Genomic DNA, 72,089 nt, shown 5'->3' on the forward strand with positions numbered 1-72,089 from the left:
CAAACCCTCCCCACCCCTCTCCAGATTGTAATCCAGAGGAAGATATCTATTCTGAGGCGTATTCAGACGCCGCTGACCACTCCTATTTACCCCCCAAGGTGTTTGCTCTACCTTGGCATGATGATGTTAGTCATATCATGCATATGTTGCCTTGTAGTGCCTACTTTTGACATCATATATGTCCTCTGCTTAGTTTAAACATGTTCTGTAATGCCACCTGTTTAGTTTCTATTTCATATATGGGAATTATGCAGTCTCATTTCTTTTTGCCAGCCATAATATATGTGAAATGTGCAATGCCATCCTGCTTAACCAGGCATCATATATTTGAATGATATCTTGCCCATCCTTTTCTTCATTACATTTCCATTTGTCGACAATGTTTGTACATTAAACTACTCTTCCTGTGAATCAGCCATTTGGGTGGGAGATGGAAAAATCTAGAGTGAAAACAAGGCCTTCAGAGCAGACAGTGCTACCTGTCGAAGCAGATCTCTTCTTGCATCCCGATAGCTCCTCAGAGATGGATTCAGAGACAGATAACCAGTCCTATTCCCCCACTGAGGTGTATGCTCTAACTTGGCACGGTTATACTGATCATATTATGCATACGGTGTCTTGCATTGCATAGTTTAGACATCATATACATAATATTCAACACCATGTTCTTAGTTCATACATCATATCGAATGCCCTCTGTTTAACATATAAATCACATATGTGAATTAAATGATGAGATCCTGATTACTTAGATAACATGTAGGTGAATTATGTCATGAGATCCTGTTTAGTTATTCATCATATCTTTGAATTATGTTATGCTATGCTATCCAGTTTAGATAGACATCATATATATGAAATTATGTCATGATATCCATTTAGTTAAACAATATACATGTCAACCATTTCATGCCCTCTTTTTTCCACACTATCTATTGCATCTGTCTCTCATACAGTGTTTGTACATTCAACTATGTTTCCTGTTTATCAGCCATTTCAATTGGAGCGGGTGATGCCAGTATCTAGCGGAATAAGAACACGGTCTTCAAATAAAACAGTGCTACCTCTTGGCGGAGATAGCACCCCGGTTGTACATGCACAAGAACCAGCCCTACCACCAAAGTCTCGCAGATTGTACCCCTACTGCGATGGAAAGAGAACCAGCTTCACCCAATCTAACCCCAACCCCAGCCGATAGTAACCTAGTTCCTGTTGACACACCACCATCTCCACCACAGAGCTCCCAAACAACAACAGTTAGTAAGGCAGCTCTAGTGCCCAAAGGGCCAGTACTATCACGGCGAACCCCAACGCCACCAGTTAGTACGCCTATTCCTGTGGAGGAAGCACAACCAGCCAGTCGTAGTTTAGCTTCTATCACATTTGAGGTTGTTAAATCGTATGTGCGTATCTTCCCATCTTGGAAATATTATAGTGAAGATGAAGGACAATTCCAGTTGCATGTGTTTGTCCAGGAGTTATGTGTAAGTAATGTTATTCATGGCAATTACTTTGCTTCATCCCATACATCCTACCTCCATGATGGTTATAATATAGAAAAATTTCCCATTTTTCTCTATAGAGAAGGACCGATTTGGAAACTCAGGATGAGGTAACCTGTGCTAATACCTCTGCTATCTTCAAGAATGCTTGGTGGCAGTATCGGAATTACCTAAAGAAAACATACTTCACCAGCAAAGAAACTCATCAAATTCCCTTACGTTCTCCTGAGACACATTTACTGGACGATGACTGGGAACGCCTTGTTCTGTACTGGTCCCGAACCAAGAATGTGGTAAGGTCTATGAGCTCATTTTCTATTTTTAAGTATTTTATTCTTGCATCTTACTGTACTCTATTCATGTAGAACAAGTGCCTAAACCTGAAGAACAAATGTTATAATTTAAGATTCCATTGCTATCATAGTTCAAAAAAGCGCTAGGCGTTAATTGTGCGTTTTGCCACCGCCTTCCGCTTTACTGACCAAAGTGCATGCTTATGCGTAGTTATGCGCAGATTATGCGTAGTTATGCACAATGCATTTTGCCAACGCCTAGAGCCTAGGCGCGCTTAAGCGCTCGCTTAGGCGCGCCTTTTTTTAACTATGATTGCGTTGCTCTTGTATCACTGTATCTACTGATACGAACTTATTTTTAAATTGAAGGATCCAATCGAAACTCCAATGGCACAACAGGTATGTTCACGCATGTTTCTTTAACAGGTTTGCTCTTATCAATAGCTCTGTTGATTTCAATTTCAATTGTGTATACAGTTGACTTTCATATCATGCACATTACTAGCATCACAACAGAGCCAATAGTGTTGTTATACATGTAGACCCGTGGTACCCATCTGAAATCTAATTGTGCCATGTAGTTTCCCATGCTTTGTATTCTTTCACTACTGCTTTGTCTTGAACTGATATGATTTGAACCGTGTCTCTATTTTGATTTGGCAAGACAATGCAGTGACCATAGGACATAGATATATGTTTTTTTGATGCTTTTATTATGTACTAGTACCTGTCAATAGAAGACTTGGTAGTTTAATCCTGTCCACCTTACTAATGAACTGGTTCACCGAAATGAGTTTCATATACTAGTACATGCTAAACTTGTTATGTATCTGCTTGTTTCTTCTTTTAGAATGCTGACAGAATATTGGGGAAGAGTGCCTTATTAAGCGATGGTGAAGGAAGTAATGCATATAAGGTTCAGGATAGTGACACATCCTTGTTGGTCTCCAACAAAGCTAATAAAGCAGCTAAGGAAAACTATCTTGAAGACAGCGAGACAACCCCAAAGTCCTATCTTGGTTTAGTGTTCGACTTACTGGCCACTACCGCATGCACAAGCTATTCAAACTCACTGTCTGAATCAGATCGGTTTCTTGAGTCTCAACTACATGCTGAAAGACATCGATCAGTTGTGCTGCGACAAGAAGCGGAAGGACTGCGGAAGTCCCTGGAGCATTCAGATGCATACTTTCTGGTGCAACAGCAAGCGTTGGAGGATTTTAGCGCCAAACAGGACAAAGCTAATCAGCTTGCTAAGCTTATTGCCAGCATGGTGGATACCCAGGATAACGTTTCTTGAGCTCTTCTGAAGTTGTTTCAGTTATGCTCTTGTTTTGCTGCCACGTTTATTTGCACTGGTAGCCAATTTTGACGGCCAAGTGTATGTAATATGCTGCTTTGTTCCCTATATTTGCAGTGGTCGTGAACTTTGATTCCTAGTGGATGTAATATGTGTAATAGCGGTAATAGGCTAGCCTTAATTGCTTGCTTATTTATTTCCTTATTGTCTTGTTGAGTTCTTTGCTTGTAGTCACTGCAGTTCTTTTTCTATGTTTTTCTAGTGGCCACAATAGCCTATTTTTGATAACTAGGCCAAAATAATCATGGCAACACACGGACTGTTGTAACCATGGGCCTCCTGCAGGCCGTATGATCCATGGGCCTTCATACGGCCGTAGGACCATTGGCCTTCTATACGGGTTGTAGGATCCATCGGCCTTCTATACGGGCCTTAGGGATCAATGGGCCTTCTATGGGTCGTAGGGTCCATGGGCCTTCTACGGGACGTACCATCCATGGGCCTCATACGGGCCGTAGGATCCATGGGCCTTCTACGGGGCGTATCATCATTTCACCAATCATGGGTCATACTATTCGTGGACCATAACGGGCCGTTAATAGGCCATATTTGATAACTCTATGAAAACATCCCAACGTGTTTTTACATGAAAACGGCCCAACGTATTAACGGTCCGCAAACGGGCCGACTCTAACGACGGGCTGAATTTGGCCCACAAGCAGAAAATGACAGTAATGGGCCGTATGTAACCGAATGCTGCAAATGAGCCCAAGAATCAATGGGCCCTGAGAAGGCCGAAAGATAACTTGGGCTGGAAACGGCCCAATGGAATAACGGGCCGTTAATGGGTATAAGGTGATACACTGTTCATTACGGGCCAGTTTCACAACGGGCCGTTAATGGGCCAAGAGTTACAAAGGTCCTCATATATATGGGCCGAAAGAAGTGATGAGCCACACATGGGCCGGGAGTTAAAACGGGCTGAATCACATTGGACGGCCCAGATGATGCTACTGGGCCTAATTTGGATAGGGCGTAACGGGCCTTCGGTTAGCGGGCTGTAAATGGGCTATATGCGAACATGCCGTTAACAGGCTTTCCGTGGGCCGGCCCGCCACCTTTTGACCAAGTCAAACAGGCCGGCCTTTTCATAGGAATGGGCCTCTGTTGGGCCATGCCACGTGTGGACATATCATAGGCGCCTTCTGTCCAGTGAGTGGATGACATCTGTCCCAACGGTGAGCCGACACGTGTTTCCTCCAGCCAATGATGATTTAACACATGGAAAATCCCCATTGGTCGGCGCTGTTGACGGGTTATCGGATCCAAAACCCGACCCGATAGCTTAACAGCGTTCCATTACAGTGGATGCCATGTGTCGGGCACCCTTGACGAAAGCATTTCTATGACGCGTGATTTATCGTCATTGAAGTGGACACTTCTGTGATGATAATTTTGGTAATGTCATGGAACACTTCTACGATAGCACAGGTATGACTATCTTGATTCTGTCATAAATTTGTCATGGATGTACATGCATGACAAAAAATGCAACCTACTGCACCAAACACATATCATCACGGAAGTGTATTTTTTTTATTGTTCTTTGCTTGAACCGCACACTTTGCTCTCGCTCTTCCTCCTACCCTTATAGATATTGAAACAAAGGTGGGTACCCATTGCAGCATAATTGATGTGGTCTCTGAGGGAGTCCTGGATTGGGGGGTCCTCGGACAGCCGGACTATATGCTTATGCCGGACTATTGGACTATGAAGATACAAGATTGAAGACTTCGTCCCGTGTCCGGGTGGGACTCTCCTTTGTGTGGAAGGCAAGCTTGGCAATTTAGACATGTAGATTTCCTTCTTTGTAACCGACTCTGTGTAACCCTAGCCCCCCTCCGGTGTCTATATAAACCGGAGGGTTTAGTCCGTAGGACAAGAACAATCATAATCATAGGCTAGCTTCTAGGGTTAGCCTCTATAATCTTGTGGTAGATCAATTCTTGTAATACTCATATCATCAAGATCAATCAAGCAGGAAGTAGGGTATTACCTCCAAAGAGAGGGCCCGAACCTAGCTAAACATTGTGTCCCCCGCCTCCTGTTACCATTAGCCTTAGACGCACAGTTTGGGACCCCCTTCCCGAGATCCGCTGGTTTTGACACCGACATTGGTGCTTTCATTGAGAGTTCCACTGTGATGTCGAAAAAAAGGTTTGATGGCTTGCCTTGTTATCAAGGACAACATCACCTCTGGGGGAGCCCTGGCATTAGGCTAAACCCTCCGATTGGGCGGCTTTGTTATGACCACCCGTCCGGCCGCCGTGCCGACGATGACTTCTCGGGTCATCAAAAACAGCCTCCTCGTTAGATCGGAATACGCTGAGCAGATAGATCCAATGGAACTTTCATCTTTGAACGAGCTCTTGGATTGCATCTCCGCCTTGGGAGTCACTACGGACTATGATCGGATTGGGCTTAAACCCGATCCAAGAGAGATTAACTCTCTGCCGGTCACCCATCATATATCAGTGTTGGAGGAGCAATGCAGTGATTATTCCTCTATTTTGAGGACGAACTATGTCCGGATTCCCAAGCTCTTCGAGTAGGATACCCGTTCGCGGGAGGACATGACCCCAAACTCTGAACTTAGAATTGGACGGTGGGCTAGAAAAGTTGGGAAACAACTCGGAAGCCGAACCGCCAAGTTCGGAAGTTTCTCTGCCCCTGGGTCTCAGATCGGGTCAGGGTTCAGACTTAAATCCACCCACCCACCCAGATACAAGCGATCTTTCCCACATTATACAACAATCCCAAGAGACACTACATCACTTTTGGGCCAGATTCCTCCTTATAATGAGCAAGTTCAAGGATTGTTGCGAGGAAGACGCAATCTCATTCTTTTGTAAAGGTTGCACGGACAAGGGAATCCTCAACGCCATAAGTCGCCGTGACATATCACACTTCGCTGACTTGACGGCCATAGTACAGAAGTACTGCGCAATGGAAAGCGCCTGGAAAACCTAGGCAAAATTCTGGGATCCTCCATATCTCACTAAACCCCTCGTCTGAAATAAAAGGGTGCACTCTCGCAAGTCACCTAATACAATTACAAAGAAACCAAAGCCCACTACAGGGCGTGGAACCGTATTGGAGGGATGGCTCAATGGGCCATGCAAAATTCACACCACACCGGATACCATACCAACACACAACCTTAGAGCATGTTGGATACTTCGGCAGGTGGCCAAGAGCGGCGAGGACCTCCTCATTAACAATACCACACAGCATCATCCCGCAGAAAACAACAATACAGTGTTGACAGTCTTCGAGACTTTTGCCTCAAATAACAGGCGCAAGAGAGCACTCCGCGTCCTCGCCGAAGTCTCCCATGTTGCAGCAGTAAATCCATGGAACGACACGGCCATAACCTTCAATGCTAGTGACGAACCTCAATTCCAAAATCCGAGCACCAGCCGCTCTGGTCCTTAGTCCAATTGTGGATGGCTTCCGGCTTACTAAAGTTCTCATGGACGGTGGCAGCGGATTAAACCTCATCTACGAGGAAACTCTAAACAAAATGCATATAGACAAGACCCACATTGAGCAAAGCAGCGCGACCTTCAGAGGAATTATCCCTAGTCGGGAGGCACGATGTGCCGGAAAAATCACACTCGATGTGGTATTCGGCACGCCGGAGAACTACAGGTCCGAAGAAATAACATTCCAAGTGGCCCTGTTCAGTAGCGGATACCATGCCCTTTTAGGGCAGGACGCATTCGCGAGCTTCCAAGCTATACCCCATTACGGGTACATGAAGCTCAGGATGCCCGGGCCCAACGGAATCATCACTCTAGCCAGTGATTCGGACGTAGCACGCCGCATCGAAAATAAAACCGCCGCCCTGGCCCTTGAGGCATTATCCGAAGCCCTCGCGACCGAAGAACAACTGCGCTATGCTCCAAAGTGGACAGGGGCGATGTGATACTCGAGAAACGATCCAAGTCCACCTCTTTCAAACCAGCGGACAAAATAGTCAAATTCCAAGTCCACCCAACGGATTCTACAAAAACAGCATCCACCGGGGCACAGCTGAACCCCACAATCGATGCTGCACTGCGGGCATTCTTACTCGAAAATTAGGACATCTTTGCCTGGCACCCTTCAGACATGACAGGGATCCCATGCAGGCTGGCCGAGCATAGCCTAAACATATTGAAGGGATACAAGCCGATCAAGCAGACTCTACGGCGCATTTCAGAGCCTAAACGACAAGCTATGGGAGAGGAGCTAGCCAAGTTACTCGAAGCCGGATTCATTAGAGAAATAAAACACCCGGACTGTCTAGCAAACCTGGTGATGGTACCAAAGAAGGACAAATCCTGGCGCATGTGTGTTGATTTCAAGCACCTCAATAAGGCATGCCCAAAGGACCCCTTCCCTCTCCCTTGCATCGATCAAATCATCAACGCTACCGCAGGGCACGACTCATAGTGCTTCCTCGACGCATACTCTGGATACCATCAAATCAAGATGGCGGAGTCCGATCAAGCCACAACGGCATTCATCACCACATACGACCCTTTCTGTTTCAACACCATGCCTTTCGGGCTCAGAAACGCCGGTGCAACCTACCAACGCATGATTCAGACATGCCTGGAAAAAAATTTGCAAAATAGTTGAGGCATACGTAGACGATGTGGTCTTCTTGACCAGACATGTCGAATCTTTAATAGACGACCTGAGGCTCATGTTCGACAACCTCCAAACATATGACATCAAGCTCATTCCAGAAAAATGTGTTTTCGGCATTTGCGCCGGAAAGCTCCTGGGCTTCATCGTTTCCAATAGAGGAATTGAAGCAAACCCGGCTAAAATCTGAGCTTTGTCACAGTTGGATACCCCAACAGACCTCAAGAAAATCTAGAAATTAACGGGATGTGTGGCTGCCTTAAGCTGCTTTATCTCCCGACTGGGATAAAAGGCACTACCTCTTTATCGCCTTCTTCGACGCACCGAGCACTTTGAGTGGACGGATGCGGCTACGGCCGGACTGGAAGAAATAAAGGCCCTCTTGGCTAGCAATCCAATCCTGGCCGCACCAAACATTGGAGAACCCATGCTGTTATATATAGCTGCAACACACCAGGTTGTAAGCGTAGTGCTCATCGTCGAACGAGAGGAGGACGGACATAAGTTCCCGCTTCAAAAGCCAGTATACTACGTATCCACTGTCCTCACACCATGCAAGTCACGGTACCCACATTATCAAAAGATAGCATATGCGGTCTTCATGGCATCCCGGAAACTACGACAGTACTTTCAAGAGTGTTCAATCACGGTGGCCTCCGAAGTACCACTCAACGATATAATAAACAACCGTGATGCCTCGGGTCGGATTGCTAAGTGGGCCATCGAGATCCTCTCATTCAACATTATATATAAACACAGCGAGCCATTAAATCGCAAGTACTAGCTGACTTCATCGCCGAATGGACAGAAGCCGAACTCCCTAAAGAGTACGGTGCATACTCCAATTGGATCTTGCACTTTGACGGCTCTAAGATTCTGGCTGGTCTGGGAGCGGGCGTTGTCCTGACATCCCCCACCGGAGATACAGTCCAATACGTACTCCAAATACAATAGACAGACTCCAACAATGCAGCCAAATACGAGGCTCTGTTGCACAGTCTTTGAATGACAGTCTCCATGGGCATGCAACGCCTAGAAGTGCGTGGGGATTCGAACCTCGAAATATCTCAAATAAATGGAGACTTCGACGCCAAGGACCAGAAAATGGCAGCTTACCGTAATGCCGTCCTCAAGATGTCAGCTCGGTTCGAGGGGCTTGAATTTCATCATGTGGTCCGAGAAAACAATCAAGCGACGAATATCCTTGCCCGCATCGGTGCTAAGCGCGACCCCGTCCCACCTAACATCTTCTTGGAAAGGCTGTTCAAGCCATCCGTGGTGTGGCAAGGGGAGACTGGCAATACTAGTCCCGATCCGACCACAACCCCAGATCCCAAACACACTTACATAATCGGAGGCTCCGCCACCGAAATAACACCTTCGGCCCACATAATCATGGATGTCATCGCCCCGAGGACCGAACCCTTCTTAGCCTACGTAAATAGCAAAGAACTCCCCGAGGACCAAAATGAGGCACGTTGCATTTGTCAGATTTTGGGTTCCGGCAGACCCTCTAGATTCGAACACTAGGGTGCGCGCGGAGATTTCGCCCTCTACCTACCTGCACCTCGCCGCCTCGGTAGGATCTAAGCTATGAAAGTAACAATACAAGAGACACAGGGTTTATACTGGTTCAGGCCACCATTGTGGTGTAATACCCTACTCCAGTATGTGGTGTGTGGATTGCCTCAGGGGCTGACGATGAACCATACAAACGAAGAATGGCCTCGCGAGGGTCTGTTCTTGGCTGGTGCGACGAACTGCTAGAGGGAGTTCAGTCGCTCTTTTCTACTGGTTTCAAGATGATGATCCTCCCTCCTATCTTGTGGGTGGCTAGTCCTATTTATAGGCAAAGGCCTTGGGCCTCTTCCCACATATTGAGCAGGACGGGTGCCAACAATTGGCAATTTTGAAGGGGAACATCTGGTACACTTATCTTGACTAAAGTTGGTCCTCGCCTGTCAAAGGCTCTGGTGGTGACGCCGGCTTGGGCTCCACAATGACTTCCTGCCATTGCGACTGTCTTGGTCTTGTTGCACTGAAATGGATGCCTTTGCTTGATGCTCTCGCCTGCGCTTGCTCCCTTTGCACCAAAGAGGAAAGGAGGACACTGCGCGGGCTGGCGCTCACCTGGCGCCCTTGGTCGCCATGGCTTGCGTCACGGGCACCTCGTGAGGTACCCCGCCTTGATCTCTCCGCCTCCTCGTGAGCCAGCCTGGCGAGGCCGTGCCTGATGAAGCTCCCTGTCGTCCACCCCGCGAGGCTTGGCCCCTCACGAGGGTCTTGAGCTTGTGCTGATAAAGATGGGCCGTGCTGGGCCGCCCCTTGAGCCACGCCGCAGGCCGCAGGCAGGCAAGTCTGGGGACCCCCGTTCCCAGAACGCCGATAGTAGCCCTTGGGCCAAGGCGCGCCCGGACTTGGCTGAGCAAAGAAGCGAAGGGGCAAGTGCGAAGCGCCGCAGGCCCTAACAGCCTGCGGCCTCGGGCGCCGCGTGGCGGTCGATTGGACGTGGGCGGCTCCGCTTCCCCACGACGCCTCGGCAACTACACGAACTGACAAGTCCCTGCATGCAAAGCGGGTCATGATTACCTGCGATCATGGAGGCCGGCGGTTGGCCTCCACCGGCTATAAGTATGGAACAGCGCGTGCCCTTCCAGTCCATCTCTTCTTGCTTCTCCTTCTTCTCTGTCCTTGCTCCACCTTGCCGCAATGGCTCTGATCCGCCGGTTCTCCGCGGAAGAGAAGGGAAAGGCTCCCCGAGAGGGTCCCCACCCGCTTCCGCCGAAGAAACAGCTAGCCCTATGCTGTCGAGGTGAGGGCGCCAGGCAGGAGGTGTCGAGGCCTTGGTGCGAGCGGCTGCCGCCAGGGTTCCCGCTGTCCTTGTACGCCACCTTGAGGGCCCTGCAGGAGTTGATGTCGAGCGCCATGGACGACGCCGCCGTCGACACCGGCGGGTCACGACAGTGCGTGTTGTCCCTCCTGGAGTTCACGCCAAGGGCTTCTCCCGAGAGTTTGAGCTCCACGCCGCCATGCCTCCTCAGTCTTGGATTCGCCTTCCTCCCTAATTTGTTATCGAGATTCCGCCAAGGGGGCCCTTCAGGCTCTAGCTGCAGCACGCCGACTGCCAGACTCCTGCGACCAAAGTGGATGTTGAGGTCATCGCTCCAGGCAAGGTCTTCATGACCCGGGGTTGGGGCGAGATTTCTCGGGTCTGCCGATCGGAGGGGGCCCTCATGATCCACCTGGATGACGATGGAGCCTCCTTGATGCTCTTCAAGGTATTTGACGAAGATGGGCGTCGACCGGAGTGCTGTCCCAGAGGCGGCGGCCGAAGCTCTGGAGCGGCAAGGACCAGGCATGCCGTCGCCTGTTCTTCCAGCAGCTCCTCTGATGGCGGCGGATGCCTCGACGGATCCAGCGATTCCTCTAAGCTCCTTCTGACTCCGGCGACGAGTGACGACAGCTACGAGCCTCCGATCTCGCGCCGTGCCCGGGGCAGGGCCAGCTCGCCCGGCAGCCGACGCAACCGACCTGGATGAGGCTGGCGCCGAGCCTCACACGGCTCACTGTTGATGATGGCGTTTGCCGCCACGGTTCCTGTAGTTAGGACTCCTTAGGATACGCGTCTTTTGTCCCTGCGAGGAGCCAAGAACACACCCCGCGGGGGCTTGTAAGGTGTCTATAGTTCCTTTTGTTAATATGATCCTTATCGTGAAAGAGTGTGAGATGCTCGTGGGCTTGGTGCTCTGCGCCGACAGGTCCCGGTCCCAAGGCAAGCTTCAGCCGTCGCTGGTATGCCAGGTCGCGATGCCATGGTCAAGGCCAGGAGGTGAGCGGCCCGGGGTCCAATAAGAGCCCCTGAGTCGTGATGCTCACGAGGTCCCCTTTAGTGCTCAAGCAGCCATCGTTCGGTAAGAAAGGAGCGTGACGTTGCAACACGTGATTGCATTGGATGTGGGGACATTGCTGCGATAGCTAGTGTTTCCGGAGGGTGACTTATCTCGAGAGTCAGGAACCGCTTCCTGGTGCGGCTCTAGGTCCACGCATCGGCCAGCGAGGGGTTGCCTGGCGAGGTCCCCACGTGCCTCTTCCCTCTCGCCTTTGCTCCCCTTTGTGCCCTACGTCCTCGGGTCCCGGCCCTCGAGCAGGTCTCAGCCGTCGCTGGTATGCCAGATCGCGATGCCGTGGACAAGGCCAGAGGGTGAGGGCTGGAGAGCTAGTAGGAGCCCATGAGTCGCGATGCTCAGGTACCCCCCCTTTAACGTGCAAGTGGTTCGCGTGGACGAGAGTGAAGAAGATGCCGTGAGGGCCTCGCCTGGTGCTGCTCCTTGAAGGGATCCTGCAGGCCCACCACAAAAAGAACAAGAGTCCGCTATGACAAGCGACGGTCAGACGTTGGTTGCTTTGGAGAGGTGACGAGGCACTGAAGGACTGACCTGGTGGCGCTGTGCGGGGCTGCCACGGCCAGAGCTCAGCCATTCAGGTTTTTTGGCATTGCAGGGACGGACCCATGCGCAAGCGTTGTGCCGTTGGGGAGCAGCTCCATCGGTTGGTGTCACTTGAGCGGGCAACTAGGTCAAGCACGTTAATCACGAAGAAGCGAGTTCATTTAGCTAGATGCAGGGAACGCAGACATCGTTGGGTCTGGCCCGAGCGACCTGGGGATGATGTAGCCCGAGGGGCGCCCGCAACAAAGTAAGCTAGGAACATAAAGTAAAAAGAGGATACATGCCGCAGGGACGGACCCACGCGGCCTGGAAATAATGCAGCCCTGGGGGCGCTCCTAGATGGAAACGAAACTTGAAGGATGTCACCTGATAGTGTTGAAGACGAAGGGGTGTTGAAGTAGCAGACTTCATGGGCTGTGGAAGTTGACCTTCACGAGCCCCCAGGCCCAGGAGCCTCGGGAGGCTCCAGAGGCGCTGGTGGCTCCTCACGGACCATCTCCATCTCCGCCAGGGCTGCAGAACGCCTGGCCTCCTAAGCCTCCAGGATGCTCCTCATGAGGCGCTGGCGCACAGCAGCCGCGTTCGGCAGCCTGTAGGGCATGCGAACATAGCTGTGGGGTGGGCCTTCGCAGCGCCCCGTGCGTGAGGGCCAGAAGCGCTCCTAAGAGGCGGCTCGGTTGAGCCCTGGGATGTCGATGGAGACGCGTAGCCCACCATCCTCGCCTGGATGGGGAGCTGCGGCGGGTAAGCGGCGGTTGCCACTCATGACTCTTGACTCCTGCAACTCCTGTGTGATTTGACTGACGAACTCCTGAGGGTTTGGCCCTCCTTGCCTTGCTTCTTCCTGAGGGAAACGTGCTTTAAAACACGCCTCCAAGTGGTGCCCAAGCGCCTCCCTCGTGACCTTAGCAAGGTCGGTGGCCCTCCAGGAGGGATCCCCCGAGCCTTGCTTGAGGAGGGCGCCGGGCGCGCCTTCCTATGCGACAGAAGGAGGTGCCCCCTGAGCAGGCGCAGACCCCGAGGGGCCTTCCTCCTGAGGGGCCGGGACTGGCGATGTCTTCTTCTTCTTGGGAGCGGTCTGAGGGAGCCTACCGCTCTCGCGATTTGGGTCTTGAAGTGATGCGGCCTGAAAAGCTCGCTCCAGGGAGCACACTGCGTCTCTTTCTTCACAAGGCACCGTGATGACTCCACCGCTTCCTGGCATCTTGAGGACTTTGTAGTCGTGATGAGTCACGTCCATGAACTTGGCGAGAGCTGGGTACCCGAGGATGGTGTTGTATGGCAGGCAAATGTGGGCGACGTCAAAGTCGATGAGCTCGGTGCGGTAGTTGTTGCGCGCCCCGAAGGTGACAGGGAGGTAGACCTGCCCAATCGGAACTGTGGAGCCATCGGTGACTCCGGAGAAAGGCCTGGTTGGCTGAAGCTGATCGTAAGGCCCTTGCAGATTGTTGAATGTCTCTAGGGACAAGACGTTGAGCCCTGCCCCGCCATCGATGAGGGTCCTGGTGACTTGCACGTTGCTGATGACTAGGGAGCAAAGCATCGGGAGGACTCTGGTTGTAGCTGCGCACTTGGGCTGATCCGCTGAGCTAAACGTGATGGCGCACGCCGACCACCTAAGGGGGCGCGTGGCTTCGAGCTTGGGGAGGACTGCATTCACTTCACGGGCGAACTGCTTGAAGATGCGTTGAGAGGCTGGGGCTTGAGCTCCACCCAGGATGCAGGCGATCGCGCGCGGCTCCTGTAAGCCCCTACCCCCCTCGTCCTGATGATGGTCCTCGTTTCTTCTTGGCTACAGCGGCAGTGGAGGGAGGCCTGCATATCCTTGCGGACGATCCTCGCGAGGCTGATCCCTCCAGTCTCCCTCGCGAGGCTGATCCTGCCACCGATCCTCGCGAGGTCGGTCGCGTCACCCTTGGCGAGGGTCGCGGTCTTCCCAGCATCCTGCGTTCCTTCCTCCTCCTCGGCCGTAGCCTCGATCGTTGTGGTCGGTGCGTCGGCCGATCCTCCCTTCTCGCGCGGCTTAGAGCTCTTGACATTCTTTGGTGTTGTGGGTGTGGAGGTCGTGGTACACACAGTACCGGCTGCCCCTAGAAGACTCGGGCTGATCTCTGCCCCGCTTGGTGTATGGTTTTGCCGCGAGCACGGCAGCCCCCTTGTGCTTCACGTCCTTGGCCTTGGACTTCTTCTCTTCTGGGTCTGCCGCTGGCAGCTCGAGGAGGGAAAGGCGCCCTTCCTCAGCCCTGGCGCACTTGGTCGCCAAGTTGAACAGCTCCAAGGAAGTGCACAGATCTTCATGCATCGCCAGCTCCTTCATCTTGACGTCACGCACACCGTCGGAGAAGGCTGAGATGATGGCCTCCTCAGTCACCTTGGGAATCTTGAGGCGTGCGTTGTTGAAGCGCTGGATGTACTTCTGCAGGGTCGCCCCTGGTTGCTGCTTGATGCGGTGCATGTCGCTCACGGCAGGTGGACGGTCGCGAGTACCTTGGAAGTTGGCGATGAAGCGGGTGCGCATCTCGTCCCAGGAGGAGATCATGCCAGGAGCCAGGTTCAGGAGCCAGTTGCGGGCCCCGTCCTTGAGTGCCATGGGAAACCAGCTCGCCATGACCTTCTCATCCCCGTTGGCGGCTTCGATGCCCAGCTCGTAGAGCTGGAGGAACTCCGCAGGGTTGGCCGTGCCGTCGTAGCGAGGAGGCAGGTCTGGCTTGAACTTGCCGGGCCACGTGATGCTGCACAGCTCGGTGGTGAAGGCGAGGCAGCCCGCTGTGGCCACGGGAGGCCTTTGGTGACGAAGAGCTTGGTCTTGCGGGTCCCCACGCACTGCAGCTGGGAGCAGCAGGTTGCACTCGGGCAGCTTCTTGGGGACGAGGGACCTCTTGGCAACTCTGCTCTTGCCGTGCTGGCGTCGGACGGAGTGGGTTCCGCCCGGGGGACACGCGCCTTGGGGCCAGGGCGCCTTCTTGAGGGGGAGGCGGCTGAGGCGCCCCCGGAGCTTCATTGCCCGCGCAGGGCAGGGCGCGGTGCAGCGAGAAGGACGGCGCGGGGGAGCCCCCTGCGGCACGGACGAGCTCTGCGACGCGGTCGAGCCACTCTTCGTTGACGTCGTTGACTGGGCGGTAGCGCAAGAGCTCGTTTGCCGCGATGAGCACAACTCGAGCCTCCATGGCCGTGCGGGGTGCGCGGGACGAACAACCAGCAGGGGGGAGTGAGGGAGTAGCAGTGCGGCCGTCTCACTTCATGGACGGATGTTGGGACAATGCTTGCTGCTCGTTCCCTGCCGGGCCGGTGGCGGTGTTGACGGCTGGCGACGGGGAACGGCGGGGGTGGCCACCGACGGGGGCCGTCTGGGCGACGCAGGAAGCGAGAGCGGCTCGGTGCTCGGCGCGGGCCCGACGAGCGTCTAACATGGATGCGATGGTCGGTGAAGAACAAGGCGGCGGAAGACGAATTCCGGCCCACCCCTACCTGGCGCGCCAAATGTCGGATTTCGGGTTCCGGCAGACCCCCTAGATTCGAACACTGGGGTGCGCGTGGAGATTTCGCCCTCTACCTACATGCACCTCGCCGCCTCACTAGGATCTAAGCTATGAAAGGAACAACACAAGAGACACAGGGTTTATACTGGTTCAGGCCACCATTGTGGTGTAATACCCTACTCAAGTGTGTGGTGTGTGGATTGCCTCAGGGGCTGACGATGAACCATACAAAGGAAGAACAACCTCGCGAGGGTCTGTTCTTGGCTGGTGCGACGAACTGCTAGGGGGAGTTCAGTCGCTCTTTTCTACTGGTTTCAAGATGATGATCCTCCCTCCTATCTTGTGGGTGGCTAGTCCTATTTACAGGCAAAGGCCCTGGGCCTCTTCCCAAATATTGAGCGGGAAGGGCGCCAACAATTGGCCATTTTCAAGGGGAACATCTGGTACACTTATCCTGACTAAAGTTGGTCCTCGCCTATCAAAGGCTCTGGTGGTGACGCCGGCTTGGGCTCCACAATGACTCCTTCCTGCCGTTGCGACGGTCTTGGTCTTGTTGCACCAAAATGGATGCCTTTGCTTGATGCTCTCGCCTGCGCTTGCTCCCTTTGCACCAAAGAGGAAAGGAGGACACTGCGCGGGCTGGCGCCCGCATGGCGCCCTTGGTCGTCATGGCTTGCGTCATGGGCACCTCGTGAGGTACCCCGCCTTGATCTCTCTGCCTCCTCGCGAGCCAGCCTGACGAGGCCGTGCGTGAGGAAGCTCCCTGTCGTCCACCCCGCGAGGCTTGGCCCCTCGCGAGGGTCTTGAGCTTGTGCTGATGAAGATGGGCCTTGCTGGGCCGCCCCTTGAGCCACGCCGCAGGCCGCAAGTAGGCAAGTCTGGGGACCCCCATTCCCAGAACGCCGACAGCATTGTGCGGCGCTCTAAAGCCTACAAGGTCCATGAGTGAGATCTTTATAAGAAAAGCGCTACCGGAGTACTACCAACATGTATCTCCGAAGAGGAAGGTCGGCAGCTCTTGGACGAAATTCTTGCTGGATTCTGCGGCCACCACGCCGCAGCTCGGGCCCTTGTAAGCAAGGCCTTCCGTACAGGTTTCTACTAGCCGATAGCCCAAGCAGATGCATAGGACCTCGTCCAACATTGCGTCGGTTGCCAGCTCTTCGCCAACCAAAGCCATATGCCACCTACTGCTCTCCAAACAATCCCCATAACTTAGCCCTTTCCGGTTTGGGGGCTCGATATGGTTGGACCCCTTAAAGGAGGAAGCCATAAGAAAAAATACTTGTTGGTCATGGTGGATAAATTCACCAAATGGATAGAGGCCAACCCAGTCTAAACGGACGAATCCGGACCAGTGATAGACTTCACATCAGGATTTGTATACCATTATGGTGTCCCCCACAGCATCATCACCGATAATGGCTCCAACTTCACAGCCGACGAGGTGAAAACTTGGTGCGGCAACATGGGCATTAAGCTCGATTACGCATCCATCTATCACCCACAAACAAACAGTCAAGTCGAACGAGCAAATGATCTTATTATGAGCGGCATCAAACCCAGACTAGTGCGATCCTTGAAGGAATCAGACATGCACTAGGTCGAGGAGCTCGACTCCGTACTATGTTGGCTGCGGACCACGCCAAATCGCACTACCGGATACACACCATTCTTCATGGTGTACGACGCATAGTCGGTATTGCCCTGTGACATCATTCATGACTCACCTCGAGTGCGCATGTACGAAGAGAGAGAAGCCGAGCTTGATTGGCAGGACAGTCTAGATGCCCTGGAGGAGGAGCATGACGTTGCAAAAGCCCATTCCGCATTCTATCAGCAACAGGCTTGCAGGTATCAAAGCAGAGAAGTACGGGCCAAAACTTATAACGTTAGCAAACTCGTTCTACGCCTACCGAAGAATAAAAAGGACAAGCTCAAACCCAAGTGGAAGGGTCCCTTCATCATTGATAAAGTTCTCACCGGAGGAGCGTACCGCCTGCGTGATGCATTAGATAATCGACTCGGGCCGAACCCATGGAACGCGGCCAGACTCCGAAGATTCTATGCCTAGCGCCGAACTCTGTGTTTGTCCCCTTCCCTTTGCTTTTTTTACTATTATTATTTATATATATCCTCTCTATTTCCTTTTGTGGCTCTGAAGCTTTAAGTGTGACTCGACTACACACTCTTGACGTCCTAAATCCTTAAGTATGCGCGCTCACTGTACCTGGGGGCTTCTTATACAGAAGCTTAGTATAATTATCTTCCGGTCTTCATGCCCACTGCATATGTGTCACTTCTCCATATGTACCTTTTCTTCAACATTATATGCATCGATATGACTTAAGTTTTGGCGAAGCTGGGTTGCCTGGATCCTGTGTTTATGCCCTACATTCCCGTTAGTTCAGCTAGGGCATAAGGGGAGCACCTCTGCGATTGTTACTGCCGGGTCCGCCGGACGTGTACCTCGGACTGGGTGAAGCCGAAAGCTAGTCTTCTTAAGGGAATATTCGGCCGGTGAACTAAAGATGTTTCTTACCTCTTATAATACAAACCCCCAGATGTTTCATATATTGTGTCTCTGTTCGCAGTTCAAACATGCACATTAATGCATGCATACCCAGGGAAAGGAACCCTTAACGGAACTATTCTCCCTGAAAGATGTTTCTTACTATCCATGTAATATAACATAGCTAGTTGGGTACTTGTCTGTTCAAGCACTTATGACCCCTACGCCTGGTTTCCACGCGTACCCAGGTTTACATAACTGAGCGGGTATTAGGAAACACTCCAGACTGTTGGGTCCGGAGGCCGAAGCGAAAAGGTCCGCCATGACAAATGATTTACAATCCGTCTAGGGACAAAATATGTCAATCAAAGTACACGATCACTTAGAGCCACACACTTCTACTTCTATGCCATCCAACAGGCTGTCTAGACTACAATCCTGTTGGGAATACTTTGCGGCTAATCCTACCTGGTGATATACCAGACTAACGGGAATCTCTTTCGCATCTGACCCTACAGGTCTGACCAGGGCCATGTGATTCGGATCAACCTTGGTGTACTGTGTTTTTACCATGGCCCAAGCTTCTCTCACACCTTGTCAGCAGGCCGATATCTTCCATAATTGGAAGCGCTGCCACGCTCTGTTGAGCATCTGTACAAGCTCCCCCATGCTTCCGGACAGGGAGTCGGATGGCCACAAGGCCTTGGCAATACCCTGCATCACCTGCCGAAGTTGTTCGTGCAGTTGCGAAAGCTCTTGCAGAAGATCGCCTGAACATCCTGGCATCTCCTCTTCAGGACAACCAATCAGTATACCTACAGACATAACTCTGTTAGCTTGTTTCTTCGCCGAACTATATAAACGTCTCACATACTAAAAATGCCGCGTTGAAGCCTCCTATTTTCCTTCACGAAGTCCGCAAGCTGGGACTGAACATCTTTTAATTCAACGCCCAGCCGGGTATAGGCATCCTGGAGATTGTTTTGCTCTCGCCGGACCCGTGTAAGTACGCACTCGCCAGCCTCTAGTTGTTGTTGAGCTCGTTCTTCATCCTCTTGGAGGATCTCTGGATTCACTCCGGGATTGCCTGCGGAATCTATTGTCAGATCTGCACACATGCCGAATAACAACTGGTACACGTAATTATGTTTTTATTGATCGAGACAAATATTACCAGATGAGGCCTTCTTGGATTCCTCCATTCTGGCAACTGCGGCACTTAGTTGGGCTTTACACTCCTCCAACTCTTGAGACAAATGGGTATTCTTCTTTGTAAGAACCTATTCACACAATAATCCTTAAATCAGTTGTACCAACTGTTTCAAGTCTCAGGGGCTACTGATATACATAATTATCAGCTTTGCGTACTCGTATATCTTTTAAATACTGGTCTGCGGCTGTAGCAAGCCCATCTTGAGCAGCTCAGATGTACGCGTCTCCCGAGTTGAAGGCATTGGACGCCTCTTCGGAGATATTCGGATTGCGGAGTGTGGCCCGCCGACGTCGATGATTCATAGCGCTCTCCACTTCGGAATTTGTAGTGGATATTCTAACCACATCCTCTATAGGAGGACCGTCTGTCATTGTCCCCATGTTAGCCTCCACCTTTGAGGCCAGTTCTGGAGTCCGGCTGGTAGAGGCGTGGTCGGCAGGATCTCCGGACACAGTCTGACGGATACTTTTTCTGCCAGGACATAGCGGACATTGTTATATTTTAAAGATGACAATCGCGGATCATATTCTAAATCATACCATTTCGATGGCGGCTCGGTCCTAATCGCTTTTCTTTTAAGCCTAACCGGCTTTGGCGCCCCTTGTTGGTGAGTCGCCGCGGGTTCAGCACGGCGCCCCGATGGCCTTCCCTGTAAAGCGTAATGCATGTGCGGTGGGTAAGGCATAAAAAGGGGATCCTTTTTCGGAAGTTAGGACTCTTGTTTTACTTACATATGATGCAGGGAGTAGGCCGGGATAGTCGGCAATGATGGCCACCAAGGCGCCATCGCAGCTTGCCTGGTAAAACATCCTGTCGACGAGCTCCACAAATATGTTCGGATCTTCTTCAAGACCGGGGTCGAGGGCCCGCTTGTGGTCCTCTGGCTGTGGAGGCAGGCTGTGGACCTCCCTCACAGCTTTTTGCAGTTCCTGTTATGGACTAGCAAGGTAAATATTTGTGATGAAAGACTGCGGGAATGAGTAGATTTGAGCAAAAGATAGCAACTCACCCAGCTAGGAGGGTTGTACATGGAAAATCCATCCCGTGGCTTAATACGTATGGACTACTCTTCTTCTCCTTTATACAAATCGGACAATATTTTTGCCAGAGCGGTGGCGGAGTTCGGACCTTTCCGACCGCAGCGGGTGGCATCGTCTTTTCCATTGAAGTGCCACATGGGATGCCCCCGATACTACAGTGGTTGCACCTCCCGCATTATGCATATTGACATAACCTCGATTATTGTCAATCCAGATTTGGCCAGCATTTTTATCCTGCCCATCAGTTGAAGGACATCTCTGCTATCTTCCTCCTGGGGGCTCCGGGGACACCAGCTACGGCGTTTCTTCAATGGGGCATTTGCGAACTCAGGAAGACCCATCCGGATAGGGTCAGGAAGGGAGACGTCCTCTAGATAAAACAACTCGGAAGGCCATTCTTCGGATGTCTTCTTCGGAGTGCCGGACACGTATCCGATCCCGGCGATGCGCCATATTTCGGGTCCGCCCACTTGGTATATTGATCCCTCCTGATTGCAAGGGATGAGGCAGAACAACCTCTTCCATAGCTCGAAATGAGCTTCGCAACCCAGAAATAACTCACAAAGGGCGACATAGCCTACGATGTGCAGGATGGAGGCAGGGGTGAAGTTGTGCAGCTGGAGGCCATAATACTCTAGGAGCTCATAGAGGAACGGATGGATTGGAAATCTGAGGCCCCTCAGTAAGTAAGGGACATGGCACACCCGCTCCCCCGGGATGGGTTGGGAAAACTATCCGCTTGCTCCCCGCCGTCAAAAGTGGCCAGTCCGGCTCGAACGGGTACAAGATATGCAGGTGGGAGAAACCCCTGGGTCTGCACCTCCACCAACCGACCGTGGGATATGGTACACTTCTCCCAATCACCTGGCTTGGCGCTATGAGCGTGAGAGGAGGAGCTGTGGTGGCCGGCCATGATGGGATGGTTTTTTCGGGCGCGCTCCGATGGATCCTCTCTTGGGGAAGATGGTGTGTTTTGGATCTGAGGATCCCCGTCTCTTTAATAGACGATTTATTTACATGGTTAGGGTGGCAAGTGTAAAAATGCCCTGACTTCTCGCATTCGCTCGACACGTGGAGAGTGACATTATTAAGGTACAGAAGCCGATGAATGCGACAATAAATGGGAAGCCGGACACTGCTTGTTACAACAGGTACATGCTACGTCTTGAGCTTGCATTGGTTTTCCTTGAAGAGGAAAGGGTGACGCAACAATAGTAGCGTAAGTATTTCCCTCAGTTTTTGAGAACCAAAGTATCAATCCAGTAGGAGGGTCGTCAAAAGTCCCATGCACCTACACAAACAAACAAGAACTTGCAACCAACGCAATAAAGGGGTTGTCAATCCCTTCACGGCCACTTGCGAAAGTGAGATCTGATAGAGATAATAAGATAAGATAAATATACTTTTGGTGTTTTAATGATATAGATTGGAAAAGTAAAGATGCAAATAAAAGTAGATTGAAAGCTTATATGATAAAAGATAGACCAGGGGGCCATAGGTTTCACTAGTGGCTTCTCTCAAGATAGCATAAGTATTACGGAGGGTGAACAAATTACTGTCGAGCAATTGATAGAAAAGCGAATAATTGTGATATTATCTAGGCATGATCATGTATATAGGCATCACGTCGGTGACAAGTAGACCGACTCCTGCCTGCATCTACTACTATTACTCCACACATCAACCGCTATCCTGCATGCATCTAGAGTATTAAGTTCATAAAGAACAGAGTAACGCATTAAGAAAGATGACATGATGTAGAGGGATAAACTCATTCAATATGATATAAACCCCACCTTTTTATCCTTGATGGCAACAATACAATACGTGCCTTGCTGCCCCTGCTGTCATTGGGAAAGGACACCGCAAGATTGAACCCAAAGCTAAGCACTTCTCCCATTGCAAGAAAGATCAATCTAGTAGGCCAAACCAAACTGATAATTCGAAGAGACTTGCAAAGTTAACTTAATCATACATAAAAGAATTCAGAGGAGATTCAAATATTTTGCATAGATAAACTTGATCATAAACCCACAATTCATCGGATCTCGACAAACACATAGCAAAAAGAGTTACATCGAATAGATCTCCAAGAAGATTAAGGAGAACATGGTATTGAGATCCAAAGAGAGAGAGAAGAAGCCATCTAGCTAATAACTATGGACCCTTAGGTCTGTGGTAAACTACTCACAACTCATCGGAGAGGCTATGGTGTTGATGTAGAAGCCCTCCATGGTTGATTCCCCCTCCGGCAGAGCACCGATAAAGGCTCCAAGATGGGATCTCGCGGATATAGAAGTTTATGATGGTGTAAATAGTTTTTCGTGGTCGCCTCTGATGTTCTCGGGGTACGTGGGTATATATAGGAGGAAGAAGTAGGTCAGTGGATGCCCGGGGGGCCCACGAGATAGGGGGGCGCGCCCTCCACCCTCGTGGCCTCCTCGATTGCTTCTTGACTTGCACTCCAAGTCCTCTGGATCACGTTTGTTCCAAAAAGATCGCTCCTGAAGGTTTCATTCTATTTGGACTCCGTGTGATATTCCTTTTCTTTGAAACACTTAAATAGGCAAAAAAACAACAATACGGGCTAGGCCTCCGGTTAGTAGGTTAGTCCCAAAAATGATATAAATGTGTAAAGTAAAGCCCATAAACATCCAAAACGGGTAATATGATAGCATGGAACAATCAAAAATTATAGATACGTTGTAAACGTATCAAGCATCCCCAAGGTTAATTCCTTCTCGTCCTCAAGTAGGTAAATGATAAAAACAGAATTTTTGATGCGGAATGCTACTAGCATAATTCTCAATGTAATTTTCATTATTGTGGCATGATTGTTCATATCCAAACGATTCAAGATAAAAGCTTATAAAACATAAAAATAATAATACTCGAAGCATACTAACAAATAATCATGTCCTATCAAAATAGCATAACCAAAGAAAGCTTATCCCTACAAAATCATATAGTTAGGCCATGCTTCATTTTCATTACACAAAATACTGCCGTCATGCAAAACCCCGATGACGAGCCGAGCAATTGGTTCATACTTTTTAACGCGCTTCAGCTTTTTCAACTCTTACGCAATACATCAGCGCAAGCCGTGGACATAGCACTATGGTGGTATATGGTGGTGGTTGTGAGGACAAAAAGGGAGAAGATAGTCTCACATCAACTAGGCGTATCAACGGGCTATGGAGATGCCCATCAATAGATATCAATGTGAGTGAGTAGGGACTGCCATGCAACGGATGCACTAGAGCTATAAATGTATGAAAGCTCAACAAAAGAAACTAAGTGGGTGTGCATCCAACTCGCTTGCTCACGAAGACCTATGGCATTTTGAGGAAGCCCATCATTGGAATATACAAGCCAAGTTCTATAATGAAAAATTCCAACTAGTATATGAAAGAGACAACACAAGAGACTCTCTATCATGAAGATCGTGGTGCTATTTTGAAGCACAAGTGTGGAAAAGAGATAGTAGCATTGTCCCTTGTCTCTTTTTCTCTCATTTTATTTATTTGGCCTCCCTTTTTTTATTAGGCCTTTATTTTTTTTGGTGGGCTCTTTGGCCTCTTTTTTTAAAAGTCCGAAGTCTCATCCCGACTTTTGGGGGAATCATAGTCTTCGTCATCCTTTCCTCACTTGGGACAATGCTCTAATAATGAAGATCATCACACTTTTGTTAATTTACAACTCAAGAATTACAACTCAACACCGGCATATGCAATGAATCAAGAGTGACATGTATGAAAATTCTGAGGGTGGCCTTGCCACAAATACGATGTCAACTACATGATCATGCAAAGAGAAATATGACAATGATGGAGCATGTCATAATAACGGAACAATGGAAAGTTGCATGGCAATATATCTCGGAATGGCTATGGAAATGCCATAATAGGTAGGTATGGTGGCTGTGTTGAAGAAGGTAAATAATGGGTGCATGATGCCGGCGAAAGTTGTGCGGCACAATAAAGGCTAGCAAAGTGGAAGGGTGAGTGTGCGTATATCCATGGACTCACATTAGTCATAAAGAACTCATATACTTATTGCAAAAGTCTACTTACCCTCAAAGCAAAGTAGTACTACGCATGTCCCTAGAGGGATAGATTGGTAGGAAAATACCATCTCTCGTCCCCGACTGCCACTCATAAGGAAGATAATCAAAAGAGCACATCATGCAACAAATTTGTCACACAACTTTTACCATACGTGCATGCTACGAGACTTTCCAACTTGAACACAAGTATTTCTCAATTTCATAATTACCCACTAGCATGACTCTAACATTACCACCTTTATACCTCAAAACAATTATCAAGCATCAAATTGATCCTAGTGTTTAATGCACTTTCTATGATAGTTTTTACTATACCCAACTTGGATGCTCATCATTCTAGGACCAAATTTATAACCATAGAAAATACCATGTTGTTCTAAAAGACTCTCAAAATAATATAAGTGAAGCATTAGAGATCAACAATTTCTTCAAAATTAAGCCACCACCGTGCTCTAGAAGATATAAGTAAAGTACTAGAGCAAAAACTATCTAGGTCAAAAGATATAAGTGAAGCACATAGAGTATTCTAATAAATTCTAATCAAGTGGGCTTCTCCTAAAAGGTGTGTACAACAAGGATGATTGTGGAAAACTAAAAAGCAAAGACTAATATCATACAAGACGTTCCAAGAAAAACACATATCATGTGGCGAATAAAAAATAGCTCCAAGTAAAGTTACCGATAAACAAAGACGAAAGAGGGGATGCCTTCCGGGGCATCCTGTCGGTGTCAAAACCGGTGGATCTCGGGTAGGGGGTCCCGAACTGTGCGTCTAAGGTGAATGGTAACAGGAGGCGGGGGACACAATGTATACCCAGGTTCGGGCCCTCTCGATGGAGGTAATACCATACTTCCTGCTTGATTGATCTTGATGATATGAGTATTACAAGAGTTGATCTACCACGAGATCGTACAGGCTAAACCCTAGAAGCTAGCATATGATTATGATTGTTTTTCTCCTATGGACTAAACCCTCTGGTTTATATAGACACCGGAGGGGGCTAGGGTTACACAGATTCGGTTACAGAGAAGGAGATCTACATATCCGAATTGCCAAGCTTGCCTTCCACGCAAAGGAGAGTCCCACCCGAACATGGGACGAAGTCTTCAATATTGTATCTTCATAGTCCAACAGTCCGGCCAAAGTATATAGTCCGGCTATCCAAGGACCCACTAATCCAGGACTCCCTCAGTAGCCCCTGAACCAGGCTTCAATGACGATGAGTCCGGTGTGCAGATTGTCTTTGGAATTGCAAGGCGGGTTCCTTCTCCGAATACTCCATAGAAGATTTAGAACACAAGGATCGTGTCCGGCTCTGCAAAAAAAATTCCACATACCACCATAGATATTCCACCAATCTAATTTGTTGTCAATTTTTCATAGTGTGACATCACGTTGCGGCCCGATCATTACGCGAACCGTTTTTCCCAACCTGCTATCGCACATATTGCGAGGCGGTTTTATTGACACGTCTTGTCCATGCAGAGATCATGTCCCCTTATCACGGGATTCTCATCAATACGGGTGTGGGTGACCCAACCGCGCCATCAATTGCGGCGCTTGGGGAATAAGCAAGTTACCGGGAAAGTGGAGAGGCGCAGGATCCTTGCTGCCTTTATAAGGAGATAAGACATATCCTTTTTCACCCACGGCTTCCTCTCTCTCTGCTTGTCCATTCTCTCTCTTACTCGAGCTCTAGCGCCCAAGAGTTCATCATCTCCGCCCACAAAGGCCCTACCATCCGGGAGAAGGATATCAAAAAGCTTTGGGAGGCCGGGTATCTGGCCAAGAAAATCAGCCATCATCTCCCGACGGCGAAACAAATTGTCCCAACCCCGGAACCCCACGAGAGGGTTGTATTTCTCCCTCACTTTGTCCATGGGCTAGGGTTTCCTGTCCACCCATTTGTTCGCGGCATCATATATTACTACGGGATCGATTTTCATGATCTATCCCCCAATTCCTTCCTCAACATCTCGACATTCATCATTGTGTGTGAGGCGTTTCTCCGCATCTCACCACACTTTAGCTTATGGCTGAAGATTTTTAATGTGAAGCCCAAGGCGGTGGGCAGCGAACACGCCGAGTGCGGAGGTGCCATGGTGAGCAAGATGCCCAATGTCACATGGTCGTCAGGTACTTTCAATGATTCCATCAAAGAGTGGCGGCAGCAATGGTTCTATGTCACCGAGCCGTGCGACCCAAAATGAGTCGCAGCTCCCAAATTCCGATCCGGAGCTCCCCTGCGGCTTATGTACTGGCCCAAGAAAGGCCTGAACTGGTCTTTGTCTGACGATCTGTCAACGCTCTAGATGCGCGTCAAGGATATGGAAGACAAGAATATCAAACTAGTCAATGTAGTCCAGGTAATGTTAGTCCGCCGGATTCTTCCTTGTCACCACAGGGCTTGCAATTTATGGGAATTCGACCCGGCCAAGCATCAGACCCCGCGGGAGCTCTTCGGCTCCTCGCACAAGGACATCTGGAAGGTGCTTTTTAAGTCTGCCAAATCATGGCCGGACTCCGTCGAGGACCGCGGGTACCAACTGTCCCTCCCTGCAAGTTCGGTAAGTCATCGTATGTTGGCAATTCATATGTTTTATTTGCATAACCTGAGGGAAATGCTTAATGGATTTTCCACAAGTCTCCTAGGGTTGGGCGAAGAAGGCAGGGCGGATCTACTGTCTGGCCCCTCTGCCGGAAGAATCGCTCGTCCCACTTCTGACGAAGATGCTGGTCCCGGCACCTTACAAGGCACCGAAGAAGATAGCCGAGAAGGAGGCCAAAAAGACCAGGGGCGTCCTTCGTCGCTGTGGCACTTCGAACACAATATCCAAAGATTCTGATGCTCGATCTTCCTCCGGAGAAGACGAGGAAGAGGAGGAAGATGAGTCCCCAGCGAGGGGAGGAAAGAAAAGGACGGCCTCCACATCTTTGGAGGCCGAGTCGCCTAAGAACGGAAAAACTCCCCTCCTAGAGGAGTCCACCACTGCTACCGACAGCAGCCCGGAGTGGGATCCCAGGGCCCAGCCCCTGGTGAACTCGTGAGTATATAAAATCCGAACACGTTTGCGCATCCAGACTCACTATGGCATCATGTTTTAAGCCATGCTTTTGGGCAGTCCGGCGAGGTCCCGCACCAAACAATCCTCATCGGAGGATTCACTGGGCTCGGATGCTATGGACAACAAGACACCCCCGAAGGCTCCCTCCCAAAACACGTGAATGACACCGAGGTATTGTCCCAAAGGGACCCCGGCCAAGGAGGGGGGGAAAGATCATCAAGGCGGTGCTAGAAGGCCAAACTTCGGGGGCCGGACATACGGGAGAAAAGGCTCCCATGGATGTCGATGGCGGGGGCTATCTCGAATTCGGCCCCCAGCCGGACACGATTCCGGAGTCCAATACGGCTATAGAATCAGGCAGGCAGCGTCCCTCGGCTGGTGGGGGTGCACCTGTTCCATCGGCAACTTCTGTCCAGCCAGAGGTGCAGGGTGCTTTATCGACGACACTGAAGAGCGCTGAGGGAGTCCTGGATTATGGGGTATCCGGACAGCCGAACTATATACTTTGTCCGGGTTGTTGGACTATGAAGATACAAGATTCAAGACTTCATCCCGTGTCCAGATAGGACTCTCCTTTCCATGGAAGGCGAGCTTGGCAATTCGGATGTTAGATCTCCTTCTCTGTAACAGACTCTGTGTAACCCTAGCCTCCTCCGGTGTCTATATAAACCGGAGGGTTTAGTCCGTAGGACCCAGACAATCATAATCATAGGCTAGCTCCTAGGGTTTAGCCTCTACGATCTCGTAGTAGATCAAATCTTGTAATACTCATATCATCAAGATCAATCAAGCAGGAAATAGGGTATTACCTCCATCGAGAGGGCCAGAACCTGGGTAAAACATTGTGTCCCATGCCTCCTGTTACCATTAGCCTTAGACGCAGAGTACGGGGCCCCCTACCTGAGATCCGCCGGTTTTGACACCGACATTGGTGCTTTCATTGAGAGTTCCGCTGTGTCGTCACCGCAAGGCTTGATGGCTCCTTCAATCATCAAGAACAACATGGCCCAAGGTGAGACTTTTCTACCGGGACAGATCTTCGTGTTCGGCGGCTTCGTACTGCAGGCCAACTCGCTTGGCCACCTAGAGCAGATCGACAGCTACACCCCTAGCCATTAGGTCATGTTTGGAAACTTGAATTACACGGCCGACATCCGCGGAGACTTGATATTCGATGAATTCGGGCCTTCGTCGGGAGCGCCGAATGGTCACGACGGGCACGACTTGGATCAACCGTCGGACAGTATTCGGGATATCGCACCTGCAGCAGCCCCGGACCTAAATCCGCGGCAGAGCGCGTCGTCCAAGGACGGGTGGATGGACCTCGCCACCGAGGCCGCATACGCATTGGCATTGGAGCCGAATACAGACTCCACCTCTAAGGAAATCTGTGTCGCCGGACCCCCGGACTTGTTTCCGGCTAGAGGTCCAGGACCGCGCGCATCCATGCCCATCGAAGCTGATTGGGCACTAATCATGGAGTTCATCGCCATGGATATCTTTCAGCACCCACCCTTTGGTGACGTGCTAAACTCTTTAAGGTCTCTCTCTTTGTGAGAGGACTCTTGGCCGAACTATGTCCGTCTTGAGGGGGATTCGGACGACGAAGAAAATCTCCGCCCACCCACCACCCACTTAATAGCCACTGTTAATGACGTAACAGACATGCTTGACTTTGACTCCCACAACACCGACTGTATGGACGATGGTGCTGGGGACGATTTGGATCCACCGCCCACGGGACGCTGGACTGCCACCTCATCATATGATATATACATGGTGGACACGCCTAACGAGGACAACGGCGACAAAAAGGACACAACGGAGGATAAAACCCCCGGACAAAAGCCAAAACGATGGTGCAGGCACCACTCTAAGTCCAGCCACAATAAAAATAGCGATAACAGCACTAGAAAAATCGATACCCCAGTCAACTCCAAAGGCAACAATGACCATATGGACCCAGCAATGGAGAAGGATGAGCCAGGTCACGCCGAACACAGCCCGGAGCAGACGCCCGATCACAGCGATCCCGAGGGCCGCACTCATCAACCTGCCTCTGCAGAAGAGTATAGTTCGGGCAACGATGCATTCATCATCCCGGAAAAATGTTTGGAACGAGATAACCTCCACCGAAGGCTTATGCCACTGCGAGAAGCCTAAAGAAGCAGAAGCAAAGGCTTAAAGCCACGCAGGATACGCTCAACCGCAGATGGAACAAAGTGCTAGACACTGAAGAAAAATATGGCGACGATCGCCACACAAAGAGCTACCCAAAGCGCAAGCTACTGCCCGAATTCGACGATGAAGCCATTCCTCCGAAGAACAATATGGCCAATTGACCAGACCAACCACTTCATGACCGCAATAGAGCAGCTACTGACGCCGCACACGATTTACATGAGCTCCTGTACAAAAAGGTCAGCGCGACCAGGTCAATCTATGGATCTAGAGGACATGCTCCGGCGTAGGATTACGGTTACCAAAACTATCAGACTGATCAAAACCAGTTCAGAATCAACACCGGACACAACAACAGTCGACAGCATGCCACAACATGTCCATATACAGAGGGGCTGTGCACCCTCTGTGCTTCACCGAAGAGGTATTGGATCACGAATTTCCACAGGGATTCAAACCCGTGAACATAGAGGCATACGACAGAATGACAGACCCTGGGGTCTGGATTGAGGATTTTATCCTTCATATCCACATGGCTCGTGGGGACGACCTCCACGCCATCAAATACCTTCCCCTCAAGTTGAAGGGGTCAGCTCGGCACTGGTTGAAAAATTCAATCGGAAGTTGGGAAGAACATGAGGACGCTTTCAGGGCCAATTTTCAAGGGACCTATGTCCGACCTCCGGACACAGACGATTTAACTCACATAATACAACAGCCCAGAGAGTCCGCCGTAAGCTTTGGAACAGATTTCTCACTAAGAAGAATCAAATTGTTGATTGTCCGGATGCCGAAGCCCTAGCGGCCTTCAAGCAGAGTATCTGAGACGAGTGGCTCGCTAGACACCTCGGCCAGGAAAAGCCGAGGACAATGGCGGCCTTAACAAGCCTTATGTCCCACTTCTGCACGGGTGAGGACAACTGGTTAGCCCGTAGAGGCACCAGTGACCCGGGCACATCTGAAATTAGGGATGGCAACGGGAAGCCAAGGCGCAATAAAAACAAGCATCGAAACAAGGAAGAAATTCCGGACAGCACGGCGGTAAACACCGGATTCAGGGGCTCTCGACTCGGTCAATGAAAGAAGCCATTTAAAGGCAGCAAAGAGGGACCGTCCGGCCTGAACAAAGTCCTGGACAGATTGTGCCAAATTCATGGCACCCCCGAAAAACCTGCGAACCACACTCACAGAGAATGCTGGGTCTTTAAGCAGGCCGGCAAGTTAAATGCTGAACACAAGGGAAGGGAAACACCAAGTGAAGACGAGGATGAGCCTCTCCAGCCGAACACTGGGGAAAAGAAAAAATTCCCACCAGAAGTAAGAACAGTAAACATGATCTACGCGACTCACATACCAAAGAGAAGGCGCAAACGCGCGCTCAGAGACGTATATGCTATAGAGCCCGTCGCCCCCAAACTCAACCCCTGGTCGGCCTGCGCGATCACTTTTGATCACAGGGACCACTCGACTAGTATCCGGCACGGAGGATTGGCTGCCTTGGTGCTTGACCCAATAATCCATGGATACCATCTCACTCGTGTCCTCATGGATGGCAGCAGTAGTCTCAATCTAATATATCAGGACACTATCCGCAAGATGGTGATAGACCCATCCAGAATCAACCAAAGTAACACCACCTTTAAACGAGTGGTACCAGGTGTTGAGGCCTGCTGCAGGGGCTCCCTCGTATTAGAGGTGACATTGGTTCTCCCGACAACTTTAGAAGCGAAGAATTACTCTTCGACATCGCTCCCTTACGAAGTGGTTATCATGCATTGCTCGGAAGAATGGCCTTTGCTCACTTCAACGCAGTACCGCACTACGCCTACCTCTAACTCAAGATGCCCGGTCCACGTGGCGTCATCACTCTTAGCAGAAACAAAGAGCATTCCTTACATGCGGAAGAGTATGTGGCGGCTCTAGCGGCCCAACACTAAGCGGCCTCTCCTATCAGAATGCATGATCGGTCGTTAAGACCACGGACACGGTTAGATGAGTCCGGCGCACCATCGTCGGTAACAGCCCAGATAAACCTGAGCTGGGTGCTATACATGTACCCCCATAGAGGGCATCAGGGGCTGCAAACATGCAATAAAACCCACCATTTGGCTTGACCTTATCAACATGCCAATGTCTCACACTTCTACTATCCATTGATAATAACCAACTTTTCGCACGCTTATGTCATACTCTTTTACATGAGTTTTCCTTTCTACAGACACCATTCATGCTACACCCTCCCAGGAGATGGCACAACGGAGACAAAGGCGCAGACGTGCAGCAGGGCCCCGCTCAAAGGTTTCTCTTTAGATTAAGCCCCTCTATAGACCTTCTTTATTGTCTCTTGTTGCTTGACATCCCATGGGTATTCAATACACCCACAGGGGATACTGGCGTTATTGGCATTTTGCCACAACAGATAATGCATGTACCTAGAAATACAGGGTTCATAATCAAGGGCGCTGCTCAGCCCAGTATATGTTATAAAGTCCGAATACCTTCGGGAGTGTTCAGCGTCGCGAGTTTGGCCTTATATCCATCAACTCCGAGTCATGTCTTTGGTCAAATGTTGGGTTTGCCCGGCTCCTGGGTTTGCTGCCTTACGTTTTGTTCTATTGGCTAAGGAGGCCAAAGGAGAACTACTGCGATTGTGCCCTGGTTATTTCGGATGAGCACCTCAATAGAGAAAGCCGAAAACTGACTATCATGATATAGCGAGAGACTGGTCAACCACTCGAGGACTCATCGGAATCTTCGGGATTCCTCCGCATCAACGAAGGGCCGTTTCTCGGTCATGTACATACGCACCCGTATCCGGATGCACGCGAAGGTACCAGGGGCTACATAGTAGCCCCACGGTCAAACTCCTATGGCTAAGTGAAAGTGTTAAAGCTATACATTCCGGTTGCCTAGTTCAACGTGCGATCACCTCCTTAATGGACCAAGACGTTGGATCAAGTGTGGTCACGCACATTTTTGCGAACACCCCCACATTATATGCATGGGGGCTGAAGCCAACGACTGCTAACTTTCAAGTTATATATATACATCAAACGGCCGCACAGGAGGCGCAATAACACTTTCGAGCGAAAGTATAAACATAGCCTCTATAATTAAAGTAAAATTGTTTTTACAATTGAACGACTTGTCACTCAAACATGACACTCTTCGTGCACTGAGCCTCTATTAAACGGGCACCTTCTGTGACCTGCTCAAAATAGTGCTCGGCTGGGTCCTGGCTTCCTGCCAGATTCTAGGTTGCAATGATGGTGGCCTCCATATCCGCCCAATATGTTTTAACACGGGCAAGAGCCATCCGTGCACCCTCTATGCACGCCGACCTATTCATGGCATCGATTCGTGATACGGCGCCATAGAATTGTTGCACTAAACCAAAATAACTATCCGACCTCGGTCCCTTTGGCCATAGATGGTCTATTACAGACCTCATTGCAAGACCGGACAACCTATGGAGCTCGGCCACAGCAGCCATCCTCTCACTCAATGGCAACGGGCGCGTTGGAGCACTGAATTGCAACCAGAACAGCCTTTCTACTTCATTATCTTTTTGATCCTTGAAGAAATTGGTCGCATCAGCCGTACTTTTTGCCAGATTCGAATACGCATCTGCAGCGCTCCAAAGCTGATCCAGAGCAGCGTACTTTGGATCTAAGAACTTCATCCGCAACGAATAGGGGCTTCCAACTGCGATTTCTTCGGCCTGTCGAAGCTCCTCCCGCACAGCTCTAATTTTAGAACGCGTCTCCTTGGCCACATCAAGGGCCTTCTTCGGGTCAGCCGACTTCGCCTGATTATCCTTTTCAAGGAGCTCATACCGGCCGGCGGCGTCTCTCGGCTACACAGCTATCTTGGCTATTTTATCTTCGCTTCGGCGATGAGCAGCCCGTTCGGCTCTAAAATCTTTGGCCGCCTTTAGGGCAGCCACATTGCTAGCCCGGGCTTGTTCCTTGGCTAGGGCAAGTTCCGCCCTCAGGGCCTCCATGGCAGCAGCTCCACCTGCAGCCAAAGCATATCACATTAAATTTATGCTCCTCTTAATATTTCCTAAGAGCACATACTCTATGACTCGTCAAGCCGCTCGTTCACAAGCGTGATGTCGGCGTCCACAACTTCAATCTGTCGCCTCAGTTCGGCGAATTCAGCGGTCCGGTCTACCGCCGGATCCTTAGCCACCTGCGCATGAATGCAGTGCGATCATTACTTGAGAGTGTGATCCTGCGTTTGCCGCCTAGGGCTGGCAACTAGAGTCTCAGGGGATACTATCTATATGGAGCACACCTAGTGCGTGTGATACAACTGAAAAATTACGTATTTCATTACGTACCTCAAAGCCTTTGAGCAGGCTCGTAAAAGCTTCATTCAACCCGCTTCTGGCGGATGAAATCTTCTCAAACACCGTACCCATTAATGTACGGTGATCCTCCAAGAGAGGAGCTTGCTCCAGAAGGCCCGTTAGTGTGTCGAGCCGGTCGCCAGACTGTACCGGACCCTTCTTATTGCCCCCCGTGGGAGCCGAACGCTCCGGGCTCAGGGCGGCCGAAGTGCTAATTTCTGGCCTCGGCGAATCTGGACTCCTCCATGATGACACCTCAGGGTCGCCCGCCCCATGGCCCAGAGAGGAAGGCGGGGTTTCACTCTCCATCATCTCCGGAAGAAGATCCCCGAAGACGAACTCTGGCGAGAAGAGCTACTAGACGGACTAAAAAGGATGGATCCTGGTTATTGTTCTCGGAGGAGGAAGCAGTAGCTTTGTATTTACAATTAACTTACAGCTCGGTGGAGGGCTGGCCCGTTTGCGGGCATGGCGCGGTAAGGACGCCCTCCGGGGCAGGCCCCCTTGCCGAAGTTTTCTTCCCTTGTCTAGGCACCTCCGTTTCCAAGTCTTCGGAGGCGGCCCTCTTCTTCCTGGAGAGGGAGGAGAACTTAGATTCCCCTCCCCAACTATTCTCCTTCGTGGAGACAGTAATTCCTCCGGTTTGGATGTGCAATGTGTGAAGCTCTGCTTCTCTATTCTTCCCTTTATCTTTCCCCGAGGGCACTTGACTTAGCATACGTCTAAGCATCCTGGCTATTGCAGGACTAGGCGAGCCTTCAGGAAGTGGGGCCGGACACCTGATTCTCTCCGCCTTGTTGAGCCAATCTGTAATGCCCCGGATACAACTTTCCATATTCGTAACTCCGACTCTTGCCATTTCCGACTATGTCATTTATTATTTCCTCCGTGGTTGGGTTTTCGTCTGTTGTTTTTCATTTTGTTCTTGTTATGCATCTTGCCTCATGTCATCATCTGCATTTCATCTGCATGTTTTTTAAAACTTGCATCCGTTCGGGTTCCACCGGTTCTCTCCGTTGTCCGTTCGGAGTCCAGACCACACTCGCACGCGCCCGTGGCAACTCCGAAATATTATTTTATTAGTGGCATAAAAATGTTCTTAGAATGGGTTGCAACTTGTCGTGCGGTCTTATTATAGTGTAGACAGGCCGCTGCCAAGTTTCGTCGCATTCGGAGTCCGTTTGATAGCCCAACCGTCATCTGTAGCGGCACCGTTGCCGGCTTAATCGTCGGATGTTTCGGTCTCCGAAACTACCGCCAGGCCTCTCTTTCTCTCCTCTTCTCATAGCCCACTAATCCCTCCTAGGCCCAGTCTAACTCCCCCCTCCGACCGGAACCGTTCGATTGCAATCGGAGGGCCCCGAGATCCCCCTCCTAACCCCTCAAACCCTAGCCCCACCTATAAATGGAAGCTTCCCTTCCATTTTTGGCAGCAGCCAAACCTCCCAGCCGCAGCCACCCCTCCTCCTCGGAATCAGCGCTGCCGCCACCTCCATTTCCGCACCCCCCAGCCTCCTCTCGCCACTTGGCGCCACCGCATGGGCCAGCGCCGCCGTCCCCGCTGCCTGGAGCCACTCAAGCCCCGCCACGTCGCCTCCCCTGTATCCCCACTTCCTCGTGGCCCTGCCAGGCCCATCTGGGTCCCGCCGAAGCCCGCCCGAGCCCGTTCGCCGCTCGAGCGCCCCGCGAGCCCCTGGCTCCCTCCTCCCGCTCGATCCCGAGCCGGATCGAGAACTCCACCTCACGCCTCCCGCCGGCGACCCGGCAGCCCCGTCGGAGCCAGCAGGTCAGCGCCGTCCCGCCCCGCTCTCCTCCTTCCCTCTCCTTCCTGTCCTTCTTCCTCCTCGCCCTCTCATCTTCTCTCTCTCCCTCGCAGGGCACCGCCGCCGCCCGGGATGCCAAGCGCCGCCGCCGGAGCCGAGCCTCGCCGCCGTGTAGATCGTCGCCCCGGCCTCCTCTTCAACTGATCCGGTCGAGGACCACCGGATCCGGCCACCTGCGGCCCCGTCCCGGCCTCCCCGCGCCTGCCCTCGCCGGAGATGGCCCCTCTCCGCCTCCGCGCCCTGCATCGCCCCGATCCAGTCTCCCCTCCTCGCCGTTGACCGCGTGGGCCACGGCCTCGTCCGGCCCAGCCCGCCTCCAAGCCGACCGGGCCTTGGCCCAGGGTGAGCAGCCCCGCCCCCTCTCTTGTGCACTTGTGGGCTGACTAGATTTGGCCCGTTGCTATTTTTTTCCTGTCCAGCGATTTTAACATTATCCGGTGAATTACAGTTTTGCAGAAAACCCCCTGTTGTTCATGCATATAATAACTCCTCAACCATGCATCATATTAAAATGATTTCAACATGTAAAATGCTCAGAAAATTGTGTAGATTAATAATATGCCACTTTCATCTATGTTAAAATTGTTTAACATGCTGTTTGTGTTTATTTTGCATAATGCCATGTTAAAATGATTTATTTCATAACTAAATAACCGTAGCTCCAATTTTAATAAACTTTATATGTAAATGGGGTGGAAAATGCCTAGTTTAACATGATGCACTTTGTTTTGCTGTTTAACAACATTAAAATTGTGTTTAGGGCAAAACAGTACCAAATCCATAATTTGCATATGGGGATTTTCCGCAATTGTTGTTTGTTGTTTCCGGCCTCATTTAAACTTGTCTAGATAGGTAGTTTTTCATATGCTTCACCCCTTGCCATGTTTAATAACATTTAATATTGTTGGGTACAAAACCGAGAGAGAACTAAATAATTGATGTGGTGTTTCGTCAATATGCAACTCGTTGCATATTGATCTCCACTCAACTTGTAGTATTGTTTGTTGCACTTGCTATGCCATGCCTCATTAAACCGGACATGCATCATACTTGATTGTGCATCATGCCATGTTTATGCTTGTGCATTTACCATGTTGTTTGTTTCTTTCCGGTGTTGCTTCTTAGTTCCGGTAATGTTGCGATTGTGAGGATTCGTTCGACTGCTCCCGTTCGTCTTCTTCATGGACTCGTTCTTCTTCCTTGCGGGATTTCAGGCAAGATGACCGCTACCCTGGATCTCACTACTATCATTGCTATGCTAGTTCTTTCTTTCTATCGCTATGCTGCGCTAGCTATCACATGTTTATTCAAGCCATCCCAAATTGACATGTTAGCCTCTAACCTTTGACACCTTTCCTATGCAAACCGTTGTTTGGCTATGTTACCGCTTTGCTCAGCCCCTCTTATAGCGTTGCTAGTTGCAGGTGAAGTTGAAGATTTCTCCATGGTGGACAGGATTTTGGTTGGGATATCACAATATCTCTTATATTATTAATGCATCTACATACTTGGTAAAGGGTGGAAGACTCAGCCTTATGCCTGGTGTTTTGTTCCACTCTTGCCGCCCTAGTTTCCGTCATACCGGTGTTATGTTCCCGGATTTTGCGTTCCTTACGCGGTCGGGTGATTTATGGGACCCCCTTGACAGTTCGCTTTGAATATAACTCCTCCAGCAAGGCCCAACCTTGGTTTTACCATTTGCCTCACCACCACCTACTTTTCCCTTGGGAGTTGCTCTCTCGAGGGTCATCTTTATTTTAGCCCCCCCTGGCCAGTGCTTGTCTAAGTGTTGGTCCGAACCGAGCCGCCTGCGGGGCCACCTCGGGGAAACTCGAAGTCTGGTTGTACTCGTAGCCTGTCTCATCCGGTGTTGCTCTGAGAACGAGATATGTGTAGCTCCTATCGGGATTGTCGGCGCATCAGGCGGTCTTGCTGGTCTTGTTTTACCATTCTTGAAATGTCTTGTAAACCGGGATTCCGAGTCTGATCGGGTCTTCTTGGGAGAAGGTCTATTCCTTTGTTGATCGCGAGAGCTTGTCATGGGCTAAGTTGGGACACCCTTGCATGTATAATCTTTCGAAAGCCGTGCCTGCGGTTATAGGCAGATGGGAATTTGTTAATGTCCGCTTGTAGACAACTTGACACCAGATCCGAATTAAAATGCATCAACCGTGTGTGTAGCCGTGATCGTCTCTTCTCGGCGGAGTCCGGGAAGTGAACACAGTTTCTGGGTTATGTTTGACGTAAGTAGGAGTTCAGGATCACTTCTTGATCATTGCTAGCTTGACGATCGTTCCTTTTGCTCTCTTCTCGCTCTTATTTGCGTATGTTAGCCACCATATCATGCTTAGTCGCTGCTGCAGCCTCACCACTTTACCCCTGCCTTTCCCTTTAAGCTTTGCTAGTCTTGATACCCATGGTAATGGGATTGCTGAGTCCTCGTGGCTCACAGATTACTACAACAGCAGTTGCAGGTACAGGTTATGCGATGATCATGACGCGAGAGCGATGCTTGCTTGCGTTGAGTTCTTCTTCTGCTTCTTCGATCAGGGGATAGGTTCCAGGTCGGCAGCCTGGGCTAGCAGGGTGGTTGTCGTTTGAGTTTCTGTTTGTGTTTCATCCGTAGTCGGATGATGCTCTAATGTATTGTGATGTTGTATTCGTGTGGCATTGTATGCCTTATGTATGTATCCCCATCTATTATGTAATGTTGATGTAATGATCTCCACCTTGCAAAAGCGTTTCAATATGCGGGTCTATCCTTGGTGGGACCTTCGAGTTACTTTTGGATAGGGTCGCATATTGGGCGTGACACAATCCTGGCCGCGGATGGTTTTCAGAATAATGTTGTGATAAATATAAACGAAGTGTTCGGTCTCATGGTTACTTACTTGGGTATTTGGGCGGTTGCAGCTCAGGCCCGCATCCTCGGTGGTGTCCGGACACTTTACTTGTGGTCCGAAGAATAACCTATACATCCCATCAAGTGTCATGCCGAAGAAGTGCTGAATAGTTCGCGGACCTTCTGGTTTGAACTCCCACATCCGGAGAGGCCGACCTTTCACGACAAGATCCATCGAACGAGCATTACCTGAATTATGCTGACAAGACTGATGCCCTCTCAAGAAGCTCCCGAATGCGGCTCTGCAATGTTGGTACGTCGTTAGCACTCCCCCAGTCTAGTCCGACGTTGGCCCACGATGCCAGTTGAGGCGGAGGGCCCAGCGGAAGTCGGGGGCAGCCGCCCACTTTGTGCCTCGGGGAGCAGTGACGTAGAACCACCTCCGCTGCCATAGATTGGACACCTCCGGGAAGAAGCCCTCTTGCCATGGGTCATCGATGTTTCTGCTTATTGTAGCACATCCGCACTCCGCGTGTCACCCCTCGATCACCTTCGGCTTTACATTGAAGGTCTTGAGCCAAAAGCCGAAGTGTGGGGTGATGTGGAGGAAGGCTTCACACACGACGATAAACGATGAGATGTGAAGGATGGCATCCAGCGCTAGATCATGAAAATCTAGCCTGTAATAGAACATGAGCCCTCTCACGAAGGGGTCGAGGGTGAAGCCTAAGCCTCGGAGGAAGTGATAAACAAACACGTCGCTCTCGTTGGGCTCGGGAGTGGGGATGACCTGTCCTGGAGCAGGAAGCATGTGCTTGATACCAGTGGTCAGATATCTGGCCTCCCTAAGCTTCGCAATGTCCTCCTCTGTGACAGAGGAGGCCATCCACCGGCCTTGAAGGTTGGATCCAGACATGATTGAAGATCCGAAGTGCCTAAGCTTGAGCTTCGGGTGTTGGAACTCGAGATGCGGAAAGACGCAAGCATGGTAAGAGAGAGGGATAGGCCTCGGCCCCTCTATAAAGGGGGTGAATATCAAGCGTCCTCAGCGTAACCGTTTGGGACTTGCCTAAAAACACGGAGTCATACCAAGAGGCGTGGTGGGGTTGCCCGCACCCGTATTGATGAGAATCCCGCAATAAGGGGGACATGATCTCTGCTTCGACGAGTCGTGCCAATAAAACCTCCTTGCAGTGCGTGTCGTGGCAGGCTGAGAAAAACCGGTTCGTATTAAGCCAGGCCGCGGCGTAAGGGCACACCATGAAAAATTGTCAGCAGATTAGATTTGTAAAGTGTTGTGCTCTCTACGGTGGTGTGTGGAAATTATTTTGCAGAGCCGGACACGATCCTTGTGTCCATCATCTACCTTGGATTATTCGGAGATGGAACCCGCCTTGCAATGCCGAAGACAATCTGCGTGCCGGACTCATTGTCATTGAAGCCTCGTTCAGGGGCTACTAAGGGAGTCCTGGATTAGGGGGTATCCGGACAGCCGGACTATATACTTTGGACGGACTATAGGATTATGAATATACATGATTCAAGACTTCATCCCGTGTCTGGATAGGACTCTCCTTTGCGTGGAAGGCAAGCTTGGTGATTCGGATGTTGGATCTCCTTTTCTGTAACCAACTCTGTGCAACCCTAGCCTCCTGCGGTGTCTATATAAACCAGAGGGTTTAGTCCGTAGGACCAAGACAATCATAATCATAGGCTAGCTCCTAGGGTTTAGCCTCTATGATCTCGTGGTAGATCAACTCTTGTAATACTCATATCATCAAGATCAATCAAGCAGGAAGTATGCTATTACGTCCATCGAGAGGGACCGAACCTGGGTAAAACATTGTATCCCCTGCCTCCTGTTACCATTAGCCTTAGACGCACAGTTCAGGACCCCCTACACAAGATCCACCGGTTTTGACACCAACAAGTGCCTCCATCATTGAAGAACACCGTGCCCTTATGGGTACGGTGATTGAGAAGATTCGGTCTGCTGAGAGTGGACTGAATGAAGCCTACATCGGCCTTATAACGGGCTTTGAGGTATGTTTTGTGAGGTTTTGGAGAGTATCTTAGTATAGGTAGTATCCCTTGATACACTGTTCGGTGAAAGAAAGAGCCGAATAGAGGATCAAATATATGTTCGCGGGAGACTCACTTTATGGCATCTCTTTTGTTCAAAAGCCGGCGTCTGTGGCAACTGCTGTCGGTGTCAAAACCGGCGGATCTTGGGTAGGGGGTCCCGAACTATGCGTCTAAGGATAATGGTAATAGGAGGCATGGAAGACGATGTTTTACCCAGGTTTGGGCCCTCTCGATGGAGGTAATACCCTACTTCCTGCTTGATTGATCTTGATGATATGAGTATTATAAAAGTTGATCTACCACGAGATCGTAATGGCTAAACCCTAGAAGCTAGCCTATGATTATGATTGTTGTCGTCCTACGGACTAAGCCCTTCGGTTTATATAGACAACGGAGGGGGCTAGGATTACACAGAGTCGGTTACAGAGAAGGAATCTACATATCCGAATATCCAAGCTTGCCTTCCACGCAAAGGAGAGTCCCATCCGGACACGGGACGAAGTCTTCAATCTTGTATCTTCATAGTCCAACAGTCTGGCCAAAGTATATAGTCTAGCTGTCCGAGGACCCCTTAATCCAGGACTCCCTCAGTAGCCCCTGAACCAGTCTTCAATGATGATGAGTCCAGCGTGCAGATTGTCTTCGGCATTGCAAGGCAGGTTCCTTCTCTGAATACTTCGTAAGAGATTTAGAACACAAGGATCGTGTCCGGCTCTGCAAAACAAATTCCACATTCCACCGTAGAGATTATAATATTCCACAAATCTAATCTGGTGATAGCTTTTTATAGCATGACATCACGCCATAGTTCGGTCATTATTCAAACTGTTTTTCACAACCAGCTACCACACGTAATGCGAGGCGGTTTTCTTGACACGTCTTTTCGAAGCAGAGATCGTGTCCCCTTATCACGGGATTCTCATCAATACGAGTATGGGTAACCCAACTGCGCCATCGATCGTGGCGCTTGGGAAATAAGCGATCTTAACGGGCAAGTGGGGAGGCCCACAGTTTCTACCGCCTTTATAAAGAGATAAGGATTATCCTCTTTCACCCACGCCTACTTCCTTCCTCGCTCATCCATTCTCGCATGCTCGAGCTCCAGCGCCCTAGTTCTCACCTTCTCCGCACATCCAAACATGTACGGAGCGGGAGGCAAGTGGGTGGCTTCCTCCGTCAAGGAGGAGGATATTACGAAGCTCTGGGCGGTCGGATACTTGGCCGCAGATATTGCGCACCGGCTCCCAGACGCAGGGCAGATCATTGCGACTCTGGGACCCCATGAGAGGGCCGTGTTCCTCACCCACTTCATCCGCGGACTGGGATTCCCCCTCCACCCATTTGTCCGTGGGCTCTTGTTCTATTATGGGCTGGAGTTTCATGATCTAGCCCCTAACTTCATCCTCAATATCTCGTCGTTTATTGTCGTGTGTGAGGCTTTTCTCCGCATCAGTCCCCACTTCAGCCTATGGCTAAAGATCTTCAACGTGAAGCCGAAGATAGTGGTCGGCCAACAGGCGGAGTGTGGTGGCGCCATGGTGGGCAAGTTGCCCAGCGCCACCTGGCTCGAAGGCTCCTTTGTGGAGACCATGAAGGGGTGGCAATCAGGGTGGTTCTACATCACCGAGCCGCGCGACGCCACCTGGGTGGCGGCCCCCGAATTCCGATCCGGGATCCCTTTGCAGCTCACTTCCTGGAAGAAGAAGGGCCTAGCCTGGGGCGCATCCGCGAAGCTGACCGGACTCCAGAACTGTGTCAAGAACATGATAACCAAGAATATCAAGCTTGTCAACGTGGTCCAGGTCATGCTATTTCACCGGATTCTCCCATGTCAAAGACGGGCATTCAACCTGTGGGAGTTAGACGCGGCCCAACAATAGACACTACAAGAGCTCTTTGACACGACGCACAAAGACGTTTGGAAGGTGTTGTTCATGTCCAGCGAAGTCCCTCCTCCCACTTTCGAAGACCGCGGACTCAGCACCAAGTGCCACACCAATGCGGTAAGCATTCTACATTTTGCAAGATGTGCCTTACCTCAGTATATTTGTGGGAGGAACTTATGCCACCGTACTGATCTGACAGGAATACGTGGCAACGACGGAGTGCATCGACTGTTCGGCTCCGTTGCCTGAAGATCCAGCAACCGCTCTCCTGACGGAGATGCTGGTTCCGGCGCCTTATGAGGTGTCGGAGAAGAAGGCCAAGAAAAAGGCCATGGGGACTAGGAAAAGTCTCCGGCCCAACATGGTGCCGGACTCATCGTCCAAAAACACAGAGGCGCACTCCTCCAACGACAACAAGGAGGAGGAGGAGGAAAACCCTCTCCCCCAAAACGAGCGGGATAAGAAAAGGAAGGCCGCCCCTTCCGGGGAGGCCGAAGGGTCCAAGAAGGGACAGAACCTCCCTCCGGACCACTCCACAACCGCTGCCTATAGCGAGGAGGAGTGGCTTCCCAGGGCCAAGCCCCTGGCAAAGTCATAAGTATTCATATGTTAGGATACTTCTTGCATAGTTTAGCTTTATGGCTCCTTATTATGTCAAGGTTTGTTTGTGCAGTCCGCCAAAAGCCCATATCGACTCGGCCTCCTCGGATGGGTCCTTGATCTCGTCGGAGATGAATATCTATTCGCTCCCGACGGCTTCCACCCCCTGGCCCACGGATGACACCGAGGTGTTATCTCAGAGGATGCCGGGCCAGGAGGAGGTAGGAGGTAGTCCTGGAGATGCCTCAAGGCGAGGCTCCCGATGCCGGGCTCATGTGGGGGGGGGGAGATCCCCATGGATTCGGATGAGGCGGGCCGCAACAAGCTTGGCCCCCAGCCAAATACTGCACCAGAACCTCCAGTGGTTCCGGATTCAGGCAGGCAGCCACCCGCCAAGGGGGGTGAGCCGTCTGTGCCGATGACCTCTGTCCATCCAGAGGCATCGGATAACCTGGTGGAAGCTCTTCAGAGCCTTCCCTTGGTGAAGGACACCGTATTCTTATGAGTACGGTGATTGCGAAGGTCCAGTCCGCCAAGAGCGGATTGACCGAAGCCTGCACCATCCTCCTGACAGGCTTTGAGGTAAGTAATTTAAATTATGAGAAAGTATCACGGTGTAGACAGTAGCCCCTGATGATCTGTTTGGTGTTCGGCAAGAGAAGCCGAACAGAGGATCAAATACTATTCCCAGGAGTCTAATCATATTATGTCTATGTGCATAAGCAGGCGTCGCTGCCGGCCGCGGCCATCGCCACTGCGGAGGTCTTCGGACTGAGGCAAAGCCTGGGGCAGGCCGAAGAAGAGCTCGGCCTCGTGAAGAGGCAGCTCGAGGAAAACAAAGGTAAGCAATACCCCATCTGGATGTTATACAAAGGAAAAATCGTGGATGTTGATAGAAGCATGATAAATTTTGCTAGGGGCCATGACCGATGTGGCGGCCCTTAAGAAGGCGATGTACGAGGCCGAAAACAAAGCGGATGAGGAGGTAATTGAGCGCGTAAAACAAGAGGCGTGGGTTGATGAGGTCCAGCAAGAGCTCCGGGACTTCGTCAAAAAATTCGAGTCCTTGGAGCGTGACTCCAAGACACAAGAGTCGAAACTTGTGAAAGGCCATCAGAGCGCACTAGACGTTAAGGCCGAAGCCCAGAAGTCCCTCCAGGAAATTGAGGCGGCCAAGAAGATAGTTGCGAGTAAGCCTTTCATTATGAAAAGCAAGCATGTGGAGGATACTTTCCTTTTACTTACCCGAATTCAGAGCTCTCCAGGAGCATTCGCAGATCTGTCGCGCAACATCTCTGATGGCGCAGAGTTCTACAGGGCTGAGGAGGGAAGCTTGATGGAGAAGCTGTTTTGGTCCCAATATATTGGGGCCGAACACTTGATGTCCTTGAGCGACCAACTAAATCAATTGGTCGACCTCCACAAGGCGGCCGAACTGGCCGTGAAGGACTTCATAGTCCGGCTGTGGCCTGGCGAGCCCCTACCCAGCAGCTACTTCGGCTTTATCAAGCGGATGGTGAATGCCTGTCCATGGCTTGAAGTCGTTAAGCGGTCCGTCTGTATTGAGGGTGCACGCAGGGTTTTGGCTCGTGCGAAGGTGCATTGGGGGAAGATGAACGCCGATAAGCTAGTGATGGAGGGGCCGCCGAAGGGCAAGGAACATCGCCACCCCGAACAGTACTATGACAATGTCATTAAGGGTGTCCGCCTTGTGGCGGATGAATGTACGAAGGATGTGATATTTGAATGGATGTAATCATGTCATCCTGTATTATGAAAACCAGTTCATGTGTGCTATGTAGTGCTTGTTAATTTAAAATATTACCTTCTGTGCGGCCGTTTTTTTTTAAATCTTGAGAGTTGGCCAGTCGTTGGCTTACGCCCCCATGTAACTAGTACTGGGGTGTTTGGGATAAGTATAAACACTCTTTATCCAAGTTTTTGGTCCTTTTAAGGAGGTGTTTAGCTCCACGAACAAGGCAATGAGACTATACGGCTTTATCGCCCTCACTTAGCCATAGAAGTCTACAATTTTAAATTTTGGCGAAGCCCCTAATATCCGGAAAGCCGGACTTGGGGCGTTATGCACGCCTTAATCGGACAAGGCCGATTCCTCGCCTGACGCGGAAAAAATCTTTAAGGATTTGAGACCTCTCGAACAACGACCAACTCTCCCCTTATCATGACAGTCAGTTTTCGGCTTTCTCTAATGAGGTGCTCGTCCGGAAGAACCGGGACACAATCGCAGTAGTTCTCCCAGTGCTACCTTAGCCGATATAGCGGAACGTAAGGTACCAAAACATAGGAGCCGGGTAAACCCAAGTATTGACCCAAGACATGATTCGGAGCTGATGTATATAGTGCTATAAGTTCGGGGTGCCGCACTGTCGAAAGTGTTCGGACTTGTCTTGCCAGGTTATGGGGTACTGAAGCCCCTGGCAAACTGGATGAACCAAAATGCAAGGGTATAATAAATAAGCAGTAAAGAAAAAGGGGCAAATAAACTTAATAGCAAGCTGACGCTGTATACTATTTTCCCTTTAAAATGATACGTCAAAGCGTACATATACAAGTAGTGCGATAAGAAGAATAGGACTGTTTGACACATCCTAACCAGGATCGGGTGGTATGCGGTTATGTAAAACAGGTATAACGATTGTTATCAGAGACCACCTGAGGATTCCCTTGTATGCCAAAGCTTCTTGTCCTCTTGGTGTGTCCATCCCTCTATGTGTATGATAGTCGGTCTTTCGGAAGAGCCTCCAGAAGGTAGGGACCTGAAAGAAAAAATGGGTGCAAAAATGCTCGTGTCCTGGGGCGGTCGAGCCGCATTATGGACCGTGTCATGGTCGTGCCTCCGCCTATGCCCATGGTATTTTAAGTGCGTAGTTATGTACGCGCGGCATGAGTTTCGCCGCTTGGCTGGGACAAGGACGGAGGCCCAATTGCTAGTCGAGCTCCGGTCGTGCCGGACGATCCTGTAGTGGAGTACTCCGGACTCGCTTGGCGGTATCCAGGTTATCGCCGAATTGGCTGTTTGCCTAAGAAGGCTGTTTTGTACTTCCGCCGTGAGGGCCGCAGTGTGATCCTCCGTACGAAGCGAGCGCTCTTTGTTTCCATTAGTTGTAATAACCCCGCGAGGTCCCGGCATTTTCAGCTTGAGATATGCATAATGCGGTACCACATTGAATTTGGCAGATGCAGTTCGGCCGAGAAGTGCATGATAGCCACTGCGGAAGGGGACGATGTTGAAGATTAGCTCCTCGCTCCGGAAATTGTCCGGAGATCCGAAGACCACTTCTAGTGTGATTGAGCCCGTACAACAGGCCTCTACATCGGGTATGACACCCTTGAAGGTGGTTTTTGTGGGCTTGATCCTTGAGGGGTAAATGCTCATTTTGCACACTGTGTCCTGATAGAGGAGGTTCAGGATGCTGCCGCCGTCCATGAGGACTCGTGTGAGATGGAATCCATCGATGATGGGGTCAAGGACCAATGTGGCTGAACCGCCATGACAGATACTGGTGGGAAGGTCCCTGCAATCGAAAGTGATCGGACAAGAGGACCATGGGTTGAATTTTGGGGCGACTGGCTCCATCGCGTAGACGTCCCTTAGCGCACGCTTCCTTTCCCGCTTGGGGATATGGTTTGCAGTTATCATATTCACTGTTTTCACCTAGGGAGGGAATTTCTTCTGTCCTCCCGTGTTTGGCGGTCGGGGCTCCTCGTCATCGTCGCTATGCAGCCCCTTTTCCTTGTTTTAGGCGTCCAACTTGCCGGCCTATTTAAACACCCAGCATTCCCTATTGGTGTGGTTGGCTGGTTTATCGGGGGTGCCTTGAATTTGACATGAGCGATCGAGTATGTGGTCCAAACTGGACGAGCCCGGACTGTTTCTCTGGAATGGGTTTTTCCACCGTCCGGATTTGTAGCCTCTGAATCTGGCATTGACTGTCGTGTCTTCGGTGTTGTGTCCATTATTGCGACGCTTGTGTTTATTCCGTCGCGGCTTGCCGTTGCTATCCCTGGCGTCTGAATCGCCTGAGTTTTTGGGTGTGATGTTGCTGCGAGCCAGCCAGCTGTCCTCGCCCGCAAAGAAGCGGGTCATGAGTGTCGTGAGGGCTGCCATGGACTTTGACTTCTCTTGGCCGAGATGTCGGGCGAGCCATTCGTCGCGGATGTTGTGCTTGAATGCCGCTAAGACTTCGGCTTCCGGACAGTCGACAATTTGGTTCTTTTTAGTTAGGAACCGAGTCTAGAATTTCCTGGCTGACTCTCCAGGCTGCTGGATTATGTGACTTAAGTCATCAGCATCCGGTGGTTGCACGTAAGTGCCTTGGAAGTTATCGAGGAATGTGTCTTCCAGATCCTCCCAACTGCCAATGGAGCTTGCTCGCAAGCTATTAAGCCAATGCCTAGTCGGTCCTTTGAGCTTAAGTGGTAGGTATTTTATGGCATGTAAGTCATCGCCGTATGCCATGTGGATGCGGAGAAGAAAATCTTCGATCCATACCGCGGGGTCTGTTGTGCCATCGTATGATTCAATATTTATGGTTTTAAACCCTTTTGGGAAGTCGTGATCCATAACTTCATCAGTGAAGCATAGGGGGTGTGCGACGCCTCTATGCTGGGCTACATCCCGACGTAGTTCAATGAGTCTGGTCTATTGTATTCGGCCCGGCCGGACTTTGGTTTATTGTATCTGGTGTGACGGTCATCATCACATCTTGTGGCGCTCCCCCGTGATTCGTAGATCGATCTTGATTGTCCTGCTTTGTTTAACAATACTTCTCGCAGGTCCTTCATGTAGCCCGGGGCCTTGGTATTATCGTTTGATTAGCGGTGGAGTGCGGTCTGGACTTCTGGCTGGTACGATGTTTTGTCGCGGCCACGGGGTGGCCGGTCAACCGCATCATGCGCTGGTAGCGTGGGCTTTGAAGCCTCTTCCTCGAGTTGAGGTAGCCGCCTGCGATTTGGGTAGCTTTTGCTAGGGCGCTCGAGTCCATATTCCTCGGCAGCCAGGACCTCGGTCCATCTGTTAGTTAGTAGATCTTGATCAGCTTGAAGTTGTTGCTGCTTTTTCTTCAGGCTTTTTGCAGTGGCTATGAGCAGGCGTTTGAAGCGCTCCTTCTCGACAGTATCCTCCGGCACAATGAATTCTTCGTCGCCAAGGCTCACTTCGTCTTCGGAGAGAGGCATGTAATTATCATCCTTTGATTCTCCATCAGTTGCCTGTTCTTTAGGGCTAGCTTGCCCATCCTCTTGCTCATCCTGCTCGAAGCCTGGCTGGGCAGGATTTTTTTCATGTTCGGCACCATCCGGATTGTTCTCTCTTGTGCCGGTATCATTATTTTTGCTATGGAGGGGCTTGGAGCAGTGTTTTATTTCCCCAAGGGGCTATCTTCCGTTCCCTCATCGCCATTGTTTTATTTAGGGGTGTCCACCATGTAAATATCATATGATGAGGTGGTTGTCCATCGCCCTATAGGTGTGGTTCCTGTTCTTCTCCTGCGTCGACGTCCATACTGTCGATGTCTGTGGAGTCGAAGTCAAGCACGTCGATTAAGTCATCGAAAGTGGCTATAAAGTGGGTGGTTGGTGGGGGACGAATTTCTTCGTCGTCCGCTCCCCACTCGAGCCGGACATAGTTCGGCCAAGAATCTCCTGACAAGGTAAGAGACCTTAATGAGTTTAGCTTGTCGCCCAAGGGCGAGTGCTGAAAAATATCCGCGGTGGTGAACTCGATGACCGGTGCCCAATCCGATTCAATAGGTATGGACGCACGCGGTTGGGATCCTGCAACCGGAGATTAGTACGGGGGTCCGATGACACCAACCTCACAGGAGGCGGGTTCGGTGTTTGGCTCGAGCGCCGATGAGTGTGCGGCCTCCGTGGCGGGGTCCATCTACCCGTCCTCGGAAGGCACGATCTGCTCCGGGTTGATTCCCGGCGCCAACGCGGGTGCGAACTCCCGAGTACTGTCCGGCGGAAGATCAAGGTCATGTCCGCGAACGTCGGTAGTATAGTTTAAGCTTCCAAACCTGACCTGATGGCTAGGGGCGTAGCTATCGATCTGCTCCAGATGGCCAAGCAAGTTGGCCCGCAGTACGAAGCCGCCGAATACAAAGCTCCGTCCGGGAGGAAAACCTCCTCCTGGACCGCATCGTTGAAGATGATCGAAGGGGCCATCAAGCCTTACAGCGACGGCACAGTGGAACTCCCAATGAAAGCACCAATGTCGGTGTCAAAACCGGCGGATCTCGGGTAGGGGGTCCTGAACTGTGCGTCTAAGGCTAATGGTAACAGGAGGCAGGGCACACAATGTTTTACCCAGGTTCAGGCCCTCCCAATGGAGGTAATACCCTACTTCCTGTTTGACTGATCTTGCTGATATGAGTATTACAAGAGTTGATCTACCACGAGATCGTAAAGGCTAAACCCTAGAAGCTAGCCTATGATTATGATTGTTGTCATCCTGCGTACTAAACCCTCCGGCTTATATAGACACCGGAGGGGGCTAGGGTTACACAGAGTCGGTTACAGAGAAGGAAATCTACATATCCAAATATCCAAGCTTGCCTTCCATGCAAAGGAGAGTCCCATCCAGACACGGGACGAAGTCTTCAATCTTGTATCTTCATAGTCCAACAGTCCGGCCAAACAATATAGTCCGGCTGTCCGAGGACCCCATAATCCAGGACTCCCTCAACTGCCGCCTCTCAAACTGCGGAAGTCTCCGGAATATGGCAGAGTCTAGAGCGGGCCGAAGGAGAACTCGGCCGAGTGAAGAAGCAGTTGGAGGACAACCAAGGTATGCAGAAACCTTGTTCGCATTCAGCGCGAATGAATTAGTTAGTATGATGGAAATATTTCAATGATGTGCTAGGGGCGACGGCCGAAATTGAGGCTCTTAAGAATGCTATGACCAAAGCCGAGAAGAAGGCACCCGCAGAGCAGGCTCTTCGCGATAAGCACGAGGCCAAGGTTATTGAAGCTGAGCAAGAGCTTCAAGAGGCCGTGAATAAATGCGAGACCTTGGAGCAGAGATTATCAAGGAAAGAATCCGAACTCTCCCAAGCTTGCCAAGCCGCAAGTGATGCCCGGGGGAAGCCCAAGGTGCCCTGAAGGAAATCCAGGAGGTGAGGAAGATCGCGGCTGATAAGGCTTTTTCTATGCAAAGCGGGTATTTGAAAGGAGAAAATCACGTTTACTATTTTGAATTCAGATTTCTCCAGGGGAATTTGCGGAGCTGCCACGCACCATATATGATGTCGCACAATTCTATCGAGCTGAAGAAAGGAGCACTGCGGAGAAGCTCTTCTGGTCGTAGTATCTGGCGCCGGTGTATCTGGTGCCATTTGCCAATCAGCTGAAGCAGCTAATCGAACTGCATAAGGCGGCCGAACTAGCCATGAAGGATTTAATTATCTGGCTTTGGCCCGCCGAGCCGATTCCAAGCAGCTTCTTCGGGCTCGTGAAAGCGGCTTGTGAGCACCTGCCCTCGACTTGATGTCATCAAGCGATCGGTTTGTATTGAGGGTGTGTGAATGGCCTTCGCCCATGCAAAGGTGCATTGGGGGAAGATGGATGCTGAAAAGCTGATGACCGAGGGACCGCCGGAGGGGAAGGATCACCGCAAGCCCGAGTTATATTATGATAGTGTCCTGAAAGGATCCAGCCTTGCGGCAGAGCAATGCGCCAAGGACATTATATTTCCATGAATACAGTCATGTTGTCCTTTGTAATGTTTAACAAGGTCATTTCTATTATTTATGGTCAGTTATTTGAGAATTTTTCCTCCTGCGCGGCCGTTTTATATATTAATCCTGAGAGTTGGCCAGTCATTGGCTTCTGCCCCCATGTAGGAAGTACGGAGGTGTTCGGGATAAATCAGAGCACTCTTTTATCCCAGTTTTGGGTCCTTGAAGGAGGTGTTCAGTGCAACGAACCAGGCAATCGGACTATAAGGCTTTATCACTCTCACTTAGCCATAGGAGTTTGACAAAAGGAAGGTAGGTGCAGCCCCTGGTGTTTGGAAGACCGCACGAGGGGTTCTATAAGCACCTGATCGGGAGAAGAGCCGATCCATCGCACGCTGCATTAGTGATTGCATAATGCGAAGAAATCCTTAAAGATTTTACGACCTCTCGAACAGCTGTCCAGCTCTTGCCGTATCATGACAGTCAGTTTTCGGCTTTCTCTACTGAGGCGCTCGTCCGGAAGAACCGGGACACAATCGCAGTAGTTCTCCTTGTGCCACCCTAGCCGATATAGCGAAACGTAAGGCAGCAAAACATGGGAGTCGGGCAAACCAAACTATTGACCCAAGACATGATTCGGAGTTGATGCATATAATGCTATAAGTTCGGGGTGCCGAACGACCGCTAGCGTGTTTGGACTTTATTGCCATATTATGGGGACAATGAAGCCCCTGGCATATGAAGGCATATCGTGGTGTATGGATTCCATTTTGACAAATGGTGTCAATAAGAAACAACAACAGATAAGCATCATATAAAGCCACATGTTGTAATTGAATAACAGGTCGATGCGTACGAATACAAGTAATGTGATAAAAAGAAATATGACTTCGGAACCTGCTGAGATCAAGTGGGTGGAGGTTGTGTGCGGATCTGGAGTGTAATCTGATGGTCATCAAGGGGAATATCTAGGGATTCCCTCACGCATTCAAGTTGCTTACATGTCGCCAATCCTGGCCTACGCAAAAAGTGGACCAAAAAGAGACCAATGTCGCCAATCCTGGTCTCTCAATGAAAGCACCAATGTTGGTGTCAAAACCGGCGGATCTCGGGTAGGGGGTCCCAAATAGTGCGTCTAAGGCTAATGGTAACAGGAGGCGGGGGACACAATGTTTACCCAGGTTCAGGCCCTCTTGATGGATGTAATAACCTACTTCCTGCTTGGTTTATGTTAATGATATGAGTATTACAAGAGTTGATCTACCACGAGATCGTACAGGCTAAACCCTAGAAGCTAGCCTATGATTATGATTGTTCCTGTCCTACGGACTAAACCCTCCGGTTTATATAGACACCGGAGGGGGCTAGAATTACACAGAGTCGGTTACGGAGAAGGAGATCTACATATCCGAATTGCCAAGCTTGCCTTCCATCTAAAGGAGAGTCCCACCCGGACATGGGATGATGTGTTCAATCTGGTATCTTCATAGTCCAACAGTCGGGCCAAAGTATATAGTCCGGCTGTCCGAGGACCTCCTAATCCAGGACTCCCTCACATCACTAAGCTTAGGCTTTTGGCTATTCTTGAATATCTTGGGGTGCCATGGGCACTCCCCAAGCTTATGCTGTTGCCACTCCTTATTCTATAGTCCATCAAATCTTTACCCAAAACATGAAAACTTCACAACACAAAACTCAACAGGAAATCTCATAAGCTCCGTTAGTGAAAGAAAGAAAAACCCTAACACCGTTGGAGTAATATGCAACAGGATCCACTTTTGGAGCAACTTGATTAGTTTTTTACATCTTGTAGCTGGACTGTGGCATACCCTAACACCGTTGCTAAACCTTTAGGCAAGACGGTGTTTGAACATATACCATGTGTGTTCTCCATTGAAACTTCTATTCCTAGAAGTAAACTTTTTCGTTTTGAGCCTTTCTGGATTCAACATCCTGGTTTTATGGAGATTGTTCAGTCTGCTTGGGATAAGCCCATCCGATCGACCAATAGTGCAACCATTCTTTGTAGAAAATTCAAGCACTTGCGATACTGCCTCAAAAATTAGAGCAAGAACATTTCCCGATTGTCTATAGCCATTAATAACTCCAACAAAGCTCTAGCTGATCTGGACACGCTGGAGAACAGAAGGCCTCTGACAATTCCTGAGGCTAATTTTAGTACTATCCTAAAGGCCCACATCCTACGTTTATTATCCTATCAACAACAATATTGGAAGAAACGATGCACATTTACTAGGCAAGCTATGGCTTCCGAATGTTAAAGAAGAAATAATATTGCCTCATTAAGTTTATAGGATGGAACCATAGTTGATGATCATGCAAGCAATGAGTCTGTCATTTATCACTCTTTTAAGGAACGACTTGGAACTTCCTCTAAGCATGAGATGAAATTTGATCTTCCCTCCATTATCTAGAGAATTGAGGGGCTGGATGAGCTAACTATGCCATTTACTAGGCAGGAGATTGACCTTGTTATCAAAGAAATGCCTGGGGATAGGGCTCCGGGTCCTGATGGGTTTAACGGGACATTTCTCAAAGCTTGTTGGCGTATAATTAAGGAAGATTTCTATGCTCTATGTGATCAATTTTTTGAGGGTGGTCTCAACCTGGAGAGTATCAATGATGGATTCATCACACTTATCCCCAAAATTGCTGCACCCCAAGGAGTTAATGACTTTAGACCGATTACTCTGCTAAATTGTTGTCTCAAAGTCATCTCAAAGCTTCTAGCTAATAGGCTACAAAAAATCATTCTCAAGATCATTCACCGCAACCAGTACGGTTTCCTGAAAAAGAGGTATATACAAGATTGCCTTGCTTGGGCTTTTGAGTACATATACCAATGCCAATCTTCTAAAAAGCCAATAGTTCTGCTGAAGCTGGATTTTGCAAAAGCGTTTGATACCATCGACCATGATAATATGCTGGAAATCATGAAACACATGGGTTTCAATGATAAATGGTTGGGGTGGATCAAAACCATTTTTTCATCTGCAAAGTCTTCTGTGCTTCTTAATGGCGTCCCGGGTAGACAGTTTAATTACACTTGTGGAGTGCGCCAAGGTGATCCCCTGTCCCCCCTAATCTTTGTCCTCGCGGCAGATTTATTGCAGGCTACAATTAATGACTCCTTCCGAAGAAATGTTCTTCAACTGCCCTTTTTCCGACCCAACCAATCGGACTACCCGGTGATTCAATACACAAATGACACTATCATGTTGCTACCTGCGTGTCCGGACCAAGCTTCTCTTGTCAAAAAAATCCTTACGGATTATGCCACTTCGATTGGTCTAGGGATTAATTTTCACAAGTCAACTCTCGTGCCCATGAACTATGATGCCTCCACCACTCAGCAGATTGCGCAAATTTTTGGTTGCGTGGTGGGAAAGCTACCTTTCACCTACCTTGGGCTAAATATGGGTATTTCCAAACCTACTATACAAGCTCTCATTCCCTTGGTGTGTGGAGTTCAACGGAGACTTTCGGCGACGCTGTCAATGATTTCCAATGTAGGAAAATTATCGCTTCTTAATTCGGTAATCACGTCCCTCATAATCTTTGCCCTCTGCACTCTCAAACTGCTGCCGAAGATTATTGATCTGTTGGATAAAATCAGAAGACAATGTCTCTGGACAAAGAAAATTGATGATGGGGAAAAATGTAACTCCTTAGCTTCCTGGCAAATGGTTTGCAGACCAAAAGAGTGTGGGGGTCTCGGGGTTCTTGACTTACAAACCCAAAGTGATGCTTTACTCATGAAATACCTGCACAAATTCTATAACCACTGGGATCTGCCGTGGGTTGACTTGATTTGGTCCACATATTACAATGACAAAATCCCTCATGCTTCAGACCCATGTGGATCGTTCTGGTGGAAAGATGTGCTCAAACTCACACCTATCTATAGAGGAATCTGACAAGTGATCGTTCGCAAAGGAGATACTGTGCTTATGTGGAAAGATCTCTGGTTGGATGATGTCCTTGCTGATTCACACCCACGTGCTTTTTCTTTTGCCAAACTTGAAGACATTTCTGTTCGGGACTTTCTTGGGTGCACCAACCTCATTGAAACCTTTCACCTACCACTATCCATGCAAGCACACAATGAGCTATGTCATATCCAGGAGATCACCGTGCATGTTGGCAATGATGAGGGTGATGACATGGACTCCTGGACTTACGAGTGGGGCTCTGAGATATACACTGCCAAAAGATATTACAAATTCTATTTTCGTGAGGCCACCGCGCATATTAGTTACAAATGGCTCTAGAAATCTTCGGCCACAATGAAAATCAAAGTCGTCGGTTGGCTTCTTCTCTCTGATTGCCTCAACACCAGAAACATGCTAAAGAGAAGACACTACAACATCGGGGACAATCATGGTTGCATTATGTGTGGCAACACTGAGGAAGAAACGGTTGAACATATGATCTTTACTTGCCACTTCAGTTTGTCCTGTTGGGACACTTTGAATATCCACTGTACAACTAATGGAGATCACCTCAACTAAATCAAGGAAGCCAACTCTGTGTGGAACAACAAAATGTTTATGGAGATCTTTATTTATGCCTCCTGGAGTTTGTGGAAAGAACGAAATAACAAGCACTTTAGGAGAATTGACCCCATGGTTGGCTCATGGGCAAGAAGATTCAAAGAGGACTTCTCTCTACTCATTCATAGAACTAAAGAGAAGCACAAACAATTTCTGTCCACTTTTATTCAGTCCTTTGTTGTCCCTTAGCCTAGTACTTACTTAGGTTACCTACTTATACCCTTATTTTTATCATGGCTATGGATGTAAGGATATTACATTGTACAAAACTTTTTGATACTTTAATTCAATATAAACAGTAGGAGCCTCTCCTACTGTTTTAGGTGTCAAAAGAAAGAAAGAAAGAAAAACCACCACATAAGGTACTGTAATGAACTGATTATTTATTTATATTGGTGTTAAACCTACTGTATTTCAACTTTTCTATGGTTCATATCCTTACATACTAGCCATAGATGCATCAAAATAAGCAAACAACACACGAAAAACAGAATCTATCAAAAACAGAACAGTCTGTAGCAATCTATAACTCTCGAATACTTCTGGAACTCTAAAAATCCTACCAAAATAGGAAGTCCTGTGAAATTTGTCTATTGATCTACAGAGAAAAGAATCAACGCAAACGCACGTTTCTGTGAATTACTAAAATTATTTTCGTGCGCGCAAAGTTTCTGTCTTTCAGTAGAATCAAATTAACTATCACCATAGGTTATCCTATAGGTTCTACTTTGCACAAACACTAAATAAAACATAAAAACACATCTAAACAGAAGGTAGATGCAAAATTTATTACTAAACAGAAACAAAAACAAAAAACACAAATAAATTTGGGTTGCCTCCCAACTAGCGCTATCGTTTAACGCCCCTAGCTAGGCATAAAAGCGAGGATAGATCTAAGTAGTGCCATCTTTGGCACTCAATTCATAAGTAGCTCGCATGATAGATTCATAAGGTAATTTGACTTTCTTGCTTGGAAAGTGCTCCATGCCTTTCCTTAATGGAAATTGCAATCTAATATTCCCTTCCTTCATATCAATAATCGCACCAATCGTTCTAAGGAAAGGTCTACCAAGAATAATAGGACAAGAAAGATTGCAATCTATATCAAGAACGATAAAATCTACGGGCACCAAATTCCTATTTTCAACAATGAGAACATCATTGATCCTTCCCATTGGCTTTTTAATGGTGGAATCCGTAAGGTGCAAATTTAAAGAGCAATCATCAAGATCATGGAAACCTAGAATATCACATAAAGTTTTCAAAATCGTGGAAACACTAGCACCCAAATCACATAAAGCATAACACTCATGATATTTAATTTTAATCTTTATAGTAGGTTCCCACTCATCATAAACTTTCCTAGGTATAGAAACTTCCAAATTAAGTTTTTCATCAAAAGATTGCATCAAGGCATCAACAATATGTTTGGTAAAAGTTTTATTTTGACTATAAGCATGAGGAGAATTCACAACGGATTGCAACAAAGAAATACAATCTTCTAAAGAACAATTATCATAATTAAATTCCTTGAAATCCAAGATAGTGGGTTCAATGCTATTTATAGTCTTGACCTCTCCAATCCCACTTTTACCAAATTTAGCATCAAGATCTAAAAACTCCGAATCATTGGGACGCCTTTTAACTAAAGTTGACTCATCTCCAGTCCCATCATTATTAAGATTCATATTGCAAAACAAAGATCTAATAGGGGACACATCAATAACTTTAAGATCTTCATCATTATTTTCATGGAAACTAGAAGAACACGCCTTTATAAATCAATCTTTCTTAGCACGCAATCTAGCGGTTCTTTCTTTGCCCACTCATCAATGGAAATTCTCATAGCTTTGAGAGACTCATTGATATCATGATTAGGAGGAGTAGATCTAAGTTTCAAATAATCAACATCAAGCGAGAGTCTATCAACGTTCCTAGCCAAATCATCAACTTTGAGCAATTTTTCTTCAAGCAAGGCATTAAAATTCTTTTGAGAGATCATAAATTCTTTAACACTATTCTCAAAATCAGAGGGCATCTTATTAAAATTACCATAGGAATGGTTTTAGGAATTTCCATAATTATTAGAGGAATTAGTAGGGAATGGTCTAGGATTAAAGTTTCCTCTATAAGCATTGTTACCAAAATTATTCCTACCAACAAAATTCACATCCATAGATTCATTATTATTCTCAATGAAAGTAGACAAAGGCATATCATTGGGATCAATAGGAGCACTCTTAGTAGCAAACAATTTCATAAGTTCATCCATCTTTCCACTCAAAACATTAATTTCTTCTATAGCATGCACTTTTTACTAGTAGATCTTTCGGTGTGCCATTGAGAATAATTAGCCATAATATTATCAAGGAGTTTTGTAGCTTCTCCTAAGGTGATTTCTATAAATGTGCCTCCCACGGCCGAATCTAAAAGATTTCTAGAAGCAAAATTCAATCTGGCATAAAGATTTTGTATGATCATCCATAAATTCAAACCATGAGTAGGGCAATTGTGAATCATCAATTTCATTCTTTCCCAAGATTGGGCAACATGCTCATGATCAAGTTGTTTAAAATTCATAATATCGTTCCTAAGAGAGATGATCTTAGCGGGAGGAAAATACTTAGAGATAAAAGCATATTTGCACTTGTTGCATGAATCAATACTATTCTTAGGCAAAGACGAAAACCAAACTTTAGCATGATCTCTAAGTGAAAACGGAAATAACTTCAGTTTAACAATATCATTATCCGTATCTTTCTTCTTTTGCATCTCACACAAATTAGCAAAGTTGTTTAGATGGGTAGCGGCATCTTCACTAGGAAGGCCGGAGAATTGATCTTTCAGAACAAGAGCAAAGCAGTATTGATTTCACAAGACTCAACATCATTAAGAGAAGAAATCGGATTACTAAGGAAATCATTATTATTGGTATTGGAAAAGTCACACAATTTGGTATTATCTTGCGCCATCGCGACAAGTAATCCAACACACAAGCAAACAAAAAGGCAAGCGAAAGAGAGAGGAGATTGGGAAAGAGAGGGTGAATAAAACGGCAAGGGTGAAGTGGGGGAGAGGAAAACGAGAGGCAAATGGCAAATTATGTAAGTGCGAGGGAGATGAGTTTGTGATGGGTACTTGGTATGTCTTGACTTGAGCGAAGACTAAGGGGGTCCTGGATTAAGGGGTCCTTGGACAGCCGGACAATATACTTTAGCCGGATTGTTGGACTAGGAAGATACAAGATTGAAGACCTCATCCCGTGTCCGGATGGGACTCTCCTTTGCGTGGAAGGCAAGCTTGGATATTCGGATATGTAGATTTCCTTCTCTGTAACCGACTCTATGTAACCCTAGCCCCCTCCGGTGTCTATATAAACCGGAGGGTTTAGTCCGTAGGACAACAACAATCATAATAATAGGCTAGCTTCTAGGGTTTAGCCTTTATGATCTCGTGCTAGATCAACTCTTGTAATACTCATATCATCAAGATCAATCAAGCAGGAAGTAGGGTATTACCTCCATCGAGAGGGCCCGAACCTGGGTTAAACATCATGTCCCGTGCCTCCTGTTACCATTAGCCTCAGACGCACAGTTCGGGACCCCCTACCCGAGATCCGCCGGTTTTGACAACGACATTGGTGCTTTCATTGAGAGTTCCACTGTGCCATCGCTTTAAAGCTTGATGTCTCCCTCGATCATCTTCAAAAATGCGGTCCAGGAGGAGGTTTTCCTCCCCTGACAGATCATGGTATTCGATGGCTTCGTACTGCAGGCCAACTCGCTTGGCCATCTGGAGCAGATCGATAGCTACACCGCTGGCCATCAGGTCAGGTTTGGAAGCTTAAACTATAGTGCCGATGTCCGTGGAGACTTGATCTTCGACGGATTCGAGCCCATGACGGGTGCGCCGAACAATCACGACGGACATGACTTTGATCTGCCGCCGGACAGTATTCGGGAAATTGCACCCACGTTGGCACCGGGAATCAATCCGAATCAGATCGTGCCCTCCGAGGACGGGTGGATGGACCCCGCCATGGAGGCCGCACACTCATCGGTGTCAGAGCCGAACACTGAACCCGCCTCCTGTGAGGTTGGTGTCATCGGACCCCCGGACTCATCTCTGATTGCAGGATCTGAACCGCGTGCGTCCGTGCCTATCGAATAGGATTGGGCACCCATCATGGAGTTCACTGCCGCGGATATATTTTCACCACTCGCCCTTGGGTGATGTGCTGAACTCATTAAGGTCTCTGTCCTTGTCAAAAGATTCTTGGCCAAACTATGTCCGGCTCGAGATGGAAGTGGACGATGAAGAAATTCGTTCCCCACCCACCACCCACTTCATAGCCACTGTCGATGACTTAACCAACATGCTCGATTTCGACTCCGAAGACGTTGACGGTATTTACGACGATGCGGGAGAAGAACAGGAACCACCGCCCACTAGGCGCTGGACTGCCACCTCATCATACAATATATACATGGTGGACACACCAAAAGAAGGTGATGGTGATGATACAACGAAGGATAATCCCCTCGATAAGCCACCAAAGCGGCACCGTAGACGCCGCTCTAAATCTCGCCACAGTAAAAACAGCAACAATAGCGCAAGAAATAATAATACCCCGGGGTATTCCAAAGGAAACGACGACCCCATGGACCCAACGATGGAGCAGGGTGAGCTAGAGGACGGTGAAAACAGTTCAGAGCCGACGTCAGATAAAGCCGATCCTGATGGTAAAATTGAACAACCCATCTCCGGAGAGGAGAACACCCCGGACGATGATGCACTCATCATCCCAGAAAAACTCTTGGAACAAGTGAACCTCCACAGAAGGCTTATCGCCACCGCGAGGAGCCGAAAGAAGCAGAAGAAAAGGCTTAAAGCCGCACAGGATACACTCAACCACAGGTGGAACAAAGTGCTCGACACAGAAGAAAAATACAGTGACGATCGCCACACAAAAAGCTATCCAAAGCGCAAGCTGCTGCCCGAATTCGACGACGAGGCTGTAGAGCCCACTCAGCCGAAAAAGACCGATCAGCCAGACCGACCGGCCCGTGGACGTGACAAGACGACTAATGATGCTACCCACAAGGTAGCACACGATTTATGTGAGCTCCTGGACAGAAAGTCTGGTAGGGCCAGATCCATCTACGGATCTAGGAAGCGCGCTCCGGCACAGGATCAGAGCTACCGAAATGATCACATCGATCGAATACCAGCTTGGAATCAGAATCAAACACAACAACCGTCGACAGCATGCCACGACACAACCAAATACAGGGGTGCTGCACACCCCCCGTGCTTCACCGATGAGGTGTAGGATCATGAATTTCCGGAAGGATTTAAACCCATGAATATCGAGGCATACGACGGAACTACAGACCCTGGGGTCTAGATCGGGAACTTTATCCTTCATATCCACATGGCTCGCGGAGACGATCTCCACACCAATAAATATCTACCCCTCAAATTAAAGGGACCAGCTCGGCACTGGTTGAAAAGCCTTCCCGAAAACTCAATTGGAAGATGGGAAGAGCTCGAGGATGCTTTCAGGGCCAGTTTTCAAGGGAGCTATGTCCGGCCTCTGGACGCTGAGGACCTAAGTCATATAATTCAACGGCCCGGAGAGTCAGTCTGAAAGCTCTGGAACAAGTTTCTTACTAAGAAAAATCAAATAGTCGATTGCACGGACGCCGAGGCTTTAGCGGCCTTCAAACACATTATCCGGGATGAATGGCTGGCCAGACACCTCGGCAAAGAAAAGCCGAGGACGATGGCAGCCTTAACAAGCCTTATGACCCGCTTTTGCAAGGGCGATGACAGCTGGCTGGCCCGTAGCGGCACCAGTGACCCAAGCACATCCGAAGTCAAGGATGGCAATGGGAAGCCGCGACGCAACAAAAACAAGCGTCGAAACAATAATGACAGTCCAGAGAATACGACAGTCAATGCCGGATTCAGGGGCTCTTGACCCGGTCAATGGAAGAAGCCATTCAAAGGCAGCAGAGATGGACGATCCAGCCTAAACAAGATTCTAGACAAATTATGTCAGATTCACGGCACCCCCAAAAAACCTGCAAACCACACCCACAGAGAGTGTTGGGTCTTCAAGCAGGCCGGCAAAATGAATTTCGAACAAAAGGGGAGGGAGACACCAAGTGAAGACGAGGTTGAGCCTCGTCAGCTGAACACTGGATGACAGAAAAAATTCCCACTAGAAGTCAAAACAGTGAATATGATTTACGTAACTCACATCCCAAAGAGAACGCGCAAACGCGCACTCAGAGACGTATATGTTGTTGAGCCCGTCGCACCCAAATTTAATCCCTAGTCGGCCTGCCCGATCACCTTCGACCGCAGGGACCATCCGACTAGTGTCCGGCAGGGAGGATCGGCTGCCTTGGTGCTCGACCCAATAATTGACGGATACCATCTCACACGAGTCCTCATGGACGGCGGCAGTAGTCTAAACCTGATATATCAAGACACTGTCCGCAAAATGGGGATAGACCCTTCAAGGATCAGCCTAAGTAACACTACCTTTAAAGGAGTAATACCAGGCGTTGAGACCCACTGTATGGGCTCTCTAGTACTAGAGGTTGTATTCGGTTCCCTCGACAACTTCAGAAGCGAGGAATTAACCTTCGACATCGCTCCATTCCGGAGTGGCTATCACGCACTACTCGGACGAACGGCCTTCGCTCGTTTCAATGCAGTACCGCATTACGCCTACCTCAAACTTAAGATGCCCGGTCCACGCGGAGTCATCACAGTTAGCGGAAATACAGACCGTTCCTTACGCGCGGAAGAATATGTGGCGGCTCTAGCAGCCGAACAATGAGCAGTCCCTTCAACCAGGACTAATGGTCGGTCGTCAAGACCACGGACATGGTTAGACGAGTCCGGCGCTCCACTTAATGTAACAGCCCAGTTGGGATTTCCCCATAAAATATGCTAGGGGCTGCTCGTAAAAAGAGCCCATAGTTTGCCTCGACCCTATCAATAAAATAGCATATTACATTTTCATTAATGAACACCTCGCATGAAGTCTTTCACCTGGGTTTTTTCTTTTTCTTTTACAGGCGACCATCATGCTACACCCTTCCAGGATATGGCACAACAGAGATAAAGGCGCAGACATGCAGCAGGGCCCCGCACAAAGGTTTCTTTTTAGACTAAGACCCTGCGTAAACTTTTTTAACATCTCTTGTTGCTTCCTCCCCTCCGGAAACTTTATACAACCGGGGGGGATACTGGCGTTTTCGGCATTTTTGTCACACCAGACTACTGCTCATACATATAAACTCAGGGCTTATTGTTAAGGGCGTTATTCAGCCCAGTACTAAAGTCCGAATACCTTAGGGAGTGTTCCGCGTCACGAGTTCGGCCTTATATGCACTAGCTCCGAATCATGTCTTTGGTCAAATGTTGGGTTTGCCCGGCTCCCGTGAATTGCTACCTTACGTTCCGTTCTATTGGCTAAGGCGGCACCGGGAGAACTACTGCGATTGTGCACCGGTTCACCTGGACGAGCACCTTAGTAGAGAAAGCCAAAAACTGACTGTCATGATACAATGCGAGACTGGTCAACCACTCGATGATCCAGCGGAATTCGTGATTCCTCCGCATTAATGAAGGACCAGTTTCCCGGACACGTACATACGCACACCATATCCGGCTGACGTGAAAGTACCAGGGGCTATATAGTAGCCCCACCGTCAAACTCCTATGGCTAGGTGAAAGTGTTAAAGCTATATAGTCCGATTGCCTGGTTTGCCGCGCTATCACCTCCTAACGGACCAAGACGTTGGATCCAGTGTGACTACGCGTTTTCTCGAACACCCCCGCATTATATGCGTGGGGGCTAAAGCTGACGACTACAAACTTTCAGAATATATATATACATAAACGGTCGCGCAGGAGACATTATAATACTTTCGGGCAAAAGTATAAAAACAGTTTTATAATCAAAATAGCATTGTCTTTACAATCGCGATACACATCATTCGAGCATGGCACTCTTCGAGCACTGAGCCTCTATTAAATGGGCGCCTTCTAAGACTTCTTCAAAATAGTTCTCGGCCGGGTCCTGGCCGTCCGCCGCACTCCGGGTTGCAATAGCGGTGTCTTCCATCCTAGCCCAGTATGTTTTAACACAGGCAAGAGCCATCCGCGCACCCTCTATGCACGCCGACCTCTTCACAACATCGATATGCCACATAGCACAAAGGAATTGTTGCACCAATCCAAAATAGTTGTCCGGCCTTGGCCCTTGTGGCCAAAGCTGATCCACAACAGACCTCATAGCAAGCCCGGACAACCTGTGGAGTTCGGCCCATGCGGCCATCTTTTCATTCACTGGCAGCGGACGCGTCGGGGCACTGAACTGCGACCAGAATAACCTCTCAGCCTTATGGTCCTTCCGATCTTTGTAAAACTCGGACGCATCAGCAGCACTCTTTGCCAGGTTCGCGGCACTCCACAACTGATCTAGTGGGGCATACTTCGGATCTCCAAATTTCATCCGCAACAGATAGGGCTTACCAGCCACGATATCTCCGGCTTCACGAAGCTTTTCCCTCATCCCCCGATGTCAGAGCGGGTTTCCTTGGCGGCCTCTAGGGCCTTCTTCAGGTCAGCTGCTTTTGCTTGATTTTCCTTTTCAAGGAGCTCACGGCGGTTGGCGGCATCTTCTAGTGTGGTAGCCATCTGGGCTATCATTTCTTCGCTCCAGCAATGAGAAGCCTGTTCGGCTCTTAACTCCTCAACCGCCTTTAGAGCGGCCGCATCACTTACCCGGGCTTGTTCCTTGGCTCGGGCAAGCTCCGCCTGAAGGGTCTCCACGGCAGCAGCTCCATCTGCAGTCACATCATATTATAGATACTACATCATGCTCCTCTTAAAGATTTGCTGACAAGCCGAATATACATACTCTGGGCCTCGTCAAGCCGCTTATTAACAAGCGTGATGTCAGCATTGGCCACGTCTAGTTGCCGCTTTAGCTCGGCAAAATCAGCAGATTGGTCGGCCGCCGGACCCTCACCCACCTGCACGTAAAGCAGCGTGATTATTAACAGAGATTATCATCCTCTGTCCGCCACTTTGATGGCAACCGTTTTTCGCGCATGAAATCCTCTCAACTACCGTGCCCATTAAAGCACGATGCATATCGGAGATGGCCGCTCGCTCCAGAAGGCCCATTAGTGTGTCCGGCTGTGTGCCGGACAATACCGGACTCCTCCTAATGCTCTCCCTGGGAGCCGGATATTTTAGACTCCGGGCAGCCGAAGTGTCAACTCCTGGCCCTGGTGGATCTAGAGAAATCCTCTGTGACGACACTTCGGGGTCGTCTGCCCCATGTGATGGGGAGGCAGGGGAAGGCGACTCGCTCTCCATCATCTCCGGAGGAAGATCCCCCAAGGACGAACTCTATGGAGAAGGGCTACGAGCCGGACTGCAACAAATATGTTTCGGTCATTATTCTCAGAGACAAAACAGAATATGCCTATTAAAGTACTCTTTCACTTACAGTTCGGTGGAGGACCGGCCCGCTTGCGAGATTTTCTTCCCTTGTTTAGAAGCTTCTGTTTCCAAATCTTCGGAGGCGGCCCTTTTCTTACCTTGGGGAGAGGGGATTTTAGATTCCGCTCCCCGATTATCCTCCTTTGCGGAGGCACCCACTCCTCCAATCTGGATGGGTAAAAAATGAGGCCCATCTGTGGCTTCTCTATTCCTCCTCTCATCTTTGCCTGATGGCACCTGATATGGCGCGCGGTCAAGCATCCTGGTCAACAAAGGATTCATTGAGCCTTCAGGAAGAGGGGCCGGACACCTAATCCTATCCTCCTTCTTCAGCCACTCCTGGCAGAGAGCAATTTTTTAAAATGATGTTATAATAAATATGAAGGATGGTGTGTTCGGCAACAGAAGTATTTACCGGGGTATCCGGACGGTTGCAATTGAGACCCGCGTCCTCGGTGGTGTCCGGACACTTTATTCGTGATTCGAAGAATAACTCGTACATCTCTTTGAGCGTCATGCCAACGAATTGTTGTACGGTTCATGGTCCTTCCGGTTTGAAATCCCACATACGGAGAGGATGATGTTGGTAGGGCAGTACTCGATGAACCAGCATCACTTTCATTATCTTAGCAAGACTGATATCCCTCTTAAGAAGGTCTCGGACGGGTTTGCAGTGTCAGCATGTTGTTAGCCGGCCCCTAGTCCAGCCCCTTGTTGACCCATGATGCCAGTTGCGGTGGAGGGCCCGGGCGGAACGCTGGAGCGGCCACCAGCTTTGTACCTCGAGGGGCAGTGATGTAAATCCACTCCCGCTGCCATAAATCAGAAGTCTCCATGAAAGAGCCCTTTGTCCATGGGGCATTGGCGCCTTTGCTTATTATAGCACCTCCCCACTCTGTGTGATGCCAGTCAATCACCCTCGGCCTCACATTGAAGGTCTTCAGCTATAGGCCGAAGTGGGGGGTGATGCGGAGGAAGGCTTCACACACGACGATAAACGAGAGATGTGAAGGACGGAATCCGGAGCTAGATCGTGGAAATCTAGTCTGTAGTAGAAAATGAGCCCTCTTACGAAGGGATCAACGCTAAAACCTAGCCCTCAGAGAAAGTGGGAGATGAAAACAACGCTCTCGTTAGGTTCAGGAGTGGGGACGACCTGCCCTTGAGCAGGTAGCCTGTGCGGAATCTCGTCGGTGAGATACCTGGCCTCCCTAAGCTTCCGTATGTCCTCCTCTGTGACGGAGGAGGACATCCGCTGGCCTTGATTGGATCCGGACATGGTCGAAGGACCAAAGCTTTAGCTTGAGCCTTGGGTGTTGGAACTCGAGGTACGGGAGGGGAAGGATTGAGCGTGGAAAGAAAAGGACAGGCCTTGGCCCCCCTTTATAAAGAGGAGGAATATCAAGCATCCCCGCGTGACCATTTGGGACTTGCCTAAAATCGAGGAGTCATATTAAGCAAACACGGTTGGGTTACCCACACCTGTATTGATGAGAATCCCGTGATAAGGGGGACACGATCTCTGCTTCAACAAGACTTGCCAATAAAACCGCCTTGCAGCGCGTGTAGTGGCCGATTATGAAAACGGTTCGAATAATGACCGGACCATGGCGTAATGTCGTAAAAATTTGTCAGCAAATTAGATTTGTCGAATATTATACTCTCTACAGTGGATGTGGAATTTGTTTTGCAGAGCCGGACACGATTCTTGTGTCCTAAATCTTCTATGGAGTATTCGGAGAAGGAACCCGCCTTGCAATGTCGAAGATAATTTGCGCGCCAGACTCATCATCACTGAAGCCTGGTTCAGGGGCTACTGAGGGAGTCCTGGATTAAGGGGTCCTCGGACAGCCAGACTATAAACTTTAGCTGGACTATTGGACTATGAAGATACAAGATTGAAGACTTCATCCCATGTCCGGATGGGACTCTCCTTTGCGTGGAAGGCAAGCTTGGATATTCAGATATGTAGATTTCCTTCTCTGTAACCGACTCTGTGTATCGCTCGGCAACGTAGGACAAGCGCATTTAGTGCGTCGCCTACGTGTCCTCTTGCTTTATTGGGGATGGCAACAGAAGCCATCCCGTCCTTTGACGCTCCTCCTCGCTTTGACACGCGTCCGGGTCGACGAGGCATGCAGTGCCAAGCTACCCAACTAGCTACTGTGTTGGCACAATGGTAAGCTTCCACAAAGATCTGCATGCCGCCACGCAGGCGTCTGCTTAGTTGGCATGCCGATCGTCGCACTGGAGTGGTGGTGAGGTGGCGAAACCTTGCCGGGAATGGGTCTGGCCGCGACCCAGCGATTGTCCCCGGCAAGGCTTGCCGGGGGCCTTGGAGTAATCCCCGGCAAGGGTCTTGCTGGGGGTCTCCGTCTTCTGGTCCCACGTGGATCTGTGAACTGTCAATCTTCATGAGGATCTGCATGCCATCGAGAATGCGCTCTCTAGATTTTGGTCTTAACATTGTCGATGGTGTCAGAGCTCTCAGCCGCAAGGGTGATGAGCTAGCTGGTGCCATGTAGGACACCCCGGCAAGGGTGGTCCAGCTTGCCCTCCACTCCTTGCGCTTCGTGGATCTTTCTTGGTGGTCTTCGTACTCTGCTTTCCTCCACCTCACCAAGCCCTGCCGCAGGTGCGGCTGCGACTGCCCATGCACTAGTAAGGCGTACAGAAGTACCCACACTTTTGTACACCGATAGGAGCCCCCGGGCCTGGGCCACACATTAGTGCAAGGTGTAGTTGGGCCAGGCCCAAGGCAGTGCACGGGCGGGCGTGGCAGAGATGGATCGCCACGATCTTTCTGTCAGTTGTGCTTCCCCATGATCCGTGTCGAGTGCGTGATGTGGGGGTCGTGCATGGGATGGGCATGGCACGCATGCGTCACCCCGTAGTAAATGGTAAAGAGCTGGCCCGCTCCTTCCCCATAAAATGGTGAAATCCCTAGAGGCACTGCTCATTTACCCTCTCTGCTTCTCCCAATCTCGGAACCGTCGTTCCCCTCTTCTTCACCAAATCTGAACCAGAGCTCCGCGCCCCCGCTTACCACCACCGCGCCTCTGTTACCTTCTTGATCCCCTGCTTCTTCTCAGTTGCCATGGCGCCTAAAGCTGGCAAGGGCAAGGGAGTGGCCAAGGCTGCCGCGGAGAAGGAGGTGCCGGAGAGTGAGCTGGTGAAGCTGTGGAAGAAGTTCTCCCTCTTCGTCTCGATGGTCGATGCGCTCATCCTCAGGGAGAAGTTCAGGCCCCTGTGGGGGACAGAGACGACGGGGCATCCCGCCACGATGATCATTCCTACTTGTTTCGCCGAGCGTGGGCCAGGCAGGTACTCCTTCTTCGTCGATTACTTCTCCTGCGGGCTCTGCCCCCTTTCTCCAATTTCTTCAATGACATCATGCACACCTACGATTTCCACCTCTTGGACTTCACACCGAATGTCGTGGCGTGCATGGCCTTCTTCGCTCATCTCTGCGAGGGCTTCACTGAAGTGCATCCTAACACGACGCTCTTCCATCATTATTTTATCCCCTGTATCCAGACAGGGGCGCCATCACCGGCTGCATCACTTGGATCCCTAGGGCCCAGAGCAAGGGTGTGTACCCGGAGGGTTCCGTGATGGACAAGTGGGAGGAATGGCGGGGCCGGTGGTGCTGGATCGAGGAGAAAGCTCCACAGGACTTCTGCCAAGTTCATGAGAAGCCGCCAATCCGTGGCAATGATTGGAGCAAACTTGACCCTGAAGACAAGAAGCTCACAATTGCCATCACCAGGATCCATTGTCTCACTGCGGCTGGGCGCACATTAGAGATGATTGATGACCCAGAAGTGTAGGGGATCTATCGTAGTCCTTTCAATAAGTAAGAGTGTCAAACCCAACGAGGAGCAGAAGGAAATGATAAGAGGTTTTCAGTAAGGTTTTCTCTGCAAGCACTGAACTTGTAGGTAATAGATAGTTTTGTGATAAGATAAATAGTAACAAGCAACAAGTAAATAGAGTAAATAAAGTGCAGAAAGGTGGCCCAATCCTTTATGTAGCAAAGGATAAGCCTGGACAATTTCTAATAATAATGAAGGAGCTCCCGAGGACACATTGGGAATTATTGTCAAGCTAGTTTTCATCACGTTCATAAGATTCGCGTTCGGTACTTTGATATTTTGATATGTGGGTGGACCGGTGCTTGGGTACTGCCCTTACTTGGACAAGCATCCTACTTATGATTAACCCCTATTGCAAGCATCCGCAACTACAACAAAAGTATTAAGGTAAACCTAACCATAGCATGAAACATATGGATCCAAATCAGCCACTAATGAAGCAACACATAAACTAGGGTTTAAGCTTGTATCACTCTAGCAACACATAATCTACTTATTACTTCCCCATGGCTTCCTATAGGCCCAAATAATGGTGAAGTGTCATGTAGTAGACGTTCACATAACACCACTAGAGGAAAAGACAACATACATCTCATCAAAATATCGAATGAATACCGAATTCACATGACTACTAATAGCAAGACTTCACCCATGTCCTCAGGAACAAACATAACTACTCACAAAGCATATTCATGTTCATAATCAGAGGAGTAATAATATGCATAAAGGATCTGACCATATGATCTTCCACCAAGTAAACCAATTAGCAGCAACTACAAGGAGTAATCAACACTACTAGCAACCCACGGGTACCAATTTGTGGTTTTGATACAAGATTGGATACAAGAGATGAACTAGGGTTTTGAGAGGAGATGGTGTTGGTGAAGATGTTGATGGAGATTGACCCCCTCCCGATGAGAGGATCATTGGTGATGACGTTGGTGATGATTTCCCCCTCCCGGAGGGAAGTGACCCTAGCAGAACAGCTCTGCCAGAGCCCTAGATTGGTTCCGCCAAGGTTCCGCCTTGTGGCGGCGGAGTTTCGTCCCGTAAGCTTGCCCACGATTTTTTTCAGGGTAAAAGCGATGATATAGCAGAAGATGGACACCAGAGGCCCCCAGGGGGCCCAGGAGATAGGGGGCGTGCCCTATAGGGGGGGGCTCCCCCCTGTCCAAAAAGTTGTTTCGTGGAGTTTCAGGACTTTTGGAGTTGTGCAGAATAGGTTTCCAACAATTGCTCCTTTTCCAGCCAGAATTCCAGCTGCCGGCATTCCCCCTCTTCATGGTAAACCTTGTAAAATAAGAGAGAATATCCATAAGTATTGTGATATAATGTGTAGTAACAACCCACAATGAATAAATAATGATATAAAAGCATGATGCAAAATGGACGTATCAACTCCCCCAAGCTTAGACATCGCTTGTCTTCAAGCGGAAGCCGATATCGAAAAATATGTCCACATGTTTAGAGATATAGGTGTCGATAAAAATAAAATACGGACATGAGGGCATCATGATCATTATTATAACAGCAACATGTATTGATTCCATCATATAATTTCTTATGCTCAAGTAACTATCAATTCACAATATCAAGTATGGTTCACAAACTTCTTTAAGAACTAACAAACTATAATCTCAGTCATTGAAGCAATCGCAATTTATCATAACATCATAAAGAGTCAACAATAGAGCTTTTTAGCAAGTCCACATACTCAACTATCATATAGTCTTCTACAATTGCTAACACTCATGCAATACTGTGGTTATGTAGTTTTAGACGGACACTGAGAAAGATAGGGGCTTATTGTGTTGCCTCCCAACGTATTCACCTTTAGGTGATGTCAACAATAATAGCCCATGCTAACGAACATCCAATTCGATATGTATATCACGATCTTTCACACACGAGGAGCTTGCCAAAGGATAAAATGAAAAAGGGAAAGGTGAAGATCACCTTGACTCAAGCACAAAATAAAAGCATAAAGTAAGAACATGAAGTAAAAGATAGGCCCTTCGCAGAGGGAAGCAGAGGTTGTCATGCGCTTTTAGGGTTGGATACACAAAATCTTAGTACGAAAGAACGTCACTTTATATGTCACTTGTGTATGGACCTTTATTATGCAGTCCGTCGCTTTTATTGCTTCCATAACAAGATCATATAAAGCTTGTTTTCTCTGCACTAATAAGTCATGCATATTTAAGGAGCAATTTTTATTGCTTGCACGGATGACAACTTACTTGAAGGATCTTACTCAATCCATAGGTAGATATGGTGGACTCTCATGGCAAAACTGGGTTTAAGGGTAATTGGAAGCACAAGTAGTATCTCTACTTGGTGCAGGGAATTTGGCTAGCATGAGGGGGAAAGGCAAGCTCAACATGTTCGGAAGGTCAATGCCAACATACTTTAACTGAGATGTGAGAAAACATAAACTATTACGTTGTCTTCCTTGTCCATTGTCAACTCTTTTAGCATGTCATACTTAATGAGTGCTCACAATCATAAAAGATGTCCAAGATAGTGTATTTATATGTGAACCCCTCTTTCCATATCACTTCCTATTAATTGCAACAATGACCAAGGCTACGTTCATCAACTCCCAACAATTTTTATGCCTCATACTTTCTATGTGTGAAGTTATCACTATCCATAAGATCAATATGAACTCTTTTATTCTTTCTACTTTCTCAAGATCATAACACATAGCAAAGCCCTTGACTCAGCACTAGTCTTTATTATAAATAGCTAACGGACTCGATTACATAAAGAGATCACAAAGCAAAACTCAAACTACTTGATATCAAAACTTCTAGAACAAGATACTACTAAAAGGATTAGACTAAATAAAACGGTAAAGATAGGAGTGTGATGGTGATACAATACCGGGACACTTCCCCCAAGCTTGGCAATTGCCAAGGGGGTGCCCATACCCAAGTGATTATTTCCTCAGAAGTGATGGAGGTGGTGATGATGACGGTGGAGTTGTTGCATTTTTCTTCTCTAGCTTGCATCTGAGGC

The sequence above is a fragment of the Triticum aestivum genome, chromosome 3B, assembly GCF_018294505.1.
Source record: "Triticum aestivum cultivar Chinese Spring chromosome 3B, IWGSC CS RefSeq v2.1, whole genome shotgun sequence".
Taxonomy (NCBI): Eukaryota; Viridiplantae; Streptophyta; class Magnoliopsida; order Poales; family Poaceae; genus Triticum; species Triticum aestivum.